Source organism: Centropristis striata, chromosome 13 (assembly GCF_030273125.1).
Source record: "Centropristis striata isolate RG_2023a ecotype Rhode Island chromosome 13, C.striata_1.0, whole genome shotgun sequence".
Taxonomy (NCBI): domain Eukaryota; kingdom Metazoa; phylum Chordata; class Actinopteri; order Perciformes; family Serranidae; genus Centropristis; species Centropristis striata.
Window position 1 is genome coordinate 22,216,599 of NC_081529.1, and position 69,049 is coordinate 22,285,647.

Genomic DNA, 69,049 nt, shown 5'->3' on the forward strand with positions numbered 1-69,049 from the left:
ACTCGTGACTTGTGAGTCTTGACTCAGGACTTGTTGTTGTTGGTCCTGCAGGTGGACCTCCTTCTCCATCTGTGAGCGTCAGCGTGGTTCAGAGCGTGGCCTTCAGCTCGCCGTCCTCTCCGGCTCGCGGGTCCCCGACGCCGCCCCCCCCGGCCCCTCAGAGTCCCTCTCTGGCTGCGGCGAGGCCTCAGGTGTGCGTGGTGGGTCCGGGACTCGTCCCCGAGTTGCCCAGCGGGACCGAGGTGGTCCAGCAGAGACTGGATCAGACCAGCACGTCTCTGGCTGCAGCGCTGAAGGCCGTCGAGAGGAAACTGAACCAGGAGGATCCTGCAGACAGGTGAGACACATTCAGACAGGTGAGACGCATTCAGACAGGTGAGACACATTCAGTTAGGTGAGACAAAATTGATTAATTCATTTGGAAATAATAAAAAATATATATATAGAAAAAGTTTTGCATACTTTTATTTTTAATGTTACTTCCATGCACAAATGGCTGAAATAAATCTAAAAAATGTAACAATTAATATAAACAATCAAATCGCATTTAAAGAGAAATATCAGCTCATGTCACATTTTAATAAGTTATTAATGTCAACGTGTATTTTTATTATTTAGTGTAGTTAAATATAAAATAAATCATGATATTCTATAGTTGGTGTGAGTGCAAGGCAAGGCGAGATTATTTGTATAGCACCTTTCAACAACATGGCAATTCAAAGTGCTTTACACAAAACATATAAAACGACATTCAAATAAATTTGATTTTTTAAATTAAATATCAAATTCTCTACTCGTATCGCTAAACGAGAGGAGTCAGAAGATCACAAATGTAAAAAATATAAAAGTATATTCAAATATGAAATAAAATAGATTGAAAGCGAGCTGATAAGTACCCTCAGCCTCCTGCAGGGGGCAGCATTGTGACGTTGTTGTTGTTTCCCTTCGCAGCGCGGCGAGCTCGGTGAAGTCCGCTGGGACGATCCTGGACGACATTGGCAACATGTTCGACGACCTCGCCGACCAGCTGGACGCTATGTTGGACTGAAGACGCCTCGGGAACACCAGCATTTCACCGCCACGGACCCCTGAACGACGCACGCTGTCCCGGACACACGGACCAAACCGCGGCCTGACGAGCGGCGTGTCATCGTCTGGCTGCGAGGATGAAAAAAACTGATTACTACGATTATTATTAAACTCTAATATTGTTACATGAAGTTTTCTCTTCGACACAGAGCCGCAGTCATGACATCACTTCCTGTTTCACCAGCTCCAGTCATGACATCACTTCCGGTTCCACCAGCTCCAGTCCTGTACTCAAAACATTTTACTTGAGTATTTCCATTTTAACAGACTTACTTACTTTTTACTGCACATTTAATTTAAACTAAACCTGAAACTCACAAAATCACTAAAAATCCAGTTTCACAGAGAGAAACTGTAAAAAAAGACATTATGATCAGAGTTTGAACTTTCCGACAGTCCTTGAACGAATCATCAGTTATAAAAAGTGACCAAAACTTGTGTTAAATGTTTATATTTGTGTCAGAATCTCTTTATTCTCCATGTGTCATTTAGAATGAAGTGTTTGCACTAACCAGATCCTGTTAAAAACATTAAATTCTGCTCCTCAGAGACACTGTGAAGACATGATTGAATCTGCTGAGACTGGTCACGAGACAAATATTCACTGAAAATCTGTTTACGCAGAGCAGAGAGGAGAGGACAGGAGAGGCTGCAAACATGACAACACTTCAATATGTGGAGAAAACTGGTTTTATGGTCATTTTGCATCTTTTGGTCAACTTTTTTTCTGGTTTCTGTCATTCTATTCTATTCTTAATCTATTCAAAGTCATGTTTGAGTTGTCCTGATTGTGCTGATTCTATAGAGCTGCAGGACTTATAGATTTATACAGATTTATTATGTTGCAGTGACACACGAGGACACAAAGAGTAACGTGAAAAGAGCAACAAAAAAAACGCCCTGAAGTGAACCAGACTCCCTTTAGAAAAAATCTAATTTTAAATGCCACTTTGCATGTCAGCAGCCGTCCCCACGGTCACTTTACACACTGATGTCTTCTCTCTTTGGCACTGTGTGGAGGACGAGACGTTTGCGGAAGGAGAGTTTAACATGTGGATGTGAAAAACTTCCATAAATATTTTGGGAAAGTAACTGATGCCGTTAGATGCATAAAGAAACATTAAAACGCTGAATTTGAGGATGGAGTTTGGTGCGGCAGGAAGATGGAGGAACGTCAGAGTCCCCTTTGTGTCGTACTTTTATTTTGAAATCCTGAGAAGTTTGGAACAGGAAGTGGAGCGGCTCTCTGTCCGACACGTCTGACCGTTTCAACTTTTAACCTTTTGTAATATTTAAAAGAATCTATTTTATACAGCGTGATGTCATTGTGTCGTCCGTCTGTCAAAGTGCTTGTTGAAACAAAAGGGAAGCATGTTCAGCTCTCGCCGTGTGTGTGTGTGTGTGTGTGTGTGTGTGTGTGTGTGTGTGTGTGTGTGTGTGTGTGTGTGTGTGTGTGTGTGTACAGACGTCACATGGCGGCGATATACAAACTATTTTTTGATATTCACTTTAGCCAAATTAGTATTTAAATTAGAGTAATCTAAATATGTATATTGTACACTAGAGGTATATACAGGAGCAGATATCCAACCAAAGGCTTTGTACAGATTTTCCTCAAATATTTTAACAAACGTTTGGAGTTGGTGAGAAGTGACGAAAAAATAAGTTTCACCAACAGACAGAGCGGTTTGTCAATCGAACCAACTTTAACAAACTGAAACATTTTGTTCCTGAGAAACAAACATGTTTTAATCTCGATGACCATACGGGAAATATTTTATGTTGCTTTTGTGTCTTTATTTTGTCGTTAAATAGAAAAAGTTAAATTGCTGGTAAAATAAATTTATGATTTAAAAATGTGTTTGTTTGCAAATCCGGAAGTTTTGTTTATTGTTAACATTTTTGAATTCAAAAGCAAAACTTCTGAATTTCAAAATAAAGCTTTTTTTATTTGAAAATACAACTTTTTGATTTAAAAAAAACAAGTTTTTCATACACAAGCTTTAGATTAAAAAACAATGTTTTTAATTTAAAGATAAGATTTTATTAAAAAAGTAAAACTTTGATTTCAAACAAAACTTTGGATTTCAAAATAAAGCTTTTTGATTGCAAAATAAAACTTACTTCAAAATAAAACTTTTTGATGTAAAAAAAAAAAAGTTTTTTATTTGAAAATAAGATTTGATTTAAAAAATAAAAACATCTTAGTTCCAGAATAAAACTGATTTAAAACAAAACTTTTGGATTTCAAAACAAAACCTTTAAATTAACAAACATTGTTTTGCATGAATACAAACATCAGATTTTTTTTACTTAAAAAATATTCACAGTTTTGTTGTTGTTGCTGTTTAATAACATAATAAAGACGGACGTTTTTGTTTGTTTGTTTGTGATGTATCAGAAATATGTTTGTTTAGTTTGTTTTGTATTTAGGAAAAACAAAATGCTTCAGTTTGTTAAAACTGTTTTTATTGTTATTAAATGTTTTAAATATTTGTTGGTGAACTGAATGACTTCAGCTGTCAATCAACATCATGTGATGTCATAGTCTGATGATGTCAGAGTCTCTGTGATGATGTCAGAGTCTGCAGCCTCCACATTCCTGAACATGTTCAACTTTTTAATAGTGTGTGTGTGTGTGTGTGTGTGTGTGTGTGTGTGTGTGCATGCGTGCGTGCGTGCGTGCGTGTGTGTGTGGTTCTCTGTCTTCTCTGGCTGTATTATTTGTTTAACCATTAAATATCTATGATGTGACACGCTTGTGTGTTTTTATATTCTTATTCAGACAAATGAATTTTTCTCCAATATTTATTCAATTTAACTAATAAAAACACATTAAAGTGATTTTAAAGTGTTTATACTTTATCTAATGTGAACTTTTTGGAGCATTTAGGAGAAATCTACAGACGCAAACGGACAAATTTTAGTAAAATAAATTTTTTTCATCCACCAGTCTGAAAGAAAACATCTCAAAATTAACTAATGCATGAAAAAACTGTTTTCACAGAAGAATCTGCTGTAAATTGAGTTAATGTAACGCTGCAGTTTAAATGTAAGTGTAATACCATGAATAAACCAGCAGGTGTCGCCATTTATTCAGCAGCAACACTTCAGATTAGTTCTACATTTCTTGCGTCATTTCTTTCATTTTTCATTTTTTAAAGCTATTTTAAGTTATAAAAAAATATTTGGGCTTTAATCAACGTGAACCTTTGGAGCATTTAGGAGAAATCCACAGACGCAAACAGGCAAATTGTAGTAAAATAAATATTTTTCTTCCACCAGTCTGAAAGAACACATATTCTGGAAGCAAAAACATCTCAAATGTTCAAGAAGTTTCTGCTGTAAATCGAGTTAATTATTGTTGTGCCGCTGTGAAGTTTAAGTGTTAACTGTTAATGAACCAACAGGTGTCGCCATTTCTCCTGCAGCAACACCAGAGACGTGTTACAGGTATTCACACATTAGTCATTATGACTAATTTCACGTAAATAAATGTTGTTTTTCTATCATTAAAGCTATTTTAAGTAACAAAAACACATTAAAGAGTGTGTTTAGGTAATTATAATGCAATTTATGTGAACGTTTGGAGCATTTAGGAGACACAAACAGACAAATTGTAGGAAAATAAATGTTTTCTTCCGCCAGTCTGAAAGAAAACATCTTCTGCAAGCAAAAACATCTCAAAATTAACTAATGCATGAAAATATAACGTGTTGTCACAGAAGTTTTTGCTGTTAATTGAGTTAATTAACGTTGTGACGCTGCATTTTAAATATGAAGTGTAATACCACAAATGAACCAACAGGTGTCACCATTTCTCCTGCAGCAAAACTTCTGAGGGCTTTTTGCAGGTTTTCATTGTGATGATGACTCATTCCACGTGAATAACTGACGGTTAATCCTGTTTCTGTTAGTGATCAGACCCCACTAATCTGAGGTCCAGAGCCAGCTGACTGTGACGCAGCTCTGCAGCAGTGGAAGTCGGTAAATCACGTGACTTTTGATCGCTTTTTCCGGGATGTTAACATAGCAGACACGCCCACCTAATTACAGCCCACTGTTCTCATGGTTCTGCTGTTGAAGAACCTCAGACTGCTGCTGTTGCTGCTGTTGCTGCGGAGTCGCACCGGGACCAGGTAAGACCGCTCCGGGGCGATCAGATGTCCGCCCGAAGATCTCACATTTTAACACTTCCTCGCATGCAGCTAAATAAATCACGCTTTATGGAATATATTTTAGATGTTTTGTGCATGAATGGGAGTCGAACTTCACATCGGCCTGATTATGACTCACCGAGCAGAACTTTAATCAAAATAATCTCAACTTTTACATCTGTTAGTCTTCAAGTTCACAGCGTCTTTTATACTAACATTGCGTCTGCGCCAAACCGTGAAAAGCAGCGATTTTATGAATTTAAATTAAATTAAATCCGAAAATAGAGCAACTTTGTGTTTATTAATCAGCGCCGCATGTAACGCAGCTTCCTGATAATTACTGAAATGTCTGAATCATTGTTGTTCAGTGTGAACACTGCCACACAGGGAAGTTGACGTTAAATGCACTGGGTTTGTAATGGGAGTTTGGTATCAGGTTTTAAGAAAACTCCAGGGCGTGAGTTTATTACCAGGAAGTTGCAGTTGCCAAGTGGCGACTGTATGAGCGTATGAGAAGCTGCTGTGGATAATGTGAGTTATTGGGAGTGACAGGAACCAGTTGAGGCTGCTGGACTTTGTTCTTGCTGAGGCTCCTCCTTCCTCTGCCTCTTCTTCATCAGCTCCATGTTGGAAGCGTGACTCAGGCTTTCTGTAAACTTCACCTGATCCAAAACTTAAAACCAGAATCAACAACACAGCAGACAGAATCTGTGAATCTCAGATAGGTACAGGTTTAAGCCTATAAAGTGATTTATTATTATTATTATTATTGTCATTGTTATTGTTATAATTAAGAAAGATAATTTTATAGGCTTAAACTTGTACCTGACTGAGATTTAAAAAAAAAAATCTCATAATAATAATAAAAATAACAATAATAATAATTAAGAAAGATAATTTTATAGGCTTAAACCTGTACCTGACTGAGATTCAAAGAATCTCATAATAATAATAATTATAATTATAATAATATTTAATGCAGTCTGACATAATAGTCTTCTCGTTGTCCAAATATAGGAGAAGAAAAAAAATCTGTGCATAATTAAATCTCTCTACAAACATGGAAAAAATATAGGCCTATATAAGTGTATAATATGAAAATAAATATAATAAAGAAATAATTGTGTACAAATAAATACATCAGTAAAAATAAAATATATCAAATGCATTAAATTAGAAATATGATTAATTAATTGATTCGGAAATAAATTTGTTAATTATAAATATATGAATAAAGTAAGTAAATAATGCATAAAATTAAAATACATTTATTAAAAGTGTAATCATTTAAATGAATAAAGAAATGTGTAAAAATCTAAATAAATATAATTAATAAATACATTTGTAAATGTTTAAATGCATAAATAAATAAATAAATGCATAAAGCTTTAATCGGAAAATTAACAGTTGTTTGTAATTGTGAAAGTTTAACACATTTTTTGGGATAATTAACAAAACTTTTTGATTTGCAATAAAATTGTTTTAATCACCTATTTTCCTTGTTTCTCAGTTGAGAATAAAAACCATCGATGCTGAATTAAATTAATTTTTAGCTGCATGTAAAATGAATCTGTGATCCAGGAACATTAAAGTGAAGTTTAACTGTTAACTGGCTTTTTACTTTCACTCTTTTGTTTTCTTTTTAACTATTTTAATAACTGAGGTTGTTTTTTTTAATGTCTATAAAGAAACTTTGGCTTTATTTCTTGTGTCTGCAGCTTTTAGTTGCATCATGTCGAAGAAGGCAGGAGGTCGCGAGGGGGAGATGCTTGTGGAGGCGTCCATCATCCGCATCCCGCCGCATCACTACATTCACGTCCTCGACCAGAACACCAACATCGCACGCGTGGAGATCGGACCGCTCACCTACATCCGGCAGGACAATGAGAGGTCAGACAGGAAGCGTTGATCTGAGGATCTGACATGAGCAGAAACTAAACATCATCTAAACGTTTCTTTATCTGCAGTTTGTCCATTAAAATCAGCGTAAAAATGCATCAAAGCTGAATGTAAACAGTAAAATTAAGATTAATTTGTGTCTTTATTTTTCATCTAACAAAAGAAGGTTTAAATTAATTTCTGTTTGAAGATGAATTAACGCAGATTAAAAACTTTTGTTTCCAATTCCGAAATTTTGCATTTGAATCAAAAAAATGTGCTTCCAAATTTTACTAATTTTGCATTTGAATCCCACATTTTTTTCCATAATCCAATAATGTTTCTTTTTCATCAAAATTTTTGTTTAAAAATTGCAATTTTTTTTGTTTTTGAACCCAAAAGTTTATTTTATTTTCGCAAAAATGTTCTTATCCAAATTTGTGTTTACAGATAAAAAATTTTTTTTAACCCAAACGTTTTTGCAATGAAAAATTAGCTTCCAAATCCAAAAATGTTGTCTTTTAACCCATTAAGGCCTAAAGCGCCTGGAAAAAAATGCCTGGAAAACCTATGGGCGATTTTCAAATGACCCCCTAAAATCTGAAGTTTTTCTGGAAATTCAACACCTACTAAATAATAGATTTTTCAGCCTCTGTAGCAGATAAAAATGAAATTCAAAAAGTATTTGAGAGCTTATACCCGTGGCTTTCATACGAAGTTGAATTTATTTGTCCAAACCTTCAATACATTTTTTTTAAAAATCAACAAACTCAGCAAATGTTACATAAAAAATCCTATGCATAATACTAATACATGCCCATTAGCAAGATGCAAACATGATATGACCAGTGGAAGAACAAGACATATTTCCCATTAGCCTACTGTAATAAAAAATAAATAAATAAATAATAATAATAATACATTTTATATATTGCACTTTTCAGGGTACTCAACGACGCATAAAGTAATATAAGACATAAACAGTCATGATTTCTTATATCATCATCACAATCAATTAGCCTATTATTATTATTAATATTAATATATTATTAATAATATTATTATCTCAAGATGGCCACAAATCTGTCTGTTCTTTGGTGAAAATTGGTCGATTGGTTCCGAGGGTTCAAAGTCCGGATCAGCAATTAAATGACCGGCGCTGTAATCATCTAGATCTCTTCCGTCACTTACTGCTGAGCTCCTCCGCTAAAGTCGTCTTCCGTCATGATTTCAAAGTTCTGGAAAAGTTCGATGTTGCATTGCGACACTCCCGCATGTATTCTGATCATGTTCTGATGCATTTCATTGGCCAAGAGACCGAAATTAGGTGGAAAAAAATACAAATACTACAAAATGACATATCCGCTGTCCCGGCCCTAATGGTAGAGTGACGCAACAGCGCTCCCGGCTTTAAAGGTAGAAATGGGGTAATGCTTTCCCGGCGTCAATGGGTTAATCAGTTTCAGATTCAGAATTCTTTACAAATTGCCCCAAAATTTGTTTCTAAATCCAAAAAATAGATTTTTAACCTAAATTTGTGTTTACAAATTTTCTTCCAAATCCCAAATTTTGTTTTCTAATCTCATACTTTTACTTTTTGACCGAAAAAGTTTAGCTTTTTTGCATGTTAAAGTTTGGTTTCCGAAATCAAAAATGTTGTTTTCTAATCCCATAATTTTGTTTCAGAATTTAAAATTTTTCCTTTTCAATCCTAAAATTTTGTGTTAAATTCTCTGTTTTGCTTCAGAATCCAAAAGTTTTTCTTTAAATTTGAAACAAAACCTTTAAAACCCTTTTTCTGTTTAACAACTCGATAAAGACACAAAACCTGCTTTAGATATTTTGTCTCTCAGTGATTAACAAGTGTGTGTCAATGATGTGATCCACACACACATACACACTCATACACACACACACACACACACACACACACACACACACACACACACACACACACAGAGTGTAGGAAGTGCTGACCTCAGCAGTACTCAGTGATTCGAGGATTGGTTTCTTTATTGATCGTCAGAATCTTTTGCTGCAGCAGCTGAACCTCCTTTAGCTTTAACTCTTTATCTGCTCAGACTGGACTCGTGTGAACCCAGTAGATTACAGTTTTTTCCCCAACTTTATTGGAAGTTGCAATACAAACAAGGAATTCAGTCACATTGTGCAATAGTTACATAGTATCGGCTTAGTTACATATGATGGTATAGTCAATCAATAGATCAATCAATCAATCACAAAATTACTTAATTTATCCCAGAGGGGAAATTCAGTTAGTCTGGTAGAATCTCTTGAAGAATGAGACAACCTGATGGCTGTAGGAGCGAAGGATCTTTTGAATCTCTCCGTCCGAGAGGAGCTGTCCACTGCTGTTTTTTTGGTCCATAAAGATTTTGTGTAGCGGACGATCTGGGTATTTCAGGATGGCCTGGAACATGTTGACAGTGCATCTCTCCACCACCTCCTCCAGCACGTCCAACCTGGCTCCAACCACAGAACCAGCTCTTTAGACCAGTCTGTCCAACCGCCTTGCATCTCTGTGTCTGATGCTGCCTCCCCAGCAGACTGCAGCATAAAACAACACACCACCACCACAGACTGATAAAACATCTGCCGCATCTTACTACAGATGTCCAGAGATCTGAGCTTCCTTAAGAAAAAGAGGCGGCTCTGCCCCTTTTTGTAGAGAGCGTCTGTGTTTAGGGACCAGTCCAACTTATTATCCAGGTATACACCTAGATACTTATAACTTGGCACCACCTCCATGTCCACCCCACAGGTATTCACTGGCTGAAGAGGGGGCTTGAGCCTGCAGAAATCTATGATCATTTCCTTAGTCTTTGAGGTGTTCAGTAGGAGATAGTTCTTCTGACTCCAGTCACTGAAAGCTTTTATCAGATCCCTATATTCAGATTCCTGTCCATTTCTGATACACGCCACAATAGCAGTGTCGTCCGAGTACTTCTGCATGTGGCAGGACTCAGAGTTGTATTTGAAGTCCCCTGTGTACAGTGTGAACAGGAATGGAGCCAGAACAGTGCCTTGTGGAGCCCCTGTGCTGCTCATTAATGTCCCAGAAACACAGTTCCCCAACCTGACATACTGTGGTCTTCCTGTCAGGTAATCTGTGATCCAGGAGATGAAGGAAAGATCCACTCCCATCTCTGTGAGCTGGTTTTTAAGTATGTTGGGTTGGATGGTGTTGAATGCGCTTGAAAAATCAAAGAACATGATTCTCACATAAGCACCAGTTTCCTCCAGATGAGCAAGTGCACGGTGAAGCATGTAGAGGACAGCATCGTTCACTCCAGTGTGTTGTTTGTATGCAAACTGCAGGGGGTCAAGTTTGTCTTTGACTTCAGCTCTCAGTAGGCGTAGAATCAGCCGCTCCAAGGTCTTCATGATATGAGAAGTGAGGGCTACTGGTCTGTAGTCATTAAGTTCAGCTGGACATTTTATTTTCGGTACTGACACAACACAGGAAATGTTCCATCTGGGCCAGCAGCCTTCCCAGAGCAAAGTCTTCCCGGTTCCAACCTCACCCTATTCTCAGGTGTAAGGGGGGGGGGGGATTGGCATTGGGTAAGGCCGCTGTATTGAATCTGTTGAAGAACTGGTTGAGTTCATCAGCTCTTTCTACATCACCCGCCACTGGCTGTCTTTTCTTTTTGTTGTAACCAGAGATGGTGTTGATTCCTCTCCACATTTCACAGATGTTGCTGTTCTGTAGATTTCTCTCCAGTTTCTTCTTGTAATCTGCCTTTGCCATCTTTAATCTCTTCTTCAACTTATATTGTACTAGTTTGAGCCGTGCTTTGTCACCATCTCTAAAAGCTGCCTTCTTCTCATTGACGATTGCCTTTAAATCACTAGTAATCCAAGGTTTGTTATTGTGGAAACAGCGTACAGTCCTAGTGGATGTGACGGTTTCTCTGCAGAAGTTGATGTAATCAGTAAAGCAGTCAACCTGTCTGTCATTGTCCATACTGTTCTCCTCTGTTTCCAGCAACACATTCCAGTCTGTACATTCAAAGCAGTCCTTTAGAGCCTCAGTTGCCTCCGTGGTCCATTTCCTGACTGTGAGTTTAGTTGTAGGCTGCCTCCACATACAGGGTTTGTAACAAGTCTCCAGAAGAACTAAGTTGTGATCTGATTTTCCAATTGGGGGCAAGGCAGTAGCTCTGTAAGCTTCTTTGACATTAGCATACAGCAGATCAAGGGTTTTATTCTCTCTGGTGGGACAATTAACAAACTGTGTAAATCCAGTCATGTGGGAGGAGAGGGAGACATGATTCAAGTCTCCTGATATTATCAAGAATGCTTCTGGGTGTTTAGTCTGTATCCTAGCAACGAGGTCATATAGAACTTCACATAGAACTTCAGTCGTCATCAGGGTCAAACGGAAAGACTTGTAATCTTGCAAGTTGTAGTTCTAACTGTTGTGACATGTTGCTGCATGGATATTCATTATAGATGAACATTTCATATTAGAAATGAACTAAAGAGACTTAAAATAATAATGAACTTCAATCAAAAACAGCTTAAATGATGGTGAAGAATTTAAGTTTCCCTGATAGAATATAGAGGTTGACAATAAAACATAGTTTCTTTTCTTTGTATTCAAAATAAGTAATAATGTTTTTTCCCTCAATGTTGATTTTATGTTTTGTTTCACACAGTATATAGTTCTGAAGTTCTTTCCAAAATGTGCGACTATATGAGCAACCATAGAATAAATGAGTTACATTTTCATGTTCGGTTTTATAAAAGGTTCGTTTGTTATCGATGTCCAGGATTCTGATCCGTCTGCCTCAGTGTGTTATTATTATTATTATTTTTGTTATAGTTATTATTAATATGATCCGTCTGCCTCAGACGCTCCCAGAGTGTTATTATGATTATGATTATTATTATTGTTATTATTAATATGATCCGTCTGCCTCAGTGTTTTATTGTTATTATTATTATTGTTATGTACATCCTCAGGGTTCTGTTTCTGCCCGTGCGGATGATCATGGTTCCGCCACGTCACTACTGTGTCGTCCTCAACCCTGTCGCCCGCGACGATGACAAGCAGGTTCTCTTCGACCAATCAGGTCAGGCCAAACTTCGCCACGCCGACCTGGAGATCCGTCTGACCCAGGAGCCGTTCCCCCTGTATCCCGGAGAGGAGCTGCAGCAGGTCAGACCATCAGGATTCATCCATCCCTTCACTGAGCTTTAGTTTCAGATGGTTTTATTTATTATTATTTATTTATTTATTCAGGTATCTTTAGGACAAGATAAATTATTTATTCAGTTTTATTATAAATTATTTTTATTTATTTTTTCAATGATTTTTATTGTAAAATAGTTTTTTTTTATCTATTCAATTATTTTTATGATAAAATAGTTTTATTTATTTGTTCAATTATTTTTTATTATAAAATATTTTTACTTATTTGTTCAATTATTTTTATATAAAATATTTTTCATTTAATTCAATTATTTTTATTATAAAATATTTTTATTTATTAGTTCATATATTTATATATTTATCCAACTATTTTTAATATGAAATATTTTTAATCATTTATTCAATTATTTTAATTTTTTATTTATCAGATTTATGTTTGAAGACCTTCACAAAGATCCTTCACTCTCATTCTAACAGAGCTAACAGACTCACTGAATTTCCCCTCGGGGATAAATAAAGTAATTTTGATTTGATTGGTTATTTTTATTATATTATAAAATAGTTATTTATGCATTTTTTCATCATTCATATTCTTTATTTATTTATTCAATTATTTATATTATAAAATAGTTTTATTTATCTTATTTAGTTTGTTCGTTATTGTAATTTGTATTATTTTAAATCACTTTATTTTCCTTTTAATTTCTATATTCAGTTTTTGTTATTTTAAAAAATTAATAAAAACATTTTTTACTAATGAAGTTATTATTATCATTAATTCAAAATATTTGTATTGGTATTTATTTAGTCGTTATTGTTATTTTAAAATCACTTTATTTTTGGTAAATGGTAAATGGTTGGAAAATCACTTTATTTTTATTTATAAATTCAGTTATTGTTATTAAAAAAATATTTAATTTATCATAATTTATTTATTGAGTTATTCTTTTTTTGAAATATTTTTATTGATCTTATTTTATTCATTCAGTTATTATTATTCTCTCTCTGTATTTTCACAAATTTGAAAACTTTGTGGAAAAGAAAAAAATGTGTGAAAAAAAAGAAACATTTCTTTAAACATTTTTATCCATAAAATCTGATAAACAAAAAAAAAGCAAATCAGGAACTGTCCTTTATTTTTATATGACAAATAATAAAATATATCCACATGATTTTCACTTTTTTTCTGTATTTTAACATCAGAAATCTTTACAATTGAATTATGTTCATCAATTGAGATATTTGTTCCAGTTCATGGATAAAAGCTGATGAATAATAAAAACATTAATAAACTGGATCATAAAGATTAATTTAGCAACAAAAGCATTTTTAAATAATAATTTCACCAATTTATGGAAGAATTATTTTCTGTGATTAAAGGTGAATATATAAAAAAAAATGAGTTAAAAACATTATTTTAAATGTAATTATTGGTTTTTTTATCAGGGAAAATTGTTTTAAAGGAGAAAACCATGAATTGTCCCTTATTTATTCATTTATGACGTGTGTGTGTGTGTGTGTGTGTGTGTGTGTGTGTAGAACGTGACAGCGCTGCAGATCGTGTTTCCCGACACGGCGCTGCGTCTTCAGGCGCTGCTCGACTTCCAGCAGGAGGGCGGCGAGAAACACGTCGCTGGAGACGAGTGGCTGTTCGAAGGACCCGGTCCGTCCCAACATCACTTATTAAATATCAATTCTTTAAATAATGACAAAGTATATATTTTTTTATTCAAATGATATATTTTACAGCAATATTGAAAAATAAAAAATCCCAAAAATAATAGATATTAATAACAGATAAAAAAAAAAAAAGTTAATAAAAACAGTTTAATATTAATATAGTAATTATATTTAAAAACGTACATTAAATATCAGTAATGGATAAATAATTAAATTACATACAGGTAAAAGTGTGTAACTTAAAAAAAAAGAAAACAAACAATAATAATAATAATAAAGTAGATTTTTATTTATTAAAATAATATAGTTTGCAGCAATATTGATACATACAATTGATGATAATAATAATAATTGATTAATTACAGATTACATCAGTCCATTAAATATCGGTAATAAATAAATAAATCGTTCCAGCACAGAGAGCTAAAAAAGAAAGTAACTTTTTGATATGCTCTGAACATAGAATATTTCTTTCTATCAGTGTTTGTGCTTCAGGTGTTCTAGTATCAGATGTGAGTAACAATGACGACGTGTTGCTGTTTCAGGGACCTACATCCCCAGGAAGGAGGTGGCCGTCCTGGAGACCATCAAGGCCACCGTGATCCGAGAGAACCAGGCCATCCGTCTGCGAGCTCGCAAGGAGGGCGTCGACCGGGGCGGAGTCCGCCGCGTCACAGGTGACACGGAGCACACGGTCACGATTCTAAATGACACATAGAATAAAGAGATTCTGACACAAATATCAACATTTAACACACGTTTTGGTCACTTTTTATAATTGATGATACGTTCAAGGACCGTAGAAAAGTTCAAACTCTGATGATAATGGGCGTGTTTTCAAAGAGTACCTGTTGTAGTGACTGTTTTGGCTCCGCCCACTAGTTAGTTCCCCTATATTTAGACTATTCAGACCCTCTAGAGACTCTTTGTCTCCAGCTGGTCCTCCTACTCACAAAGCTGGCAACAACCTTGACTTAATTCTCATCCGTAACTGTGCCACAGATGCACTGGTGGTAACGCCTCTCCACCTATCAGATCACTGTTTTATCCAGTTTAATGTCACTCTATCAGAGAAACCCTCTGCTCCTGCACCAATGGTTACGTTCTGCCGTAACCTCCGGAACTTATCCCCAGCCAACTTCTCTATTGAAAAGCTGAACAAAAGTGGAAGAAGGACAAGCTGCAGGTTTCCTTCAAAATCCTTAAGGACTGTTGGAGCCGCTACCAGAGCACCGTTAAAATAACAAAAACACTGCTATATATATATATATATATATATATATATATATATATATATATATATAAAATATAATAAAAATATATCTGAAAATAAATAAAAATAGTGTTGGAAAAAAAAAATCATAAATAAAGAAATAATGAAATAATAAATATAAACATAATATAATGTGTGTGTGTGTGTGTGTTCCAGGGGAGGAGTGGCTGGTCAGTAAGGTGGGAGCGTACCTTCCAGGTGCTCATGAAGAAGTCATCGACATCGTGAATGCTTTCATCCTGACGGACAAGGTGCGTCGCCATGAAAAGTTTCCTCAGATGGAGATTATTCTGTTTTAAAGCTCAGAGTAAAACAATTAAACAATCAGGCAGGAAATTATAAAGACTGAGTAGAACCAGAATCAGGTGTCTTCTCTCACCCCCACCCCCCTCAGAAAGCGCTCCACGTGCGCGCCCTGCGTCCCTTTAAGGACGCTGCCGGGCGGGATCGTCGTACGGGCGAGGAGTGGCTGGTCACCATGGCGGAGCGGGAGGCTCACATCCCGTCGGTGGCGGAGGAGGTGGTGGGCGTGGTCAACGTGACCACACTGAGCAGCCGGCAGTACTGCGTGATCCTCGACCCGGTCGGCGCCGACGGGAAACCTCAGCTGGGACAGAAGAGGGTGGTGAAGGTCAGGACACGCCCCTTACTAATAATTAAAATATTATTAATAATATTTGATGGCTTTGTATATTTAGTTTTGTGTTTTTAACTAAAAGCCACTAAAATATTTCTCATTCTGTGTCTGTTAAAGGTCCAGTAATGCTTTATTATTTATTTCTTCAATTATTTTTATCATAAAATATCTTTTAAAAATGTATTCAATTGTTTTTTATTATTAAAAATGTTTTTATTTATTCAATTATTTTCATTATAAAAGATTTTTTATCTTTATTTAGTTTGTTATTGTTTTTTATTATTTCAAATCACTTTATTTTCCTATTTATTTATTCAATTATTATTATTTTTAAATATTTGTATTGCTTTTATTGTATTTATTCAGTTATTGTTATTTAAAAAATATAATACTTATTTGAGTTAATATTTTTAAAACTCTTTTTATTGATCTTTATTTAGTCATTGTTATTTTAAATAACTTTATTTTTATTTATTCAGTTATTGTTATTTAAAAATATTTTATTAATTATTTATTCAGTTATTGTTTTTTTTATGTATTTTTTCAATTATTGTCATTATAAAATATTTTATTTATCTTTATTTAGTTTGCTTATCTTTATTTTATTTATCTTTATTTTAGTTCGTTATTGTTATTTTTATTATTTTAAATCACTATTTTCCTTTTTTTTTTTTTCTTAAATTATTATTTAAAATTTATTTTTATGGATCTTATTTTATTTATTCAGTTATTGTTATTTAAACAATTTAATTTATCTATTCAGTTAGTATATTAAAAAAAATTCTATTCAGTTATTATAATTAAAAAAAAATTCTATTGATCTTTATTGAGTTATTGTTATTTAATATTACTTTATTTAATTTTTATTTATTCAGTTATTGTTTTACATTTTTTTTATTATTATTATGTTTTTATTCAGTTATTTTTTAAATGTTTTTATTAAATAAAATGTACCCTTTTGAAGTGAGAAAATCACAAATAAATCAAATAAAATGTACCGCTCTCCTTCTGTATTTTCACATATTTGAGGAAAAAAGGAAACATTTCTGAATCAGAAATATGTTTTATTCATAATATCTGATAAACAAGTGAGTTTAAAAAAATCTAATCGGGAACACTCCCTTTTTTCTTTTTTTCTTTTAAATTTTTTTTTTAAATATGACAAATACTAAAAAAATATATCTACATGATTTCACTTTTTTTCTGTATTGTACCATCAGAAATCTTTCCAGATTAGTTCTGTGAACTGATTCTGTTAAACATCCTGATGACGTCTCTTCCTTTCTGTCCATCAGGGCGAGCGCTCGTTTTTCCTGCAGCCTGGCGAGCTCCTTGAACAAGGCATCCAGGACGTGTACGTGCTGTCGGAGGAGGAGGGGCTAGTGCTGCGAGCCGTGGAGGCGTTCAACGACACCGAGGAGGTGAGGAGACGCATATATATATATATACATATACATACATACATACATACATACACACACACACACACACACACACACTACAGGCCAAAAGTTTGGAAGCAAGATCAAATTTGTACAAAAAGGATCATAGTTTCATTGGTATACTTTGCAACAAAATAAACATGAGTCACTTATCAGAATACATTTAAACTATAATTTTCGGGTTTTGGGGTTTTTCTTGCTTAGACTTTGCTTGCTTCAAATTAACCTCCTCTGGCTTTAACACCAGCATGGCGTATACGAGGCATTTGTTTATATTTACAGGCAAACTCTCAAAAGCCAAAGAGCGAAAGTGAATAATGCAAACTGTTTCTTAATTTCATTTGTTTTTTTTACTTTTGCACTGAAGTTGGGACTCTTGCAAATCTTCTTAACCCTAAAACTAAGCACCTCTTATCTTTTGTTTACATTTATTCAGCAATGGTCTAGTAACATCAATAGCAGTGTCTCCATCAGGGTAAGGAGCGGCCACCGGGAAAGTCTCAGGCCACGCCCTCTCAAATGTCCGCTCACTTGCTTAGTGACAGTTTCGACCACGATCCGCGATCACATATGCAACGGATTAAACATGGGAGATGCATCTGTGGCCGCCGTCGCTAAGCAGCATGGCTAATTATGCACTGCGTCTCAGCTGATGGCATCGCTATCTGTGCACAGAGTGTCTGGTGCTTGTTGTAATCAAACAGAGATTGCTAAGTGAACACCTCCTGCAGCAGCACATACACACTGTACTGCTCCAGAGCTAACTGTTAGCTTCTTAGCAATTTGCAGACCAGACGCTCAGGGTTTAACATCCCCTCCGGCTCTGTGATTGCAGCTTTGAGAGACTGCTGCAGGAGGACTGTGCCGGAGACAATAACACCAGAAAAAGTTGCTGGATTTGTCGCCAGTCGCTTTTTTGAAAAATAGTCACTAAGGGGGTCTGAAAAGTCACTAAATATAGCAACAAAATAGCTAAGTTGGCAACACTGCTTTGCCGGCTTTTTGAAATGGCGTGTGTCACCTCTTGCTTAGCGTTCTATCCAATCAGCAACCAGGTTTTTTTCAGGGGAGAAAAACGGCCCTGCTCTTCCAAATGTCTGAAAAAAGTTCTGTCAAAAGGCCGCTCAGGGCGGCTCATATTAGGTATACATTAGGGGCGTTTGGGCGAGTGAGACCCGCCTCATTCTGGGTATTGGGCTGCAGTGGAAACACCCCTAATGTATACCTAAAGGTAAATTGAGGAAAATGGTTCAATTCAATGAAAGTAAAGTTTGATCATGCAGTAAATACATCCAAAAATACAAAGAATACATACTATTTTTTTTTTAAAAGTCATTGTGAACAGAAAATTTAAGATTTTTGGCCTGTATTGTACTTTCTTCCAAGATCAAACAAACAGACAAAAAAACAAACAATCACAAATCTCTCAGACAAAATACACCAGTTGAAAGGTTTTCAGATTCTCTGTCCTTCACTGTCCCGTGTTGTAGAGTCATGTTAGCCACCATGAGGGATTACAACAGTTAGTGCTGCCCATCCCTAGTTTATACAACTTATACAACTCTTGATTGTGCTGCACAAACATGAACTGAAGACACCCACACACCTCACACACCTCTCTGCTTTGTCTATGTGCCAGTGAAGCATGGCCATCTATCAGCCTGGTTGTATTATAAGATGTGGAGGAGCTCTTGTGTCTCTACAGTACCAAGTGTTTGTCTTTCTGTGGGAGAGTCAGTGGAGACGGAGGAATGCAGGGAGGAGCTGGCATGACTAGAGCCCAATCAGTCTTTGTGTGTTTGCACTGGGCTGGTTGGAGAAGCTCGTCTAGAGCAACCAGTTGATCAAGTCAAAGTTTATTTAAAGAGCACATTTAACCCTTTATCAGGCAAAGAACCATATTTGGTAACTTGAGCGGACATCTATAACAGGTCATAGAACCACATGGATGTCTACAGCACAGATAGTGACACTATGACATCCGACCAATCAGTAAATCACACAAGATTCAAGCTTTACTTTATTGTCATTCTATTAAAAAAGTATATAACTAAATTTACGCGTGCTTCTCATATATAAGGTGCTTTAAAAAAGACATTCAGACATTACGCATATGTAATAAGTAGTCTAAAAAGATAATAAATAGTTTAAAGGTAAAAGATAAAGTGGTGATGGATGCAAATTATGTGTTGTTGTCTATTTAGGGTTGCTGTGGGAAAGAGACTATAATAGATATAATAATAATAATAATAATAATAATAATGACTCAATTTACCTCGATTTGCAATATAAAAATGAAACATTTTGCAAAAAATCTTGTAATATCCTCCAATTACACTTCAGGGTTGACATTTTCAATTTCCAGGAGTGCCCTATAAAGGGTTAAAAACAAGCTCAGTTGACCAAAGTTCTGTACAGTTATTAAAATACAGTAAAAATCTTACTCAAATATAGTAATAAATAAAAACAATAAAATACTAAAAACAATAAAATGGTAATAAAAACTCAACCTAAAAACAGAGTTAAAGTTAAAAAAAGGAAATAAAAGAATAAAACGTTTTTAAAAAAGCCAAGGATTTTTGCCTCGCTGGGACTGAACACCAAGGAGAATAAATGGGTTTTTAATTATGTTTGAATGTGCTCAACAGACTGTGCAGCTCTGACCTGGAGAGGTCGGCTGCTCCACAGAGAAGGCTCTGTCCCCATTGATCAGAGAAAAGGAGGACAGAAACAAAGAGGCACAGAGGCGTGTCTCTGCTGAGCCACTCCTGGAGCTTATCACCTGCTTTGATTAGAGTAAAGGAGTGGAGTTTGATGAGCTCAGCAAGAGCAAGATTGTCAGCTGCTGTTTAAACTCAAAGTCTTAGTATTAGAGGTGTGAATTCCCAGAGGCCCCACGCTACAGTTTAACTGTTTAACTGCTTTCTGTGTCCACAAAATTAAATTCAATTAGAATTGTTTTGTCCAATCAGTGAAAATTTTGTCTGAAAAGTCTGTTCATCTCACTTCAGTCTTTTAATTTCCCCACAATGAGAGTCAAACCCACAGACTGACCAACAAAGTATTCAGTCAAACTGAACTGAACTGATATCAAACATGTATGAACGACAACAACTGCAGCATTTTATCAAATTTTCAAAAACAACAAGCTTCACTGCTAAAAACGTTTCTGAATGGAGCATAAAAAAGACAAACTTTGCAGTGTTAGTTCAACAACTTCCCGACATGATATCCTAACACACATGGTGCCTATAGATTCATTACATCTCCTAGTTTCAGGTGATATCAGCCTCTAGAACAAAACAAAAATGGCGAAAATACTGGCTGCTGTTTGAACGCTAAATATGGTTACTTGGCGGCCATGAATCAATATAATATCGCCACACAAGAGCAGCTCTGTAGCAACAAACTCCAGATCCTCAGTCACGCCTCCAGAGAACTCTGCTGATTCTCTCATAATCAGAAAATCCTCCTCCTGCGCTGAAAGGTTTTCTATTACAACCATGAGAAATAAAATCTGTGTGCATCAGTTCTTATTTTAAACAGCAGATAATGAATCGTAAAAAAAGGTTTTCATCAAATATGTGATCATCTTTCATGTGGTGCATGATGCAGTAAGACAGAACAATAATGACAGTTATCTAAAACAGTTATCTAAAACAACAACTGTACTGAGAAAATGTTTATTAAACCTTTCTGTTTAAAAATGAGTACAATTACAACCAACCCCAGCAGGTCGACTGAAGGCTGTAAAAAGCAAAAAATGTAACGTCATCAGAAAATGTTCAATAAATATCTTTTACGAGCCAATCACAGCACTGTCGTCATGAGGACGTGGGCTGGAAGAGTCCCTGTGCCAAGTAATCAGATTACTTTACTGCAGTAAAAGTACTAATACACACTGTGGTATCATCCACTGCAGTAAAAGTCCTGCATTCAAAACTTACTGAAGTTAAAGTATCAAAATGTACTTAAAGTACTCTTAATGCAGAATGTTTTATCTAGAAAATAACTATAAATCTATCCATCTTCTGATCTTATCTAAGGTAGTGGTAGGCCTGTCATGATAACACATTTTTTAGGATGATATATTTTCCCAGAAACTATCAGGATAAACGATAGTATCGTTGTATCGATGTTGAAATTTTTAAATCTCAAGAATATTAAACATCAGAATTGAAATGTGGTAAAAGAAATATTAAAATATCCTATACAAATAAAACATAAATCAATAAACTACAACCAAAACAAATAAAATAGACTTTCAGGCTCTGTTAACAAAACATTGCAATGAGATAATCGTTATGTATTATATTATTTAATTATTAAAATAACATATAAACAGCTGGAATGGCTGCTTGGGAAATGTAGTTTTTTTCAGCAGTTCGTGCTGCCTGTCAAACATTTGCAGATTTACTTTAATATGTATATAACACAACACAAAAAAGCACAAAAAGTCACACATGTAAACGACAATATATTGAGTGCAGAAAAAAAATATTGTGTCCATTTTTATATATCGTACGATAAGTCGATATAGTCATTATCGTGACAGGCCTAGGTAGTGGAGTAAAAATGATAAAGTTAAATAAAGTGGAAATACCTCAGAATTGAACTTCACTACAGTTCTTGACTAAATGTTGGTAGTTACATTCCAACACTGGTTCCGACTGGTTTCTAGTTCACATGAATTTTCCCTGTTGGAACTCGATTTTCCAATGATTTCAGCATCACATGAATGCAGCGCTGCGAAGTCCTTGGCTGCATCTTCCCTCCTGACCGGGCTAACCCGTTATACCCCGACTCTCTTCTTCTTCTCTCCCTTCATCATCGCTCCCTTCACCCTTTACGTTTTCCTCCGCCGGTTTCATTTTTTCTTAGTGCCCCTCTCCATCCCCCTCTCCTCCCCCTCGTCTCCCTCCCTCCCCTCCCCCTCCGCCACCGCTCCAATGCATCGCCACGTTAACCCTTCTCTCCCTCCTCCACCTCTCTCTCTGCCAGCGCGACGAGGCCGAAGAGGAGGAGGAGGAGGAGCTGAGGCAGGAGAGGGCCAAGCGCTCCCGGAGGAGCGGCGTCCTCCGTCGCCCCGGAGACCGCTGGATGCTGCGGGGTCCCATTGAGTACGTCCCCCCCGCCGCCGTGGAGGTGGTGCTGAAGCGACAGGCCATCCCATTGGACGAGAACGAGGGCATCTACGTCAGAGACATCAAGACGGGAAAGGTACGAGTCCAGAGATTGTTCTGCTGATTGTTAGTCCTTTCTTGAACCGAATATCTTCTGGACTGATTCAGAACAAGCAGGATATTTAAAGATGTCACCTTGAACTTTAATCAGAAAGTCAACAAACAAGTATAGATTAACCCACAAAGTCATGTGTTGTTTAGTCCATCAGGCTGGAAACAGGACAACATTTCAGTACGTACAATTTGTGAACATTCAGGACACTTGGTGTCTTTTGTCCAATTTTTAAACAATAATTTATCAGAGAAATTCAACTTTTTTTCTGATTTCTGTCTGTGTTATTCTGCACAAAGACATGTTTGAGTTGTTCCCACATCTAGCCATGATTGTGCTGATGCCATTGAGCTGCAGGACTCATAAGCTGTGTTCCGATATCCATACTTCATACATGAGTACACCTAAACGCAGTAAACTATCCGCATTTACTAAGTACGCAGATTTCAGCAGGTGAGTGTTGTTCCAAATCTAATACTCCGTGGTGCACTTACTGGAAATTACGATTGTGACAGCTCGTCACCCGCCAAAAACATCCCGCTTTGAACGGTGAAAAAAATACCCTTTGTGTTGTTTAATCGTTTGTTTACTTCTACAATCCTGCAATATGGCTCCATTAACACAGCAAATCATTTCGGCTGCCATTTAAAAAAAAAAAATGTTTTCGAGCTGAGCGGCTCTGCCTGGCTCCGCCTCTCCCGCTACGTAGATAAGATGGCGACCGTTGAGGGCAACATCCGGGTCCTTTAGGTACACTTCTTTTAGCCGCGATCGGAGTCGGAACACCCTGCGTACGTAAACTAAGTATAGTAAGTACGGGAAGTATGGGTATCAGAACACAGAGATTGATTTATTTATATTTATATAGAGTTTATATACCTAACTTGTTACTGCTTGCTGGTGTTTAAAAACGTCCGCTTCTGTGCAGATGATGTTGTTGTTTACTGTTCTGAAGCTTCATGTACTTAAGGAAGAACTGAAGTCATGTTGTTTACAGATTAATTTTATTTTCATTTGAATTCTCCCTACTTAGAGCTTTAAATGTGCTGATTCCATACAACTCATGACTTAAAGATTGTTATATATTTTATATAGTAATTGTTTCCCACATCGGACACTGTTCGGCGTTTTTATCCCTGATCGGTCAAATCTGCAATGCTGCACTTTCCGGTGTTTCACGATCATTTCGAATAAGATCTACACCAGCAGTGTAGGTATAATTGATAAATACATCTACTAGTGAAATTTAATTTATGTACATGGAGATTTTCATGTTTAAATACAGTACGAAAGTAAATCTGATGAGAGAAAGCAGTAAGAACACTCGGGCAATGATCTTAAAAAGTACATCTGTATTTGTACTGTTCTGTATTTTTTGTGAAGGACAGAATTAAGGTCCGGGTGCATTGATAACAGTGATTTTTATATGGCTTACCCAGAAACATTCAGCAGCCCGTATTGTTGCATTGTTTTACAGTGAGGAGACAGAAATGACCGATGTGGGATTCAGTGACGCTACTATATTTATTAGATTGCTGTTAAATAAACGAGGACACAGTGAGTAAAAATGTGACCGGAGCAACGATAACACCCTTAAACTGCTTGTTGGGAGTTCAGAGGGTTAAATCAACGATCGTGAGTTTGACGTCACCTGTGCTGCTCTTGCTGCCTCTCAGGTGCGAGCGGTCATCGGTCACACCTACATGCTGACTCAGGACGAGGAGCTGTGGCAGAAGGAGCTTCCTCCTAAAGTGGAAACCTTGCTGGCTTCTCCTCTGGACCCACTGGCCGACCGCTCGGACAGGACTCATACCGGACAGGGTCCACCGAGAGACAAGACCAAGGTGGTGTCCTACAGGGTCCCCCACAACGCTGCCGTCCAGGTGTACGACTACAGAGAGAAGAAGGCCAGGTGGGGCTGCGGTTTCCCGTCCTGGTTGGGGGGTCGTGGTTAGGGGCGCATTAATGAATGGGCTAACCTGGGCTACAGCCCCAGGGCCTCCACCATGGGGGCGCTCTAAAAATGGAGAATAATTATGTTGGCTAATGAACACTCGGATAACGCACATGTGACATCTGGTGGTAAAAGTGATGGGGAGGGTGCTCCCCTCCTCCCAGATCTTTCATGTTGATACAATATAACAAAATCACACCATATACATCCAACAGGCAGCTTAGTAGACGCCGCACAAAGAGACACAAAGGCCTTATGATGGTACTGAACAAGTCCGAAGTCGATCGGACTAAATCTATAGGAGGAGTTTGTTAAAGTATGCGGAGTGGAAATGCAGGAACTACATTTTTGGGGTCAAAGGTCAAATAAAACATCATGATTTTTGAGCGTAAAAATTACATCAACAATTCATGTAGAAATAAGTGTCATATCACTTACCTACCTATAACCCATTTGCCTGGCCAAGTAAAAAACTTTAAAAAACTTTAGAGCAGTTTTTCTCAGTTTTACCTTGCTGCGTAGTTACTGCAGTTAGACTTTGTCGGGTAGTGTATTTGTTACAAAAGTTAAATGCACACAGTTATTGGTATACATTGGTACATCCAGTGGTACAAATAAATGGCACACAGCCAAATATGACATTTGTTTAGAGTTTTTATAGGCAATATTTAGCGTATCAACCACTTAGGGATGCGGGGCCTCATAAAATTGTGTAGCCCAGGGGCCTCCAGTGGTGTTAATGCGCCCCTGGTTGTGGTGGTGACGTGAGCTGACCCAGTGGTGGTGGTGTGGTCTGGTCTTCAGGGTGGTGTTCGGACCAGAGATGGTGATGTTGGGACCTGATGAGCAGTTCACTGTGCTGTCCCTGTCCGGAGACAAACCCAAGAGGGCCAACGTGATCAAGGCCATCTGCCTCCTGCTGGGGCCCGACTTCTTCACCGACATCATCACCATAGAGACAGCCGACCACGCCCGCCTGCAGCTGCAGCTCTCCTACAACTGGTAACGTCATCAACGTAAAGCTGCGTTCAGAAACACGAGAACGCCAGAGATCAGACAAATGTTCTGATAAGGTAGTAGCTTTGTGAACCATTTGCTTTATTTTCTGATCCCACTAGATGGTGCTCTTGGCTCAAAAAAAGCTCTAGAAATGGTGTGTTTCCAGGCATTTGTTGAACCAAGAGCGCCATCTAGTGGAGTCAAAAAATAAAGCAAATGGTTCACAAAGCTTTGATGTCACTTGACCAGTAAAAAGGTAGAAAAGGTAATTCTTCAAATAAGTTTTTGGTTTTATTTACAAGATATTTCTGCACTAAAACTCTAAAGTATTCCCACTGTTTATTTCACATCTAACAGTAAATATAGAAATTCAACAGTGTTTGATAGTTGTTTCATACTGCAATCTGAAATAATACAGGTCTTTCAGCACAGACGGCAAGATTTAAAAATGCTAAACCATATAATACGGCTAAATGTTACAGATTAAACATTAGACATGTCTGTCTACAGGAGAATGTGTTTTATTTAATGAGTGAATGAGACTCACTGGTGTGTTTGTGTGCTTCCAAAGGTGTTTAGATTTGAGAAATCCAGTTTATCAGCAAACAAACAAATGAAGACTCTATACACTAAGTTTTTATGTTCTGTGATAAATTCTCCAAGGGTATTAAATGGCTGTCCTCGTCCTGTTTCTTCCTCTTCAGGCACTTTGACGTGAAGGCTCCAGTGGACCCTGCCGATGCAGCAGCTCTGTTTTCAGTCCCTGACTTCGTCGGAGATTCCTGCAAAGCCATCGCATCTCGAGTCAGAGGAGCCGTCGCCTCTGTGCAGTTCGACGATTTCCACAAGGTTCTGATGTCACTCCCGTCTCATTGTGAAAAGAGAAGAGATCTTGTTTTGTAGTAAACGTCCATCTGAAACCCCTCTCGTCTGCAGAACTCAAACAGGATCATCTGCTCGGCGGTGTTCGGGTTCGATGAGAAGCTGGCGGTTCGTTCCAACCTTCGCTTCAACCAGAACAACCTGATGATCAGCAGTGTGGACATCCAGTCTGTGGAGCCCGTCGACCAGAGGACCCGGGACGCCCTGCAGAAGAGCGTCCAGCTGGCCATCGAGATCACCACCAACTCCCAGGAGGCCGCCGCACGGTGACACACACACACACACACACACACACACACACATATATACACATATACAAACACACCCACATACATACACACACACACACACACATATATATATATATATATATATATAAGCGCATATACACACATACACACAGACACATTTTTTTTAATTACTATTATTACTCACTGGGCTTTTGCAGCACGAAACAACACAAAACACCATGAAACACCATGAAACAGGTGCACTTAGATCAGGTAAATAACATAACGTCAATAATGTGCAGGCACGAGGCTGCACGTCTGGAGCAGGAGGCCCGGGGTAAGCTGGAGAGGCAGAAGATCACGGACCAGGCCGAGGCTGAGAAGGCCCGGAAGGAGCTGCTGGAGCTGGAGGCTCTCAGGTAACCACCGGGGCGCTGGGTGAACTGGGGGAGCACCAGTACCAGGTGACCTCAGGGCAGGGTTCATTCTGGCAGCTATTTTACATGATGCATGGTCTTTTTTTTTAAAGTTATTTTAGTAATTTTATCTTAAAAACCTGTTTCTATTAGAAATACAGTCATAATCTATTATTACTCGTCCTTTTCTTTAGTTTCAATCATCATTCTTAAATATAATTAATATAAAGAACAAGAGATTTTTCAATTTGAAGGCCACAGAGAGAAAAAGATGAACCGTTTGTTTACTTTTCATGTCAACAACAACAACAAGCAGCTCTTGTATAATCTTAATAATGTCTGTCTGTCTGTCTTTTCTGTCAGTGCTGCGGTGGAGAGTACTGGAGCAGCGAAGGCTGAGGCTCAGTCCCGGGCCGAAGCGGCTCGTATTCAGGGCGAGGCAGCGGTCAATGAGGCCAAACTGAAAGCTGAAGCTCAGAGGATCGAGGCGGTGCGTCCTCACTTCCCATTTTACCTTTCACAATAAAACTCCCCACACAGTCAAAGCTCAGTGTAGAAACACTCTCTGCACAGAGCGGAGGAGAGGACAGAAGAGGCTGGAAACATGACAATACTGAGAATATGTGGATTATTGGGATATTTTGTGTCTTTTTTTTTTTCGGTTAAAAAAAAAATCTACAACATTCGTGGCACTTGGAAAAGTGTTTATATATAGATTTCATTTTATTCCAATTTTCTTTTAAATTTTTCTTCAGAGAAATTTAACTTGTGTTTTCCTTTTTGTTCTTGTTTCTGTCATTCTAACTGAGTATTCTTCTGAGTTATTCTGCACAAAGACATGTTTGAGTTGTTCTGATTGTGGTGATTCCACAGAGCTGCAGGATTTATAGATTAGATTAGATTAGATAGAGGACACAGAAAGGAGAATGTACGAAGAGAAAAAAAACACCCTGAAACGTCACGTTGGTGTTCATAGGGTAAAAGTTTTCGTTGGCTTTTTTTTTTACACATTAACATTATTTTGCAGGAGGCGGAGCTGCAGCGGCTGGCTCAGGCTCGTGAGCAGGAGCTGAGCTACAAGAAGCAGATGGACAGTCTGGAGGTGGAGAAGCAGAAGAATCTGGCTCACATCGAGAGCGAGCGCTTCAGCCAGCAGGTGGAGAGTCTGGGCAGCGAGACGCTGAAGGAGATCGCCAGAGCCGGACCCGAGCTGCAGGTAACTACTGCTGCTGGGAGAACACCCACTACTGATTCTAACTCTCCTCCTTTCAGCCGACACCACCAACACATCAGTCAGAAGCTGAAGCTGGATCCATCTAAAGAAGTAGCCATCAATGAGTCTGAAGATTTTTACTTTTTACACAGCATAGCCAGCCAGAGTGTGTGTATGTGTGTGTGTGGTTTACTGAAAGTAGGAAAACAATAACGCATGAGAACATAAGATTACAAAGAAAGCACCTTAATTACAACTAATAGACCATTTTACTGTTTGTACACAATGATGACGTAGAACGTATGCGCGGGCATTCGGGCAACAGAAGTGGTGTTGTTCTCCCGATGTTCTGACTGACCAAGAAGCATTTATAAGCATTTACAAACTGTCCCCATCATCAACATGTCTGGTTGTTGCGTATACGGTTGTACGAATCGCTATTCCACCGCTGGACTAAAGTTTTATAGGATTTCGACACGATCACGACCATTTCAGAGCAACCAGTGGCGTCTGTGGCTGCAGACGAATAAACGTGTAGACTGGAATGAGGACATAATCAAAAATGAAATGAAACTAGTGGCTTTGTTGCTTTGTGTACATAAACACAGAAGGCACAAAATCAGGACTACTAGAGTCCACTGACATCTTCCCTGCAAATAAAATACAAGCATGTTAGTTTAGCTTTGCAGGCTACTAGCCAAATCTAATGTCAGCTGATCAAACTTTAGCTGCTCTTGATTTCTATTCTGCATAGTACAGACAATCACACATAACAGCTCTGAAATTAAACTCTTATCAGCTATTTTTGTTGTTATCATTATATTTGTCCATACAGATGTATCTTTAGTTGAACCAGTCATTAAAATGAACAAGAAATTAGAGAAAAAGGGTGGTTTAATCATTTTTACCATGACTGTATCCGCCGCTGTATCGAGAGAAAACTAACATTCACAGCACGGCACAAAAGCTATGGGGCATTCAACAGTGGTGGAACAGCTAGGGTGCGTTCAAGCGTGTGGGACATATGAAAACTTATAGAAAAACAAGTTATTACTGAATGGAACTTAGTTCAATAAACAAGTTAACAGAACATTAACAGTGTGGGCTTTCTAACAACAATAAATCTGTTTAATCATTTGAAGAAGTGCCACCCAAGTGATTAAGCAGAAATCATGAAAAATTGAGTGCACAGCCCCCCTACTGCTGCACATGCAGCATTAGCAGTTCAGCCACTACTAGAACAAATCTCTAGTTTCTTTAGTTTTCAGTACAGATGCTTTAAAACTGGCAGTTTAAAAACAATATAAAAAATCGTGATAATAATCAAGATCGAAGGAATATCATTTTTTTTGCAATATGCCCCCTCCCTACCCCTGACCGTCTGCTTCCTGTCCTCCAGGTGAAGATGCTGCAGGCTCTGGGGCTGAAGTCGACCCTCATCACAGACGGGTCGTCCCCCATCAACCTCTTCACCACCGCCAACGGCCTGCTGGGGGCGCTGCCGGGCCAGGGCCAGTGAGGAGGAGGAGGGAGAAGAAGAGCGCAAACAGATTGTCCAAAAGTAAACCTCCACAGATGCTTTAATGTTTCTGATATGAAAGCAATAAAAATGTGCCTTTTGATTGAAAGATTCACTCTGCAGATTTGTTAAATCTCCTCCAGGCCACCGTACGACTTTTACAACCTGCTTCTGTCCTTTATTTACTAAAACTCATTGTCCACCCCAGCAAAGTGTAAAAAAAAACTTCTTCAGCTTTTCAGTGTTTCCATCCAGGTTTTTATTTTTTATTAATGTGCAAATTGAAAATGTGCATAAAAGGTGACCGTTTGGTTTGTCTTTTTGTTTCGCGATGAAACAAAGTTTCCACTCTGCAATCAAAATACAACAAAGATTTGAGAGCAAAATGATCAACAATTAAAACATTTGACATGCAAGTAAAATAAATTTGTGATTAAAAATGAATTAAAGGGAATAATTTGTTTCATTTAGAAAGCTGAAAGTTTTTTTTTTTTTGTTTCTGAATCCAAAAGTTTTGTTAAAAATCAATTTTTTAAATAAAAATCCCCAAATTTTGTTTGTTAATAATCCATAAGTTTTGTTTGGCAATCCAAAACTTTTAGAGTTAACTGTTGAATCCAGTAATTTTGTCAGCTGTTAAAATGTTTTGATTCACATTAAAACATTTTTGATCACTAATGGATTTTACTTGCAGTGTAAGATCATTTTTAAGGTCAGTGTGGAAACGTTTGATTGCATCATGAAGAAACAAAAGTCAGCTCGTACTTTGGGTCAATTAAAGTCTGACTGTTGAATGTATAAACTTTATATTTTTAAAGACGATGAAGAAACTCTGCAGGAGAAATGAAGGTTCTGACAAATGTGAAGATATCGGTTCAGAGGTTTAAAGTGGGCGAGTTTCTTCTTCTCCTGTGGACACGCGTCTCTGCTCCAGCCTGGCTGGTTTGTGTCCAACACAGAGCTGAGAACCTCATGATGATCATGTGCCGTCTACATGTCCAAACAGCTGGATGAGATCCAGAGCAGTGTTTGAGACAGAGTCTGTCTGCTGCCTTTAAAGAGTTTTGCAGGACAAGAAATTAGAGTAAGAGGTTTACTTTTGGACAGAAACCAGCATGAAGACACGAAACTCTAAAACAAAAGCTGTGCTGCGAACGAAGAAGAAACGTGCCTACAAACAAGTTGACAGTTTGTTTAGTCGTGTAATCTGACATTGAAAGCTTCACAGGAGCAGAATATTGCAGTGTGTCTGTCTCTCTGTTTATACAGAAACATTAAAAAGCTGCTGCTGCTGCCCACAACATGTCTCTGAGAGGTTTAATCCAAACTCTACTGTCTGTCTGTCTGTCTCTCTCCTCGCCCCCTTTTCCTCTCCGCTGTATTTTACTTTCACTTCCTCCTTGTTTTTTGTTCTCTTGTCTACAATCTACAATGTCATTTAGCAGACGCTTTTTTCCAAAGTGACACACATTTGAGAGATCATACAACACAAGCAAGGATGAAGTCAAGAAACAACACAAGAATAAGTGGCATATATAACATTGAGTCCTGTTAGGACGTGTGTGTTTTTGGGACACAAGTGCAGGTTTTTATTTATTGTATTTTTTTTTTTGAGTGTGTGCTTGTGACTCAGTTGTTTCTCCTCTGTGTTAAACTTTTGGTGAGTGACTCTTTTCTCTGTTAAACTCTCAACTGATCTCAGGTCTGTTTGTGTTCCAGCGTTAATTATTATTATTATCATTATTATCATTATTATTAATAATAAGTTTAGCTCTGTGCCAACAGCTGTTTATCAGGATCACCCACTGCTCTGACAGCAGAGACTCATATTTATGATGAAACTTCCAATAACACAATGTTTAATGTTCATTCTTCACTGCAGTACAATTACCACTACAACCATGTAAAAGTACTCTGTTGCAAAAGTTAAATTTGATTATTTTTTTACCTGGGCCCTGTAGTAAATGTTCTGCTGGAGTAATCTGTGAAACATCATGTAGCTGGTATAAAAACGTGTCTCTGTGAAGTTCAATCCAAACTCTGCTGTCTGTCCTTCTTTCTGCTGGTGTGTGTGTGTGTGTCTCTCTCTCTCTCTTTCTCTCTCACTCATTCCTGCTTTTAACTATTAAATAAGCTGAACAACATTAAAAAAAAGAGGCTTATGACCAGAACATCTTGACTCACAGTGCTGAGCTACACCTCAGATTAATCTTCAGATGATGAACACTACTGTTGACCTGCTGTCTCCCCCAAATATCCACTGCCCACACCCTCCAATTCTCTATAAAAGGGTGCAGAATGAAAAGGGTTAACCAACATTTCAGCATTCATCACAATGTTAATGTGCCAGAGTTGACTAATCAGCTAATGTACGTCTGTAGTCCCTGAACAGGTTATTACATATTACTGACCTAAAGAGGTGAGTACAATGCTTCAGCAAGCACTACAGTATAACACAATACAATACAGAAATATGTCAAACAATGACAGTATGTAACTGGAGTATTAGAAACAAGGTAGTATGATAACTCATGATTGCACGTTTGGTTTGATTCAATCTCTTAAGTTCCTGTTTAGTAGTTAGTTGATTTTATTCAGTTGGAGGACTTTTCCAGAAGGGCCCAAACTTGCTACGTCTGTATTTAACCAAACCGCTAAAACTATCCTTCTGCATTATGACTCTTTGTTTTTTAAATTACATATATGGATGTTGTTGTTTTTTAAAAACCTTTGGATGTCTCACCTTTTTGTTTCTTTTACACATGAAATCATGGTCAAAATAATTTTGCCTTTTTAAAGTTTTTTTTTTTTTTTTAAACCCTCTTTAATATCAAAGTAAAAACAGATTTTTACAAAATAATGTCAATTAATTAAAAAGATATAAAGTAAAATAAATGACTGCATAAGTATTCATCCCCTTTAAAGTAACTGACCTAATTCAACAAAGTTCCAGCTAGTTGATGCCAGCAGTGTCACAGTTAGTGATGGAGATCACCATTTAGTGATCGTAATATAAAAACATCTGTGTCCAGGAGGACCAGTCTCTGGTTCATTACTATTCCTGCTACAATTGCAATATGAAGACAAAAGAAAACTCCTAGCAACTCAGAGAAAAGATCATTGGAAAGTATTAGTCCGGTCACACAGATTGTGAGGGCGGCCAGCTCTAGGCAGATTTAAACAAGTGCCATACTCCTTCCATTTCTTATATATATATATATATATATATATATATATATATATATATATATATATATATATATATATATATATATATATATATATATATATGACAACAAGCATTCCTTTTCAAGTATTTATTTATTTATACAGCAACCTATGCCCTTTCAACCTCAAAATGTGTGTGTTTATGTATGTGTAACTAAAATCACATAAAGTTACCTGTGTGTGTGTGTGTGTGTGTGTGTGTATCTGGAGGAGTGTGCGCGCTTAGGCGCGCGTGTGAAGCATGTGTATCTGGAAGAGTGTGCGCGCTTACGCGTGCATGCGTGTGTGCGTGCGGATCAAAGGCTTTGCAGTCGACCAATCAGAGCAGAGCAATCAACGGAAATTAACAGCTGTGGAATCTTCTGGCACAGTGACAGCAGCCAGAGGTGGACGGACTGAAATTTCTGGCCTCGAACAGAGAGCATTTTTGGCAAAACCATAATAACTATCATTGATCCGACTTCACTTTGAGTGTCCTGTTCCTCCTGAACAGCTACATATGTTTTTTGTGAAGAAAAATGAAGAAATAGCTTTGTAAGAGCGATCCGAAAAACTTCCTGCATTTTTAATATGGGAGTCAATGAGGCTGTTGGTGCGTGTTGGTGGCACATCTGTGCGTCCCAGGCCCAAACTATAACTCTGACAGCTTTACCAGAGGACTGTGAGTGAAAAGACAAATTTTCTTACATTTCTATGTATAAATTATTTCTGTAGAGTGGAATTTGCGGCCTGGAACGCAGTTTTCAAATGTATTTTTTGACAGTTTTTTCTCTCCCTCTACACTCTAAGCGATGACATCACACACTCTGACAAGAACATTCCATGCAATACATACCAATTATAATCTCAGAATTTCTCCAAAAATGATATGATTGATAAAAAAATATATGACCTATCGAAACGTGGATAAATACACCGATACACAAGACTTGTGTCTACTGTTTAAAGTTTAAATGGAGTCTCTCGTGAAATTATGCCGGAGAAGTAGACATTTGAAAATCTCCAATTATTGTTCTTTTTCGCTCATTTTTTTCCAGCCGTCCCATTCACTTCAATGCAAAATTGTGGGCAGTTAAATTTGTATTCCGTAGAGAAAAGTAATAGCACACCGATCCCGAGGCTTTGCCCCGAACACTGGTCCCTACTTTTGCTGTAGGGGCCAGTGGTCGAGATATTTCCCCGTGGCCCTAATAATGCCGTCTATGCTCTAACCTTCCAGCAGGTGGCAGCAGCGTGTGAAAGGTAAAGTGTGATGACGACATCAAACCGCAGAGAAGAAGAAGTCGCATACCCACAATCCCTCGCTTCCTTCCGGTTCCAACCATTAGAGACCTAAGATGGCGGACCGGCGGCGAAGGAGGAGGCGCGCGTCCCAGGACAGCGAGGACGACGACGAGTCCGGCTCCGGCTCGGACAGCGGGAGGTCCGGCTCACCGGCCACAAAGGGCCGGCTGCGAGATCCCGACCCGCCGGAGGTGACAGCGACCCGGGCCGAGCCGAAGATCGACGTGGAGTCCGAGTGTGTGAGTAGCGTTAGCCCCTGTTAGCTCCCCGGGCTGAGGGCTCCGAGCCCCGGCCGCGGGCAGCGACACACCCCGCTGCCGTCCCTCGCTCCCCCTGGACTGAAGGCTCCGTCCCCCGGCCGCGGGCAGGGCCATACCCCGCTGCCGTCCAGCGCTCCCCCGGGCCGGCGGCTCCTCCGGGAGCCAGTCGCTCTCTCGGACCGTCCGCCCGGAGCCGCTCGGTGCTCCTCCGGCCGGCGGCGGCAGCCTGGAGCAAAGTACCGTTACACAAGTTAACCGTCGATTCTTGAGTTTTAAAACGTTATCGTCTTCTAATTCCGCCGCATTTCATTTGTTTTTAACGGTAACCGTTGGCGAAGTTGCTGCCTCCTGTTGTGAGACGAAAGGGCGCCAGTTGGAACACATTTTCTGTGGTGACCAGTTCACCCGTAACACCTTACGGGTGGTTGGCGCGGCACGGCGCCGGTAAAACGAGCCCCGGACGGTTTGTTAGCGGTAGGGCTGGGCGATATGGACCAAAAGTCATATCCCGATATATTTAGGCTGAATATCGATTTACAATATATTTCCTGATATTTTTTTTATCGCAAGGTGAGAGCAAATGTTCAGTCAAAGCTAAATATGACAAGTAGTTTTATTGAAACCATTTATTTAAATGAACATACATACTGTATAACAGAGTTAAAGCCCCCTTTAATACATTTTTTGCATTTATATAATATTTTAAATTTCACTGAGTCACTTCTCGACATTTTTACACATATTTTAATATAAATATATGTGATAAAAAATAATAATTATTTATGTGTGTGTGTATGTATATATATATATATATATATATATATATATATATATATATATATACACACACACATATTTTTCAATCCATACAGGCATTAAAAAAATGACATGTATGTGTTTTAAAAATTCTACATGTGTATGATAAATATTATGTATAATATAGTAGTAAAAGCCTGGTGGTCATAGGGAAAACCCTGGTTCCTAAGCAACCAGGACCGACCTCAGCTTTTCATCTGAATTTCCTTCGTTTCAAAGACTCCAGCGTAAGAATCAAAGCTGTGAAAACCGCTGTTCAGGCGTTTGGAGCATTTAGTTTATTGTACTAAGCAAAGTCTTGTTGTGCTTTAACGTTTCCTGTTTGATGTCTTTGCAGGAGAGTGAAGATGGTGTCGGAGAAGGTAAGACCTTGATTCGTCAGATGTGAACGGTACATTCTTGCGTGTCGTAAGGTAAGCAACTTTAACAATGTGTTTGTGTGTGTTCTTCCCAGCTGTTCTCTCTGACTACGACAGTGCTGATCCAGAGGAAAACGGCTCCCACTCAGAGGTAAAAAACACCCTGCAACAACTGGTTTCACTGGCCCTCATTTATCAAACCAGCGTATGTCAGAAAGTGAATGTAAAGTGGCCCTACGATCATTTCTACAAGGCTCGGCATTTATCAGTCTGGACGTGAGCGGAGGGTACAATCAGATCTGACGTCTCGTCTGCGCTCGTCTACGCAAATTTGAGTCAGCGTGAAATCAACATGTCTGAGTCGGGAAATTGTTATTAGACTAATGTATTGGCATCAGAAGGCGATGCCTGAAGCGGATAAACGGAGGTGGCGTTTTCGAGATTCGTTCCAGACGCACCCTGTTGGAAACTCGTAGTAATTTATTGTACAAAAAAGGGGTTCAGAACGTTGATTAAAGTAGTTTTATGATTCATATTAAACTCAAAAGCTAGCGAAAAAATGAATAAAAGTGATATTAATTAGAAGCAGTTAATTAAAATTGTAAAAATTGGCATCGAACTGCCGTCTCAACACATTGACCTCGCAGCCATGACAATAGTCGTGTATGGTATAATCTCAAAAATATCTTCCAAATTGTATGTTGCATTTAATATATCTAATGTAATGTTCAAATTTACATCGACTATATATGCAAACCTGTATAGGCTACACAATTAAAATGGTAATTTAAGAAATTGGGACATAATTACAACTAGTTAATAACATGGTGTTGTAATGAGTGGGCTAACTGATTTGCAGTGTGATAGGTCAGATGCTTATTAGTCAGCTATTTAAAAAAGAGCTTTGACAGTCATCAAATTTCAACAATGGCAGATCTGGCTTTACTAGAAGACATTTACGTGCATGCACGACTGGAGAGGGTCTTTCGGCACCGCCAGGACCCCTTTATGGAGAATGATGTCGGAGAATTGATCTTAGACCGGTGTATTGATGCCTGGAGCTGATAAAACTGCTGTGTTTTGTTTTTAATGGTGACAAGCCAAAGCATGTTAGAAGAATAAATACACCCAGCGACCGTGAAGTTCTTCAACCAGAATACCACCCGAGGCTATTAGATGTTGTTGTCTTCTGCTATTAAATGTTGTCCGGCTCGGACCCCGGAGCATCAGCGTCTCCTTCACCACCGGTGCTGCCCGAATTGAAACATTTCCAATCAGCGCTGCCACACACTCCTCTGACTAGGACAGAATTCTACTAAATGTCAAGAAGTAGATAATCTCTCCATCATAATAATCATATTTGCATGTTATATAGGCTATTAGAGTTTATATATCAAAATGTATAAATTAAATTGGTTGGATGGTCCACTGCTACCCTGCTGACGGCACCACTCATTTCCTTCCTTTTCACTTTTTATGCTGCCAAACAAAACAAGTTTGTTCTGTTGCACTTGTTTCTGTCCTCTTGTGCAATTTTGGATGCGCTGATTACTATTTTGGGGGGGGGGGGTCTTTTAAGTTTATATTTTGATTTATATATATATATATAGAGAGATAGATAGACGCCCTGATATATACCCGATTCAGATGGCTCGCCTTCAGAGTTTACGACACCGAAGGGCGCAATGCGGCCAAAAAGAGGATTTTTCACCCTCTAAAGTCAGCTTTATTAGCAAAGTGCACCATTACAATTAACAATAGGGGCAATATAGACATATTACAGAAGTACACAGCGACGGAGGTTTATGAAATAAAAGTACTTAAAGTTATAAACTCAAACAAGTTCACTGAATATTTTACATTTGGAGCACAGACTTAAAAGTTTTAATTCAAAAAGAAGAGGAATTTCTCAGTCAGAAAGTGAAACGCTGACGTCCAACAGCTGCAACACAACAAACTAGTTTTGTTTGGTAGCATAAAAAGTGAAAAAGAAGGAAATCAGTGGTGCTGTCAGCAGAGTAGTGGACTATTAAACTCCCAGCGAGGTTTGAGTAATTACATAATGATATATAAAGCCTAATAATCGATATAATATCCAAATATTGCTATTATTAAGATGGAGATATATTATTCACCTCTTTACATTTACTAAGAATGATGTCCTGGTCAGAGGAGCGTCTGGTAGCGATGATTGGAAATGTTTCTGTTTGGGCAGCACCGGTGGTGAAGGAGAGGCTGACGCTCCGGTGTCGGAGCTGGATGACAGTAAATAGCAGAAGACAACAACATTTTATAGTCTCGGCTGGTATTCTGGTTAAAGAATTTCACGATCGCAGGGTGTATTTATTTTTGGATTATGTTTCAATGATAAATTATGTTGTCTAAACATGTTTTGCTTTGTCACCATTAAAAATCAAAACACCACAGAGTTTTATCAGCTCCAGGCATCGATACAATAGTCTAAGATCTAATCTCCGACTCAGACGTGTGGACTTCATGCTGACTCAAATTTGCGTACACGAGCTGAGAGCAGATGTGAGATCTGATCGTACCCTCCGCTCACGTCCAAATTGATAAATGCCGAGGCTTGCGTAGAAAGCATCTTACGCCCACTTTACGCTCACTTTCTGACTTACGCTCGTTTGATAAATGAGGGCCAATACGTCTAAATACTTTCTGAAGTAATGTTGTGTTTCAAGATGTCCTGGCCAACAAAAAATGTATTACACACTAAAGAAAGAAATCGTTTTAACATAATTTTCAATTAAAAGGATATAATTCCCTCAAATGATGTAAATCCTGCTGAAAAAAAACACAGGGAGAAATGATGCATAAAACTAATTAAGGATAATGTTGTTTGTTATTTTTGTTGCTATTATGCAGAAATGTCCCCGAAAACCCACCGGCAGCTTTGAAAACTATGATCTCTTTAAAAACTCGTCAAAAATCAGACTTCAGCGAAGGTTCCTGAATGGATCGTCAGTTAGGAATGTTTCCGTTAGAAGAAGTGACACAAACAAAGCTTAAAATGGCATTTACTAGTAATTTAGTGTCTTTTTGTCATTTTGTGTCTATTTTACACACTTTTTCATTTGTGACACCCAGTGTTTTATATATAAATTCAATTTTTTTTTAGAATTTTTACAGTCAGAGAAATTCACTTTTAATTCACTTTTTTTTCTGTCATTCAAACTGTCTTATTCAGCACAGAGACATGTTTGAGTTGTTCTGATTGTGCTGATTCCACAGAGCTGCAGGACTTATAGATTCATGGAGATTTCCCCTTATCAACCCAACAGTTGATATTGGACTGCAGCCCAACAATCAACTAAAAACTAAAATAAATCTATGAATACGTCTGCAAATTCACTTTTCAAGAATTTATATATATATATATATATATATATAGTTTTTAAAAAAAGGAGAATAAATTAAAACTCTAAAGGGTGAGAACTCAACACCCTGACTAGCGCTGCCTTGAAACTGAATAAAACCTGTTTCCCATTTTCAGTATTTCCCTCTAAGAAATAAATGTTAATAATAATGACTAACCAAGCAACATAATATGTAACATTTGGGCAAAAAAACAATCCCAAGTTATTTAATAAATTCAATAAATTGTGTCATTTAAAAATAAATAAGTGTCAGATAATGATAATTCTGTGTCCCTGCGTTCCCTCAGGGAGTGGAGGAGGAGGAGGCAGAGCATTTCAGCGACGAAGAGGCTCCAGCAGCTGCCAGCGAGCCCAAACCCCCCGCAGCCGACCACCCAACACAGGTAGAGGGGGAGAAGAAGAAGGAGGAGGAGGAGGAGGAGGAGGGAGAGGGAGGAGAAGAAGGAGAAGAAGGAGAGAGTAAAGAGGAGAGCAAAGCTGAGGAGAAAGGAAACCTCGCCGGAGAGAGACAGAGCGGTGATGGACAGGTGAGACTCAACCACAGCCGGGACTTTATATTTACAATATGTCATGAAACGTAATGACTAGTGATGGATTGTTTGTTAAACCCTCTGAACCTTACCATTAGGGCTGCACAATTATGGCCAAAATGATAACAATTATTTTGATCAATATTGTAATCACGATTATTAATCACGATTATTCATCGTGTTAGGGAAAACATCTGTATTTTTATTGCACTTTTTAACAAACAATAGGAACAGTATTTAGTATGTGCACAGAGTGTCCGGTGCTTGTTGTAAACAGAGATCACTAAGTAAACACCTCCTCCAGCAGCAGCACATACACACTGTACTGCTACAGAGCCAACTGTTAGCCTATTAGTAATTTGCAGACTGGATGCTAAGGGGTTAACATCCCCGAACCGCTTTGACTTGCCACGGGGGCCCGTTAAGAAGAGTAAGGACGAGTCTCCAATAACACCAGAAAAAGTCGCTGGAATTGTCACAACTTTTGAAAGGTAGTCGCTAAGGGGGTCTGAAAAGTCGCTAAATATAGCAACAAAGTTGCATAGATGGCAACACTGCTTCGCCGGCTTTTACTAATGGCGCATGTTGTGGCGTTGAGTACTGCGTCACATCCTGCTTCACGCTCACTCGTTATTTAGTTAGGCAGCTACATGAAACCTTAACTATATGTTCGCCCCCTGGTGGTTGGTGGACTACTGATTAAAATGAAAATATCGCAGAAGATCAGGTTAATTTAATCGTGGCGGCCAAAGGTATCAAATCGACTGGCTCGGCCATGACAAGTGTGCTATGACTTTTCTAAGGGTTTCAGCAAACGTTTTCAAATTATTCGGTAAAAACACGGCAAAAAATCCCCCCAATTCTACCCTACGGAGAGGCTAGAGTGGATGACATCATCGCTAGAATGCAAAGGGAGAGAAAATTGTCAAAAAATAAATGTGGAAACTGCGCTCGAGGCCGCAGATGCCACTCTACAGAAATAATTTATAGAAACGTAGGAAAATTGGTCTTCTCACTCACATTGGTCTGCTAAAGCTTTCAGAGTTATAGTTTGCCGTAGGACGCACCGATGATCCACCAGCACGCACCCACAGCCTCATAGACAATGTTAAAAAGGAGGGAAAATTTCTGGAGGAAGGCAGAGGTACCAATTTCTTCTGATCGCTCTTAAAAACAATTTATTCATTTTTCTTCACAAAACAAGTATGTAGACGTTCAGGAAGAACGTCAAATGTCACAGGAGCAAGTTGATTGCTCTGCTTTGAATGGTGGTCGCCAGACAGACAGACATGTTGAAAGCTCGATCTGTCACATACCTCAGCAACGGTAGAGATAATATACTGTAAACTACTCGGCAGTGTAAATAACGTATGGCTGAGAGTCATGGGCCAGAGTCAAGCACACTCAACATGTCTTCAGAAATTTTCTAGTTCTACATGTGTCCTTTAAAATAATGCGTTTGCACGAACCAGATCCTGTTAAAAACATTAAATTCTGCTCCTCAGAGACACTGTGAAGACATAATTGAATCTGCTGAGACCAACGGTCATGTGACGAATATTCACTGAAAATCTGTTTACACTAAGCAGAGAGGGGAGGACAGGAGAGGCTGAAAAACATGACAATACCTCAATACGTACAATATGTGCAGAATAACACAGTTAGAATGACAGAAAAGACACAAAATTACCATAAACCAGTTTTCTCCCCAAAGACGTGTCAGAGTTGTTCTGATTGTGCTGATTCCATAGAACTGCAGGACTTATTGATTTATATAGATTTCATATGTTGCAGTGAAACACAAGGGCACAGAGACTAACATGTGAAAAGATGTCGTTGTTCAGAGGGTTCAGTGTTGTCCACAAAACACTCGTCTGTGCATCTGCAGTCAGAGTTATAGTTGAACTATTTCTGCAATCCTTGTGTTGTTTTCTAACGGTTGCGCGCGCAAACACACACGTAGGAGTCGACAGACGACCCTGAGACGAAGGCGGGAGGAAAACCTGGTCAGAAGCTCGACGATGACGAGGACAGGAAAAACCCGGCCTACATCCCGAGGAAGGGTCTGTTCTTCGAGCATGACGTCAGAGGACATGCTCAGGAGGAGGAGAGGTCTGTTTCATCCCTCATTATTATTATTATTATTATTATTGAGTGTGCTTGAAAGAGCACACTATATAGTATTCATCAGGCTTAATCTTATTTATTCTTCCGTTTCTTCCGTGTTTCGGTCAACTACTCCTCCCAGAGTTTTGGTCGCACATACACTAAAAAGGTATCAAATCGACCGGCTCGGCCATGACGTGTGCTATGACTTTTCTAAGGGTTTCAGCGAACAGTTTTCAAATAACTCGGCAAAAACACGCCAAGAAATCCCACCAATGTTACCCTATGGAGAGGCTAGAGTGGATGACATCATCGCTAGAGTGCAGAGGGAGAGAAAAATGTGTCAAAAAGGAAACTGCGCTCGAGGCCGCAGATGCCACTCGACAGAAATAATTTATACATAGAAACGTAGGAAAATTCATCTTCTCATTAACATTGGACTGCTAAAGCTGTCAGTTATAGTTTGGCGTACAGATGCGCCACCAACACACACCCACAGCCTCACAGACCGCCATGTTAAAGAGGCAGGAAAATTTCTGGAGGAAAGAAGTACCAGTTTCTTTTGATCGCTCAAAAAAAACAACAGTTTACAATAACTGATCATTTTTTCACACAAACTGACGAGTTTTACACTAGCTTCAGACAGACACAAACACGGACAAACATACAAATCAACACCTTTATTGTGTTACATGACTTCCTCCTCCTTTCCATTTTGAAAACAGTTCAAATTGCAATCTAATGAAGTTTCTTAAGAAATTTTCTAGTTATTATTATTTTTAATAATGTATTGTTCGAGAGTCGGATGTGGCTGTGATCTCCCTGTCTGCGTCCTCTCAGACCTAAAGGTCGGAACAGGAAGTTGTGGAAGGACGAGGGCCGCTGGGAGCATGACCGGTTCCGGGAGGAGGAGCAGGCGCCAAAGAGCCGCGAGGAGCTCATTGCCATCTACGGCTACGACATCAGGAACGGTGGGGGCTCCGGGGAGCGACAGTACCGGCAGCGCAGGCCGAGGTGAGCGCCGCCGTTACTCACCGTAACAAGTTTACTTTATTACTTCAAGTTTTTTTGGTCTTCTGTGAGACACACAGACGCACTTCTGTCTGTCACTGTGTTCCAGGCTGCATAGAGTAAAACATGAACTATTTATTATTATTCAAACATATTTAACTCTCTGAACAAACAACAAACAGCTTCAGGGGCTTTTTTCACTCCTAACATTTCCTCCCTGTCCCTGTATTTTACTGCAATGTATAAAATCTATATAAATCATGATATTCAAGACATGTTTGAGTTGGTCCCACTTCTAGCCATGATTGTGCTGGTTCCATAGAGCTGCAGGACTTATAGTATAGGCGCCTTTCCATCAGGTACTTTTTCCTCTCGTGAGCTATAGGTGTGGATTGAGAGAGAGGATCCGGCCATCTTTACCGGTTAGCAGCTCAGAAAGCACCTGTCTCGGGTTGGTACTTTAGTCTAGTTATTAGTCGACGCTGATTGGATACGGTTGAGGCGTGATTCATGTGCAGACTGGACGGTGATGGGGTTAACAGCTCCTGTTCTGATTGCTACAGGAGGACTGGGCCGTGGGTGCTTTGGGATGGCGCCTGCTACTCGTTAAGAAGAGTAGCAAAAGTCTCCAATAACACCAGAAAAGAGTCTCTATAGGGGTCTGAATAGTCTAAATATAGAGACAAAGAGTCTCTAGAGGATCTGAATAGTCTAAACATAGACGAAGAGTCTCAAAAGGGCCTGAATAGTCTAAAAGAGACGAGTGTCTAGAGCATCTGAATAGTCGTAACTCCGTTGGTTAGCCGTTACTAAAGTACCTGTATGGAAACAGGCAGAGGGAAACTAACTAGTGGGCGGAGCCAAAAAACTCAACCGCTTTCCAAAAATAACTCAGAAAGTACACAGTGGACACACGCCTGCTTATATCGATTTTATATGTTGCAGTGAAATACAGTTACACAGAGGAGAATGTTTTGTTTTTTTAAAAACCTCCCTGAAACAGCTCGTCTGGGTTCAGAGGGTTCAAGGATTTCATTTAGATTATTTTTTCTTCACTGTTCATGTTTGACCGTGCAGACGTTCACGCTGTCAATTTAAAAAGTTCTCTGTCCAAAGTCTGGTGTGAATCTTGTTTGAGCTGCTTGATTTGAATGTCTCCGTGTCCCTGCAGACAGAGTATGTCTCCCAGCAGAGACAAGCGGTGGAGGGACGGAGAGCGCCCCGTCCGGTCCTGGCAGAGTGGAGGAGGAGGAGGAGGAGGTCTGAACCGTGGAGGAGCTCCACCTTCATCCAACCACCCCTCTTCCACGTCCCCCTCCTCCCTGCCGCTGTCCTCCGCTCAGCGTGGCAGCAATCCCTCCAGACCGCCTCCCTCCCGCAGCAGACCGCCTCACCACAGTCAGACGCACCCGTCGCCACAGTCCCAGTACAGGAATAACGAATCAAATGCACCCCATGTGCACCCCAGAGACCGAGCGGGCCCTAAAGTTCAGTCCGAGCCCACAGGAGACAGGGGTGTTGTTGGCAGGGGAGGCCGCGGTGGCGGTGGGGGAAGGGCGCCCTCTGTGGTCGTTGAGGACATTACAGTCAGCCAGGGAGGCGTCAGGGAGCAGGACCTGAGTGCTGCAACGACGGCGCCGTCGCCACAGCCGGGCGGGTACCAGTCTGCATCGCCACGACGGCAGCAGGAGCAGAGAGGGAGCGCCGACAGGTCAGCGCCGGGACCAACCGTCTCCTCCTCCGCCTCAGAACCCTCCCTGCAGCCATCAGCGACCAATCGGGAAACTTCTCCCCCCGCCGAGCGGCCTGTGGAGCGCAAATCTTACTCCCTGGCTCGCAGGACTCGCTCCCGGCCCGCCGACCTGGGCAGCAAACAGCCGTCCGTGGAGGAGTCTGGCGCCGGAGGGAACGCCACCTCCCCTGGCAGCGTGGCAGGGAAGAGCTGGACGGGAGCAGGCGACGGGCCGAGCCAGGCGGGTGGAGGGGGCGGGGTCACGGAGCTGGACCCGGAAGTGGCTCGACTCAGTCTGGCGAGACAGAGCTGGAGCCAGACGCCTTTCATCCGGTCTGAGATGAGAGGTGAGTCCTGAAATACTGCAGTTACTGAGCCTGAGCCGGTACTGCATTCACGCACACGTTGATGCATCTGAAATAAACTACTACTACTACTAAACTAACTACTAAATACTGATACTCACTGGTAACACTACAAACTCTGCCTGTACTTGTAGTAGTTGTACTGCTGGTACTAATAGAAGCACTGCTGGTATTGTTAGTAGTACTGCTGGTACTTGTAGAAGCTCTGCTGGTACTTGTAGTAGTACTGCTGGTACTAATAGAAGCACTGCTGGTATTGTTAGTAGTCCTGCTGGTACTTGTAGAAGCTCTGTTGGTACTTGTAGTAGTACCATTGGTACTTGTAGTAGTACTGCTGGTACTAATAGAAGCACTGCTGGTATTGCAAGTAGTCCTGCTGGTACTTGTAGTAGTACTGTTGGTACTTGTAGTAGTACTGCTGGTACTTGTAGAAGCTCTGCTGGTACTTGTAGTAATGCTGCTGGTACTTGCTGTAGTAGTAGTAGTAGTACTGCTAGTACTTGTAGTAGTAGTAGTAGTAGTAATAGTAGTATTACCGCTGGTACTTGTAGAAGCTCTGCTGCTACTTGTAGTAGAAGTAGTCCTGTTGGTACTTGTAGTAGTACTGCTGGTTGTGAGCAGCAAGGTGAACCTGTCTCCGTGTCTTCAGGTCTTCCCAGCACTATGCACATCCCCGGTGCTCCGCCTCAGTTCCCCGCAATGGAGGAGATGGGCGTCGGCGCCAACCGGGCCAAACGATACTCGTCACAGCGGCAGAGGGCAGTTCCTGAGCCGGCCCCACCCATGCACCTGGGCGTGATGGAGGGACACTACTACGAGCCCAGTAAGATAAAAACACACCTTTTAACTGCAATGTTTATGAGAGACAACATCAGTCAAATAACCACAATATTGTTTTAATAAATATATATATATATATATATATTTATTAAAATATTTATTAAAATTTCCATGCAACTTTTCACATCAAAAGTTATTAAAAGCATTGCAGACCGTCACACTATCATATGGCGTTTTGGGATGAAACATCAGACTGTAAAACTTCACCGCAATTGTCCAATCTGCCTCAAACTTGTCATGCATGATGATGGTCCATCACTGAACAGTTCTACATAACAATATTTCATAAAGTCCTGCCCTTTTTGATTAGCTACACCGCTTTTTCCCAACTAATGAGTTTTTCTTGATATTTTGATTGTAAGAGACATTGAAATCAGTTTGATGCACAGCGTCAAAGTTTTATTTCACCCTGCCTGTTGGAGATGCTCTGAATCAGGACCAGTGTTATCTTAATGCAACAACAATATTTTTTGTCCCTGAAATTAATGAATAATAGCAATGAATATTAGTTTTATCAGTGTTTTTTGTTGTATGTTTTGTCCGTAATGGTGCAGCACTAATATCAGTAATCAAACGATCCATCCTTTGTGACATTCAATCAAAAAAAATCAAAGTCTTAATTTATCCCTAAGGGTAAATTCAGTTAGTCTGGTAACTCTGGAAGAATGAGACAGCCTGGCGGCTGTAGGAGCAAAGGATCTTTTGTATCTCTTTGATTTGATTAATTTGATTTTGATTATTTGTTCAGTTTTTATGACTGTATATATTGGCCCTCATTTATCAAACGAGCGTACGTCAGAAAGTGAGCGTAAAGTGGGCGTAAGATGATTTCTACGCAAGCCTCAGCATTTATCAATTTGGACGTGAGCGGAGGGTACGATCAGATCTCACGTGTGCTCTCAGCTCGTGTACGCAAATTTGAGTCAGCGTGAAGTCCACACATCTGAGTCGGAGAATTGATCTTAGACTATTGTATCGATGCCTGGAGCTGATAAAACTCTGTGGTGTTTTGATTTTTAATGGTGACAAAGCAAAACATGTTTAGACAACATAATTTATCATTAAAAAATAAATACACCCTGCGATCGTGAAATTCTTTAACCAGAATACCAGCCGAGACTATAAAATGTTGTTGTCTTCTGCTATTTACTGTTATCCAGCTCCGACACCGGAGCGTCAGCCTCTCCTTCACCACCGGTGCTGCCCAAACAGAAACATTTCCAATCAGCGCTGCCACACGCTCCTCTGACTAGGACATTATTCTTAGTAAATGTAAAGAGGTGAATAATATATCTCCATCTTAATAATAGCAATATTTGGATATTATATAGATTATTAGGCTTTATATATCATTATGTAATTACTCAAACCTCGCTGGGAGTTTAATAGTCCACTACTCTGCTGACAGCACCACTGATTTCCTTCTTTTTCACTTTTTATGCTACCAAACAAAACTAGTTTGTTGTGTTGCAGCTGTTGGACGTCAGCGTTTCACTTTCTGACTGAGAAATTCCTCTTCTTTTTGAATTAAAACTTTTAAGTCTGTGCTCCAAATGTAAAATATTCAGTGAACTTGTTTGAGTTTATAGCTTTAAGTACTTTTATTTCATAAACCTCCGTCGCTGTGTACTTCTGTAATATGTCTATATTGCCCCTATTGTTAATTGTAATGGTGCACTTTGCTAATAAAGCTGACTTTAGAGGGTGAAAAAATCCTCCTTTTGGCCGTATTGCACCCTTCGGTGTCGTAAACTCTGAAGGCGAGTCTTCTGAATCGGGTATATATTAGGGCGTGGTATTTAAATTACGCATGTTTCGAGCCGCCACATTTATCAACAGCCGACCATTCTTACGCTGTGATTGGCGAGATACGAACGTTTGATAAATCACACGTGGACCCTGTCGTAAGACGAAATATACACTCGAATCTGCGCTCGTTTCTACGCTCGCTTGATAAATGAGGGCCATTATGTTGTTTTTACAACTTTTTCTCTGATTTACACTTTGGAGAAAACTCATCTCAAATAATAATATGATATTAAATGTTACAGGTCTTTTCAAAAATAAAAGTCAAAATAAAAGTCACAAACTGCTTCACGGCAACAAAACAAACAATTTTATGTTTTTACTCTGAAACATGAGATGAAAAAGGATAAATAGAAAGCAATATTTTTGTCTTTTTAAAATTAATAAATAAAAAATAAATTATTTAAATAAAATTATTTATTTTTACTTTTTTTGTAGATTTTTTTTAATGACATACTTGGCCTTTTATTAAAAAAACTTTGGTGAAATTACATTTTTCTTTTTTACATTTTCATGACAAGCTAAATTCAGTTTTTTCTACAAATTAACAATTTTTAAAAATATTTTTACGACAGTATATTCTGGTGTTTTTAGGACTTTGTGGAATAAAATACAAACTAGTGCAAACAAAAATCTTCACAGCAACAGAGAGCAGCACTTCACCCTGTTCACCAGCAGAGGGCAGCAAAGGTCCACTGTGTTACAGTGGATGTGTATGTGGCTTGCAGCGCTGGTTTTGTCCAATATTTACCCTTAAATTGGCTCAAACATCTTTTAAAATCAAAAATTAAAAACTTTGTGCAGATTGTACTGCTCATATTTAACCCTCGAAACCCCAACAAGCAGCTTCGCTTGCTGTAACTATTGCAGCTCTATGGAATCAGTTATGATAGAAATCCTAAGAGAAAAAAAACAAGTCTAATTTAAAAAAAATAAAATGTAATTTATATATCACAAATGCTGTAAAACAAAACACAAAATTACCAAAAAAGACACAAAATTACCAAAAAATAAACAAAATTTCCAGAATAATTTTTCTCCACATATTGTACATATTGAAGTATTGTCATGTCTCCTGTCCTCTCCCCTCTACTCTGTGTAAAGGGCCTCTTCTGTCATCTCCTCTCTGTTTTCCAGTGAATGTTTGTATGTTTTTAACATGTCCTGTGTTTGTCCCTCAGTGTCTTATCAGGGACCAATCTATGCCCACGGGGAAGGCCCCGCCCCCATCCCGCCGCAGGGCATGCTGGTCCAGCCTGAGATGCACCTGCCCCACCCCGGTCAGTGCAGAGTCCCGCCCCTCTTATTTTTTTAAACTTGTTGGTTTTTGACTTCTCACTCATCTCGTGTCCTCGTGTCTCTCCTCAGGTCTCCATCCCCACCAATCAGGCGGTCCCATCGCTAACCCCGCACTCTACGGAGGCCCACCTGTTTCTCTGTCGCCGGGGCAACCGCAGCAGCTGCTGCCGCCGCCTTTCTACCCTCCGCCCGGGGTCATGACCTTCCCCTACCCGACCATGTACCCGAGCCCCCAGGTGAGAACACTGCTCAGTTAGGAACCATTGTTTCAGAACAGACACAATTTATTAGTTTTAATTAATTTAATATATATAGAGATATATATCCTGTTTGATATAAGATATTATATAAGATATAAGAGAACTTTATAGGTTTATTTAAGCCAATATTAAATGCATAAATAACTATGGCCATGAAAGGAAAAAAAGAGCTAATATATATAAGACAATATCGTTATCGTTCGAAATGATCGAAATTAAATGTCTATTTCAGGGAAAATCAAGTCCATATTTATTGATTTCATACACATATTTTTTATGTTGTTGGCGATATATAAACCTTGATACTAATTTTGTCTTTTATATTATTTAATTTGTAGTCATTCATTTATTTTGTAGATATTTATTCATTTTGTAGTTGTCTATTTATTTTATAGATATTTTGTGGTAATTTATCTTGTAGTTATTTATTTTTTTGTAGTAATTTATTTTATTTTTTTATAGTTATTTATTTATTATTTAATTTGTAGTCCTTTATTTTGTAGTAGTTAATTTATTTTGTAGTTATTTATTTAATTTGTGGTTATGTATTTAATAATCATAATTATAAACATTCATGTAGCTCCTTTCATACATGGAGTGTAGCTCAAAGCGTTGATGGCAATAAAACAAAGTAAAATGGTAGTAGAATAATAAACAGGAAGTTGGTTTCAGGAGTAAAAAGGAAGTTGGTTTCAGGAGTAAACAGGAAGTGGCTGATGACTAAAGTGTGTGTCTCAGTCTCAGGTGACGTACGGCGGCGTGACGTACTATGACACGATGCAGCAGCAGGCGCAGCCCAAACCCTCGCCGCCGCGCCGCACGTCCCAGCCCGTCACCATCAAGCCCCCCCCGCCAGAGCTGCACTTCGCCTCCGAGTGACCCCGCCCCCTCGCCCTCCCAGCCGCCACGCTCCGCCTCACGCCGTCTCCCAACCACAGGTGAACCTAAGCTTCTGTTTGTTGTTTTATAATTAATTTCTATAAATTATTTATAAGAAGTTTGGTTTCTTAGTTTGTTTGATTTTTTTATTTATTTATTTATGTATATTTCTGAGGTCTTGATTTTATTTTTATAGTTCAATTCATTTTGTTAGGTATTTCATTTTTTTTTAGGTATTTCATTATTTATTTTTTAAAGTTTTAAATGTTTAAGGCTTTTTTATCTTTGATTTATTTTTTATAAAAAAGTAACAAAGATAAAAATAAAACAGCAAATTTGTAGAATATTTTTAGGTTGTTTTTTTTTTGGATTGTTTTTTTTTTTTACTGTTTTTTTTTTTTTTTAAATTGACGTCTTTCAATAATTTCTATATTTTTTGAGAAGTTTAATTCCTTACAGTTTTATTCTCAAAGGTCTTTAATTTATTTTTGAAATTTAAAAAAGTTTATTTTTTTAAACAATTTTCCTTTCATTAATTTCTCTATTCATTCAGAAGAAATTTGATTCCTTTTATTTGAATTTATTTTCATATTTTAAAAGATTATTTTAGGTAATTTTGTTTATTTATTTTTAGAGGTTGCTTAGGTCTTGAATTTATTTTTGTATTTTTAGAAAAATGTCATTAAGTGGAAAAACTTTTCAAGAAGATTTTCTGTATAATTTTTTTTTCGTTATTACGTTTTTGACTTTAATTTATTATATTTTTAGAAAAATTTAATTTAGTGAAAAACACAAAGTTGTCGTCACAAACATTAAAACAGATTTTTTCATGTTAATTTATTTTTATAACTGTTCTCAATTTCTTCAAGAAGTTCAAGGTTTCTCTTTTTTTTAAAAAAGTTTTTTTAGGTCTTGAATTTATTTTTTATATTTTAAAATATATATATTTAGACCTCAATGATTTTATTTTATTTTATTTTTTACTTTAATTTTATATTTTTTTAGGAAAATGTCATTAAGTGGAAAAACTCTGTTTAGACCTTTTATGATTTTATTCATTCAGTTTCTTTTTAACTTTAATTTATTTTTATGTTTTAGAAAATAGTTTTGGTCATTTAGTTATAAAAAAAAACCCTTTTGGATCAGCTGGAAACTCTTGTTGGTGTTTGTAGGACGGGATGGGAGGGTCGCTGAGGAGCTGCGGTCCTCAACAACCAATGTTCTCCAGCTGGGAGGGACAGGTGGACGACGGACAGGTGGACCGGTGGACAGGTGGATGGACTCTGCAGGTGACCCACAGCATCACTGGTGGAACATCTCCTTCTTGCTTTGCCGTCAACCCTGTAGCAGTTGGGCGGACTGTTGTGTACCTCTGCAGTCGCGGGTTTGATCCCACCAACGTGTCTTTGAGCAACAACGAAGCTGTAAATGTAAAAACAACAAAACCGTTTCTTTGTCTGCCTGTGGAACCGACGAGTTCAAACCCTTTAGAAGCATTTATCGAACTCTCTGTCAAAGTATTTTCGGTTTTTGTTCCGTTTCTTGTCGGGATCGGCGGTTTCTCCACACTGTGCTGCAGCTCCAGGTTAGTTCTTCTAGGAAACGGGAGGTTAGCTCGTGTCATTTTTCATCGTAGTTACTGCAGAAAGTTCTAACAAGATGAATGAAAGAAGAGAGAAGCTATTGAGAGCAGAGTTTGGATGTTTGGTTGTGTATATAATTTGATCGCAGCAGACCCGGTGCTTCCTGAAAACCTCCACGTAAGTGTCACGTTCCAGCTGCTGCTTTGTTTGTTTGGATGTTTTGGCTTCCACAGACCTCTGCCTTCATTGCAAACCACAGATTGATAAATGTTCTGCTGCAGCTGGGCTCCATAAAATGTCAGAAAACGGTGAAAAATGTTCATCTCACTTTCTCAAACCCTTCAAATATTTTATTATCGATAAAACAACAACAACATAAAACCACACAATGTTGGGAGAACAGAATGTTTCTCTGCAGATTAGAGCGGGGCGATGCCACCAAAACATGAATATCCAGACTTATTTCAACATTAATCTGCTTTTTACTGCAAAAAGTAATCAGACTAAAATATGCACCATCTGTATGTATATTAAAATAGTTCAGCTCCAACTTTAGCCAATTAAAATCTCAGAAAACAGTAAAAATGTTCATCTCACTGATGCGCCCAGCCCGACTGGAAACGTGCCCAGCCCAACCGGTGGCGTTGCCCAGCCCAACCGGTGGCGTTGCCCAGCCCAACCGGTGGCGTTGCCCAGCCCAACCGGTGGCGTTGCCTAGCCCAAATGGAGGCGGCGTTTTGTTTCCGACCATCCAACAACACGCTGAGTCTCTGAATGATACGAGACAATAGTCTGATGGAGACGTGAGACGGACGGCAGCGTCCTTCCTCTGACTGAGACAGCATGATTTGGCAAAACAAAATACTTTGACTACGTTGAATTAAACTTTAGAATCGGTGGATTGTCCCTTTAAAACTGACGGCGGCGTTTTCTTTCAGCACAAAGTGAAAGTAAAGGATGGAACAATTGCTCAGGAGGGTCTGATGAGCTGCTGGGGGGGGGGGCTTGATCGTTGTTGTACATAAAAATCTAAATGTGTATATAGAAGCTTGAAGAGATAAAATAGCAGTAAACATATTCTAATAACTACTAGTGCTACAGAACAGTGGGATCTGATTCAGAGCGCATCGGCAGGGACCTCGAATGTTAACGGCGGATTTAATTTGGAGACAAAGCGACAAAGGAGCTGTGTGGCTTTAGTTTGATTTGTATTGTTTTTCCTTTTTGAATGTTTAATTTTAATACTGTTTTTTTATTGTTAGTTAGTGCAGGAATGAGTTGAAAATGTGTTTGTTTTCACGTCAACAGGCCACACTGAGAACTGAAACCACTTTATAAAAACTTTAATTCTTCATCACTTGTTTGTCCTGCAGCGAAAATACATTTTCATGGATGAAAGTAAGCAGAAATAAAGGTGTATTTTTCTCCTCATCCTCCAGCTGTTTATTTCACATCACACTCGTGTCAGTAGAGATGTCGCCTTATTTTATTATTCAGATAAATGACAGACCACCGAAGAATCACACTTCTGCCAATGTGGTGGAAGATAAAAGACCATTATAATTCCTATAATGAAAAAACTGTCCTGAAATAATGATTTGGTATCTTGAAAAAATGTGAAACTATCAATATAATAAGAAACTTTGTCAAAATAATGAATTAGTACCTCAATATAATGAGAAACTTGATTAAAATAATAGAAACTTTCAGAATGAATTAACATCTCAATCATGAAACTTAACTGAAATCTTTACTGATATAATGACAAAACAATAAAATTAACTTATCTCAAGTAATGAGAAACTTTCAAACTAAAGAGAAACTTTAAAAATTAGGAACTTTCAAATTCATGAGAAACCTTGAAAATGAGAAACTTTGAAAAATAACGAGGACATTTCAAAACAATGAAACTTTAATGAGAAACTTTCAAATTAATAAACGTTCAGAATGACTTAATACAATGAAGTTATTAAACTTACCAAACAATAACTTGTATCGAAATAAGAAACTTGATCCAAAAAAATGTGAAACCTGATCAAAATGACAAATATCTTGAATGAGAATGAATTTCTTTCTCGAAATAATGAGAAACTTTCAGAATAATGACTTCTTGAAATATAATGAGTTGACTTAATATCTCAAAATTATGAAAAACTTTCCCTAAATTGAGTTATCTCTATATAATAACATTTTCTAAGGAAGACTTGGACATTTTCTCAAAATAGTAAAACTTTGATTTCTTTGTTAGTCTTCCTCTTTTACCTCCTTTCTTCCCTTCTTTCTTTCTTCCTTTATTTTCTTTCTTACGTCCTTTCTTTTTACCTTCCTTCTTTTCTCCCTCCTTTCTTACCTTCTTTATTTCTGACATTTCTTACCTTCTTTCTTCCTTGCCTTCTTTCTTACATTATTTCTTCCCTACCTTATTTCTTTTTCTTTCCTACCTTCTTTCTTTCTCACATTTCTTATTTTCTTTCTTTCTTACATTCTTTCTTTGCCTCCAGGCTCCATAGTATTTATCTCGTTCAGAAAAGATTTTAGAACTGCCACATTTTCAAAACGACTCACTCCTTCTGCTCCCCTTTTCCAAAAACTCAGTTTTTCAGATCAATATATACCGAATATGCATTTTTATCTTTTAGTATATGTATATTCCAAATTCCATTCCTAAGCCTTTCAGTGAATATTTCCATGTCAACTCACAATTACATAAGTACAATACTAGACAATAAGATTACACCCGCCTCACTATTGTACTAGCCTTGGTCAATTTTCCTTAAAATACAGAGGAACAATACTCTGGAATGATCAATTTAATAGTTCAATACAGTTTTCCTCTCTGAACACATACAAGAGCAGTTTAGTGGCTGCTCTCTCAGGTCACTAAGTAGTACACACACTCATACACACACACACACATTATTTCTACGCTTTTGTTTTATTTTACTTTTAATATAATTTTGTGTCATGTTTATGCGTCATTATTTTTTCTATTTCATAGTTACTTGTTTTAATTTAACTTGTTAATTTTAATACATGTAGAGGCCCTGTATAAGCCCTTTTGGGTTGTTTTTTGCCGCTACCTTGCACCTTCATTTTGTTGTTATCTCTTTATCCTTGTCTTTTGTCTTATTTGTGCAAAATAAAAAAAACTTCAATATTTCTTTTTCTCTCTTTCTCTTTCTTTCTCTTTCTCTTTTTCTTTCTCTCTTTCTCTCTCACCTTTCTTTCTTTCCTTCCGTTTTTCCTTTCCCTAACCTTTTCTTTCATTTCCCGTGTCCTCATTTCTTCTCTCCTTTCCTCCATCACTTCTTTTCCTCCTGTCAGCCTATACTTTTTCTTCTTTTCTCCCTTTTAACCATTTCTTATTTCTCCCTTTCCTTTTTTCCACCTCTTCCTCCTTTTCTTTCATTTCTCCTTTTATCTCTTCTTTCACTCTTAGCGGTCTTCTTTCATTCCTCTTCCCTCCTTTATTTCTCTTCTTTCATTCCTCCTTTCTGTCTTTACATTTCCTTCATTTCTTTATTTCCTTCTGTTTTTCTTTTCTTTCTTCTCTTTCCTCCTTTTCTTTCTGTCCCTTGTTCTTATCTTCCCCCTCAACCCTTTTCGTCCCTCCTTTGTTCCCTTCTTTCTGTCTTTTCTCTTTCTCATTTAAATGTATTTGTATTTATTCACACACACAGAGACCCACACCTGCTCTGACCGTTATCATGAATATTAATGAGCTGCAGGGTCGGGCGGGTTTTTATGTAAACTGTGTGATTGACAGGACATGACAGCCAATCAGAGTACAGGCTCCTCATTAATATTCAGCAGCTGAACCCACACACACACACAATATGAAATCAGCTGACCACTGGGTGTCAGTGGTGATGATGTAACTGAAGAGCCTCCTGCTTTCTAATTGGCTTGTTATCGATGATGTAACAGCTGCTCGACCATTCACACGTCAGCGTACAAACACATACGCACCTTTTTCTCCGTCTTCCTTCTCCTTTCTTCATCTGCTCACATTTTAACCTCCTTCTTTCTTTCTTCACGCTCTGTCGTGTTTCTTTAACCTTCCTGTTGTGTTAGAGTCGCCACCAACCCGCTGCATAAAATTACCACACAACTTTTGCTTATTGCAAAAGCATCCAGGAACCTCTATTTAAGCAAAATAAAACAAAAAATCAATTTCATTAAATTAAAGCTGCAAGCAGCAATGAACGGGCCCGAGCAGAGTGGAGCCGGCCATGCCAGGTCCACCGATCGTTGAAGGGGCGAGGTAATCAAGGACTCTGCTGAGTACACTGACACTTCAAGCAAGTCTCTACGACAAAGGTTCATTAGTTAGGAAAAGTGGGCGTGGTTAATCAGAAGGAGCAGGACTTTATGAAATATTATTATGTAGAACTGTTCAGTGATGCACCATCATCATGCATGATGTTTGAGGCAGATTGGAGAATGTACGGTGAAGTTATACAGTCTCGTGTTTTATGCCAAACGCAATATTTTGCTGCCATGCCACACCAACATCGTGTGACGGTCTGCAAAGCTTTTAATAACTTTTGATGTCAAAGGCCTTGTGATGGTACTGAACAAGTTCGAAGTCGATCGGATTAAATCTGTAGGAGGATCTGTTAAAGTATGTGGCGTGGAAATGGCGAAAAACTTCTAAAACACCATATTCGATCCAAGATGGCCGACTTCCTGTTGGTTTTTGGGTATGGCTTCATGAGACTTTTTGGTGCATCTTCCCATGATACATTTATGTACCAAATTTCGTGTCTCTACGACAAACATGTTTTAGGGGCTCAATTCTAGTAGGGCGCTAGTAGGTAATTATGCCACGAACATTTCTGAAAGCAATGTAATACGTACATTTTCGACGGGATTGAATTTTGTTCCAAGTTTGGTCAGTTTTGGAGTATGATAAAGCCCTCAAAAACGTGATTCATTTGCCGTTATAATAAATGGTCCAATTTCAACAGGGTCCTAGACCTGTTAGTGTTAGTGCTATTGAAAACGAGGTATGCTGTCAAAAAGGCCCACAAAAATATTAAAAAGATTCTTTTAATGTGTAAGGAAGCCTACCAAGGTCACCAAGAGGTAAGAAACAAACTGGATGATAAATAATTGTTTTAAGGGTATTTTATGGGTCATTTAAGGGTCAAAACCGACCCGCTAACATAAGAGATAACAGAAAACTAACATTTGAGGAAGGTTGAAGTAAAAGTAAACAGTGAGTTTCCACCAATCAAATGAAGCTGCAGTGTCGTGATCTAGCCAGCAGGTGGCGGTGTGGTAGGTCGCTGGAGGCTGATCTTTCTTTCTTAGTTTACGTTTTTTCTCCTTTCTTTCATTCCTTTTCCCCTCCTTTATTTCCTTTAACTTTCTTTTATCTTTTCTTTCCTCCCTTCCCCTTTTCCATTTATTTATTTTCTCCTTTCTTTCCTCCTTTTACCTTTTCCTAATGTTTTCCCAAACTTTATTGTTTCTTACTTTCTTTATTTTCTTTGTATAAATGTGTTCACTTTATAGTATTAGTATTTTAAAACTGTCATATTAATGAGAAACTTTCAAATTAATGAGAAACTTTCAAATCAATGAGAACTTTCCAATGAATGAGAAACTTTCAAATTAATGAGAACTTTCCAATAAATGAGAAACTTTCATAATAACGAGAAACTTTCAAATTAATGAGAAACTTTCAAATTAATGAGAAACTTTCAAAATATGACAAACTTTCAAATTAATGAGAAATTGTCCAATAGATGAGAACCTTTCATAAAAATTGAGAAACTTTCAAATTAATGAGAAACTTTCAAAATAGGACAAACTCTCATATTAATGACGCTTTCAAATAAATGTCCTCATTTATTTGTTTCACATCACACTCGTGTCAGTAGAGATGTCGCCTTATTTTATTATTCAGATAAATGACAGACCACCGAAGAATCACACTTCTGCCAATGTGGTGGAAGATAAAAGACCATTATAATTCCTATAATGAAAAAACTGTCCTGAAATAATGATTTGGTATCTTGAAAAAATGTGAAACTATCAATATAATAAGAAACTTTGTCAAAATAATGAATTAGTACCTCAATATAATGAGAAACTTGATTAAAATAATAGAAACTTTCAGAATGAATTAACATCTCAATCATGAAACTTAACTGAAATCTTTACTGATATAATGACAAAACAATAAAATTAACTTATCTCAAGTAATGAGAAACTTTCAAACTAAAGAGAAACTTTAAAAATTAGGAACTTTCAAATTCATGAGAAACCTTGAAAATGAGAAACTTTGAAAAATAACGAAAAATAACGAGGACATTTCAAAACAATGAAATTTTAATGAGAAACTTTCAAATTAATAAACGTTCAGAATGAGTTAATACAATGAAGTTATTAAACTTACCAAACAATAACTTGTATCGAAATAAGAAACTTGATCCAAAAAAATGTGAAACCTGATCAAAATGACAAATATCTTGAATGAGAATGAATTTCTTTCTCAAAATAATGAGAAACTTTCAGAATAATGACTTCTTGAAATATGAGTTGACTTAATATCTCAAAATTATGAAAAACTTTCCCTAAATTGAGTTATCTCTATATAATAACATTTTCTAAGGAAGACTTGGACATTTTCTCAAAATAGTAAAACTTTGATTTCTTTGTTAGTCTTCCTCTTTTACCTCCTTTCTTCCCTTCTTTCTTTCTTCCTTTATTTTCTTTCTTACGTCCTTTCTTTTTACCTTCCTTCTTTTCTCCCTCCTTTCTTACCTTCATTTCTGACATTTCTTACCTTCTTTCTTCCTTGCCTTCTTTCTTACATTATTTCTTCCCTACCTTGTAATGACGCTTTCAAATAAATGAGGAACTTTCAAATTAATGAGAATCTTCAAAATATGCCAAACTTTCATATTAATGAGAAACTTTCAAATTAATGAGAAACTGTCATAATAATGAGAAGCTTTGAAAATGATGAGAAACTTTGAAAATAATGAGAAACTTTCAAACTAATGAGAAACTTTCATATTAATGAGAATCTTTCAAATGAATGAGAAACTTTCCAAATAATGAGAAACGTTCATATTAATGAGAAACTTTCCAAATAATGAGAAACTTTCATATTAATAAAACTTACAAATTAATGAGAAACTTTCATATTAATAAAACTTACAAATTAATGAGAAACTTTCAAATAAATGAGAAACTTTCATATTAATGAGAAACTTTCAAAAATAATGAGAAACCTTCAAGTAAATGAGAAACTTTCAAAAATAATGAGAAACCTTCAAGTAAATGAGAAACTTTCAAAATAATGAGAAACTTTCAATATGAGAAACTTTTAATATAACGAGAACCTTTCAGAATGAGTTAATACAAACAATTACTGATCTCGATATAAGAAACTTGATCCAAAACATAACACAGAAACCTGATCAAAACAATGAGAAATATCTCTAATGAGAATGAATTTCTTTCTAAAAAATAATGAGAAACTTTCAGAATAATGACAGAATAATAGTCTCCTTCGTCTGATGGAAAGAATCTGTTTTCTAGCTTTTTGGTTCTTTGGTCCAAACCTCTGGACTAGAGGAATCCTTCAGTTTCAGGCCTTGTTCTCTGGCGACAGCGTCTCGTAGTTTTGAGGATAAACAAGTGCATTCCTCCAGAAAAGATGAGTCAAGGTGAACTGAGAAAACAAATATAGTGCCTGTGTCTTCGATGTTTTTGTTGTTTTATAAACAGAGATTAGAACTTTAACTTGTAGTTTACTTTAAAGTTTTGTTTATTTTGTAACCTATTTCATTAAGTGCACTGTAAAAAAATCTTTGTAATTTTCAGTAAAATACTGGCAGCTGTGGTTGCCAGAACTTCACCGTGAAAAATACAGTGAGAATTTATCAAACTTACGGTACGCTTTTGCTGTATGGTGAAACGTTTTTTAGGGTAAAGTGAAATGTGGATATCAGCCAAATCTGTAATTTAAACTGAATAATCCAGCGCTTGTGACATTTCTACATTAATTTTACCAAAATGTTATTTTATGACAGTAAAAATTAAAGTACATAACTATAGGTATAATGTTCAATGCTCAGTTATTTTTTTTTTTAAAGAAGTCTCTAAAAGAGGAAACGGTAGATTGTTGTCATAGAAATGACGTGGTAATGGTGGATATTAATAAATGAAATATCTGGAGTCTTCTCTTTTACCAGCTGTTCAAATATCTAGTTGAGATCTCTCAAACCAAAGGCCAAAGCATATTATTTCATTTTAATTTTACCAGAATATGTTGTTATTATGCTACCAACTAACTAATACTAACATAAATAAAATGATACATCTGTTTATACTTGTAGATAAAACCATATACTAACACAATAACAAAAGTTATTATTGCTGTTATTGCTGTTATATTATATTGTAGTACATTAGGTGGCAAGTGTCAACAAGGATTTAAAACTTACCAACAATACATTAAACAGGAAAGGTCAAAGGCCACCGGCCAAAACACGAGAAAAAAAACACATTTCCGTGAAAAAAATCACAAATATACGAGAAAAAAACCAATATAAGAGAAAAATTACACAAATTTCACTAAAAAAACACAAATATACAAGAATAAAATACAAATATACTAGAAAAATCCCCACAAATATCTCAGAAAAAAAACAACAAATATACGAGAAAAATTACACAAATTTGAGAAAAAAACTACAAGAATACAAATATACAAGAATAAAACAGTAAAAAATACAAAATGACCCAAAAATTGTTGAAAAAACATAACAATTACTAGAAATTATGTGAAATGACTAATTGTTTCCCAGCAGCGGTCTCATAGAAGTCTATAGAAGCTGTGGTAGAGACTGTCATAGGAGTCTATGCGAGCTGTGGTAGAGACACTCATAGGAATCTATGGGAGCTGTGCTAGAGACACTCATAGGAGTCTATGGGAGCTGTGCTAGAGACACTCATAGGAGTCTATGGGAGCTGTAATAGACACTCATAGGAGTCTATGGGAGCTGTAATAGAGACACTCATAGGAGCCTATGGGAGCTGTGCTAGAGACACTCATAGGAGTCTATGGGAGCTGTGCTACAGACACTCATAGGAGTCTATGGGAGCTGTAATAGACACTCATAGGAGTCTATGGGAGCTGTAATAGAGACACTCATAGGAGCCTATGGGAGCTGTGCTAGAGACACTCATAGGAGTCTATGGGAGCTGTGGTAGAGACACTGAGGGTCTGAGGCAGCAGGATGGAGTTTGCCGTCTGCATTGCACGTAATAAAAAAGTTATTAGTTTGCAGGTTGAAGCGAGCTGTTTCATCCGTCCTGCTGGGTCTGTGTGTGTGTGTGTGTGTGTGTGTGTGTGTGTCTAATTCATGTTACCTATATTACTAAGTTATTGGTGAATTTTGAGTCCTGTCAGTGTGTCGATGGAGGTGGTGTCAGTTTACAGGAACAGATTGTAAACAGGAGTGTGTGTGTGTGTGTCCAGTTACCACCAATGATCAGGTTTCACACTGAACTACTACATCTTTTCAGGGTTACATGTTGTCGTTTATGTCTTAAAGTTTACACACTGCTCCACTCGCATGGTACCGACCAGTGGCATTCTAGACTGATTTTAGATTATTTAAAAATCTCATTTAAGTATACTTACAAATACATTTATTGAAACAATGAGACTAACAGTACCAACAAAAACAATTGTTTTTGTACAACAATGAAATTCCTATTTTTTGTGCACAATAACTTTTATTTTATTTTGAAAGTGCAGTACAATAAGTAAAATTAACAAGAAAGACGTAAAATGAACCTCCATAGACGTAAAATGAACCTCCATAGACCAAAACATATATAAAACTAGAAAATTTCTAAAGAAATTTTGATTGTGTGCTTGCCTCTGGACCGTCATTCTCGTGGCTCAAATCAACAGTCAAACTGGGACTCTGTCCTGAGTTCACAGACACCTCATACAAGTCTGTAGGACAAACGGTTCACAAGTTAGTAAAAGGGGGCGTGGTCACTCAAAGGGGGCGTGGCTTGAATCAGCAGTTAAAAAGGGACTCTGTCCTGAGTTCACAGACACCTCATACAAGTATCTAGGAGAAACGGTTCATTAGTTATGAAAGGGGGCGTGGCTAATCAAAAGGGGCGGGGTTATCAACCACCAGTTAAACAGGGACTTCATGCCGAGTAATCTGACACCTTATACAAGTTTCTAGGACAAACGGTTCATTAGTTATGAAAGGGGGCGTGGCTAATCAAAAAGGGCGGGAATTTATGAAATATTGTTATGTGTAAGTGGTCAGTGATGAACCATCATCATGCTTGGCAAGTTTGAGGAAGATTGGACAATGTATGGTCAAGTTATAAGGTCTCATGTTTTATGAAGTCTGTTTACTTAGAGTAAACTGACAGTTATCAGTTAGAATGTCTGTGTTGGAGGAGGGAGGGGGGAGGGGGGAGGCTTTGGTAGCTAAGCAACCACGTGGCCAGGTGGAGTCGACCAATAAGAGCAGAGCAATCAACTGAAATTAACTGCTGTTGGAGACAGTTCTGTAGACAGAGGTGGACAAACTGAAAATTCTGGCCTCGAACAGAAAGCATTTTTGGCAAAACTATAATACCTATCATTGATCCGACTTCACTTTGAGCGTCCTGAGTTCTTCCTCAACATCTACATATGTTTTTTTTTAAGAAAGATGAAAAAATAGCTTTGTTAGGGCGATTTAAAAAAACTGTTAAATTTTTTTTTTGAGAAATCTTCCTTCATTTTTAATATGGGAGCCGATGCGGCAGTTGGTGCATTTTGTTTGAGCATCTGTGCGTCCTGCGCCTAAACTATAACTCTGACAGCTTTACCAGAGGATTGTGAGTGAGAGGACAAATTTTCCTACGTTTCTATGTATAAATTATTTCTGTAGAGTGAAATTTGCAGCCTGGAGCGCAGTTTTCAAATTTATTTTTTGACAATTCTTTCTCTCCCTCTACACTCTGTTTGATGACTTCCCCACTCTAGACTCTCCATAGGGTTACATTGGGGGGATTTTTTGACGTGTTTTTGCCCAATAATTTGAAAACCGTATGTCGAAACCCTTAGAAAAGTCATAGCACACTTGTCATGGGCGAGCCGGTCGGTTTGATACCTTTTTTGTGTATGTGCGGCCAAAACTCTGGGAGGAGTAGTCGACCGAAAAATGACACGGAAGAAACGGAAGAATAAAAATAAAAACTAGAAACAAAATTCCAGGGAAATTTTGGAGTGCCACGGGACTACTGCCGGATGATTCTCGTGGTTTAAATCAGCAGTTAAACAGGGACTCTGTCCTGAGTTCACAGACACCTCATACAAGTCTGTAGGACAAACGGTTCAGTAGTTAGTAAAAAGGGGCGTGGCTACTCAAAGGGGGCGTGGCTTCAATCACCAGTCAAACAGGGACTCTGTCCTGAGTCCACAGACACCTCATACAAGTCTGTAGGACAAACGGTTCACTAGTTAGTAAAAAGGGGCGTGGCTACTCAAAGGGGGCGTGGCTTCAATCACCAGTCAAACAGGGAGTTCTGTCCTGAGTTCACAGACACCTCATACAAGTCTGTGGCACAAACGGTTCACTAGTTAGTAAAAAGGGGCGTGGCTACTCGAAGGGGGCGTGGCTTCAATCACCAGTCAAACAGGGACTCTGTCCTGAGTTCACAGACACCTCATACAAGTCTGTAGGACAAACGGTTCACTAGTTAGTAAAAGGGGCGTGGCTTATCAAAAGGGGCGGGGTTATCAATCAACAGTTAGACAGGGACGCCATGCTGAGTAATCTGACACCTCATACAAGTTTCTAGGACAAACGGTTCATTTGTTATGAAAGGGGGCGTGGCTAATCAAAAAGGGCGGGAATTTATGAAATATTGATATGTAGAAATTGTCAGTGATGAGCCATCATCATGTATGACAAGTTTGAGGCAGATTGGACAATGTATGGTCAAGTTAAAAGAGTTAACTGTTTTCACTTAAAATGTCTGTGTTGGAGGAGGGGAGAGGGAGGGGGGGAGAACTTTGGTAGCTAAGCAACCACGTGGCCAGGTGGAGTCGACCAATCAGAGAAGAGCAATCAACTGAAATTAACTGAAGGTGGAGACATTTCTGCCACACTGAGCAGCCAGAGGTGGACCAACTGAATTCTGGCCTCGAACAGAAAGCATTTTCGGCAAAACCATAATACCTATCACTGATCTGACTTCACTTTGAGCGTCCTGAGTTCTTCCTGAACGTCTACATATATTTTTTTTTAAGAAAAATGAAAAAATAGCTTTGTTAGAGCGATCTAAAAAAACGGTAAAATCTGATTATTTCAAAAATCCTCGTGTGTTTTTAATATGGGACTCAATGGGGCAGTTGATGCGTTTTGGTGGCACTTCTCTGTGTCCTGCACCCAAACTAAAACTCTGACAGCTTTACCAGAGGATTGTGAGTGAGAAGACAAATTTTCCTCCGTTTCTATGTATAAATTATTTCTGTAAAGTGGAATTTGCGGCCTGGAGCGCAGTTTTCAAATTTATTTTTTGACAATTCCTTCTCTCCCTCTCCACTCTGCTTGATGACATCACCGCTCTAGAGTCTGAACATTCCGCGCAATACACACACATGGGAAAATCGCCCTCCCCATTAGTTTGGAAAAATGGAAATGTTTTCGCACTTCGTGCGAAAACTATACGTGCAATCGCTCTGAAATTTCACAGGACTAGAGTTAAATTCAGGCCCTACAACTTTCTAAATCGGTTCGGAATTTTACGAGCAACGGTTTGCGAATGGTGAGGCCCCAAAGTTGGCGCAATGCGTTCCGGATGGGCCAAAAAGTGCACGTTTGTGCACGTTGTGCGAAAACGTGCGCGCCGATCGCTAATAAAAGTCATTCCACACGATTCCCGATTAGGGCGCAACTTTTGACGTTTTTACTTTTCGCGATTTCTCAAAGCTGTGGGACTAGTTACGCGCCAAAGTTTTTACGGAAGAATAATCTATATATAATAATAATAATAATAAACATGAGCAATAATAAGAGATGCCTCGTGCTTCGCACGAGGCACTCATCCTCACTGCTTGCAGTGAAGATGAGTGCCTCGCTGCTCAGCCGTGGCACTAATAAACATGAGCAATAATAAGAGATGCCTCGTGCTTCGCACGAGGCACTCATCCTCACTGCTTGCAGTGAAGATGAGTGCCTCGCTGCTCAGCCGTGGCACTAATAAATAATAAACATGAGCAATAATAAGAGATGCCTCGTGCTTCGCACGAGGCACTCATCCTCACTGCTTGCAGTGAAGATGAGTGCCTCGCTGCTCAGCCGTGGCACTAACAAAATTCCAGGGAAATTTTGGAGTGCCACGGGACTACTGCCGGATGATTCTCGTGGTTTAAATCAGCAGTTAAACAGGGACTCTGTCCTGAGTTCACAGACACCTCATATAAGTCTGTAGGACAAACGGTTCACTAGTTAGTAAAAAGGGGCGTGGCTACTCAAAGGGGGCGTGGCTTCAATCACCAGTCAAACAGGGACTCTGTCCTGAGTCCACAGACACCTCATACAAGTCTGTAGGACAAACGGTTCACTAGTTAGTAAAAATGGGCGTGGCTACTCAAAGGGGGCGTGGCTTCAATCACCAGTCAAACAGGGACTCTGTCCTGAGTCCACAGACACCTCATACAAGTCTGTAGGACAAACGGTTCACTAGTTCGTAAAAAGGGGCGTGGCTACTCAAAGGGGGCGTGGCTTCAATCACCAGTCAAACAGGGACTCTGTCCTGAGTCCACAGACACCTCATACAAGTCTGTAGGACAAACGGTTCACTAGTTAGTAAAAAGGGGCGTGGCTACTCAAAGGGGGCGTGGCTTCAATCACCAGTCAAACAGGGACTCTGTCCTGAGTTCACAGACACCTCATACAAGTCTGTAGGACAAACGGTTCACTAGTTAGTAAAAGGGGCGTGGCTTATCAAAAGGGGCGGGGTTATCAATCAACAGTTAGACAGGGACGCCATGCTGAGTAATCTGACACCTCATACAAATTTCTAGGACAAACGGTTCATTAGTTAAGAAAGGGGGCGTGGCTAATCAAAAAGGGCGGGAATTTATGAAATATTGTTATGTAGACAATCAGTGATGAGCCATCATCATGTATGACAAGTTTGAGGCAGATTGGACAATGTATGGTCAAGTTAAAAGAGTTAACTGTTTTCAGTTAAAATGTCTGTGTTGGAGGAGGGGAGAGGGAGGGGGGGAAGCTTTGGTAGCTAAGCAACCACGTGGCCAGGTGGAGTCGACCAATCAGAGCAGAGCAATCAACAGAAACTAACTGTCACTGACAATGCTTTGCTAAAGTGAGCAGCCAGAGGTGGACAAACTGAAAATTCTGGCCTCGAACAGAAAGCATTTTTGGCAAAACCATAACACCTATCACTGATCCGACTTCACTTTGAGCGTCCTGAGTTCTTCCTGAACGTCTACATATATTTTTTTTTAAGAAAAATGAAAAAATAGCTTTGTTAGAGCGATTTAAAAAAACTCTTACATCTGATTTTTTCAAAAATCCTCACGTGTTTTTAATATGGGACTCAATGGGGCAGTTGATGCGTTTTGGTGGCACTTCTCTGTGTCCTGCGCCCAAACTATAACTCTGACAGCTTTACCAGAGGATTGTGAGTGAGAAGACAAATTTTCCTCCGTTTCTATGTATAAATTATTTCTGTAGAGTGGAATTTGCGGCCTGGAGCGCAGTTTTCAAATTTATTTTTTGACAATTCCTTCTCTCCCTCTCCACTCTGCTTGATGACATCACCGCTCTAGCGTCTGAACATTCCGTGCAATACACACACATGGGAAAATCTCCCTCCCCATTAGTTTGGAAAAATGGAAATGTTTTCGCACTTCGTGCAAAAACTATACGTGCAATCGCTTTGAAATTTCACAGGACTAGAGTTAAATTCAGGCCCTACAACTTTCTAAATCGGTTCGGAATTTTAAGAGCAACGGTTTGCGAATGGTGAGGCCCCAAAGTTTGCGCAATGCGTTCCGGATGGGCCAAAAAGTGCACGTTTGTGCACGTTGTGCGAAAACGTGCGCGCCGATCGCTAAAAAAAGTCATTCCACACGATTCCCGATTAGGGCGCAACTTTTGACGTTTTTACTTTTCACGATTTCTCAAAGCTGTGAGACTAGTTACGTGCCAAAGTTTTTACGGAAGAATAATCTATAATAATAATAAACATGAGCAATAATAAGAGATGCCTCGAGCTTCGCTCGAGGCACTCATCCTCACTGCTTGCAGTGAAGATGAGTGCCTCGCTGCTCAGCCGTGGCACTAACTAGAAACAAAATTCCAGGGAAATTTTGGAGTGCCACGGGACTACTGCCGGATGATTCTCGTGGTTTAAATCGGCAGTTAAACAGGGACTCCGTCCTGAGTTCACAGACACCTCATACAAGTCTGTAGGACAAACGGTTCACTAGTTAGTAAAAAGGGGCGTGGCTACTAAAAGGGGCGTGGCTACTCAAAAGGGGCAGGGTAATAAACCACCAGTTAAACAGGGACTCTGTCCTGAGTACACAGACACCTCATACAAGTCTGTAGGACAAACAGTTCACTAGTTAGTAAAAAGGGGCGTGGCTAATAAAAGGGGCGTGGCTACCCAAAAGGGGCGGGGTAATCAACCACCAGTTAAACAGGGACTCTGTCCTGAGTACACAGACACCTCATACAAGTCTGTAGGACAAACGGTTCACTAGTTAGTAAAAAGGGGCGTGGCTATTAAAAGGGGCGTGGCTACCCAAAAGGGACGGGGTAATCAACCACCAGTTAAACAGGGAGTCTGTCCTGAGTACATAGACACCTCATACAAGTCTGTAGGACAAACGGTTCACTAGTTAGTAAAAAGGGGCGTGGCTACTCAAAGAGGGCGTGGCTTCAATCACCAGTCAAACAGGTACTCTGTCCTGAGTTCACAGACACCTCATACAAGTCTCTAGGACAAACGGTTCATTAGTTAGTAAAAGGGGGCGTGGCTAGTCAAAAGGGGCGGGGTTATCAATCACCAGTTAAACAGGGACTCTATGCTGAGTAATCTGACACCTCACACAAATTTCTAGGACAAACGGTTCATTAGTTAAGAAAGGGGGCGTGGCTAATCAGAAAGGGCGGGAATTTATGAAATATTGTTATGTAGACAATCAGTGATGAGCCATCATCATGTATGACAAGTTTGAGGCAGATTGGACAATGTATGGTCAAGTTAAAAGAGTTAACTGTTTTCAGTTAAAATGTCTGTGTTGGAGGAGGGGAGAGGGAGGGGGGGGGGGGGGCTTTGGTAGCTAAGCAACCACGTGGCCAGGTGGAGTCGACCAATCAGAGCAGAGCAATCAACAGAAACTAACTGTCACTGACAATGCTTTGCTAAAGTGAGCAGCCAGAGGTGGCCAAACTGAAAATTCTGGCCTCGAACAGAAAGCATTTTTGGCAAAACCATAACACCTATCACTAATCTGACTTCACTTTGAGCGTCCTGAGTTCTTCCTGAACATCTACATATATTTTTTTTTAAGAAAAATGAAAAAATAGCTTTGTTAGAGCGATTTAAAAAAAACTCTTACATCTGATTTTTTCAAAAATCCTCACGTGTTTTTAATATGGGACTCAATGGGGCAGTTGATGCGTTTTGGTGGCACTTCTCTGTGTCCTGCGCCCAAACTATAACTCTGACAGCTTTACCAGAGGATTGTGAGTGAGAAGACAAATTTTCCTCCGTTTCTATGTATAAATTATTTCTGTAGAGTGGAATTTGCGGCCTGGAGCGCTGTTTTCAAATTTATTTTTTGACAATTCCTTCTCTCCCTCTCCACTCTGCTTGATGACATCACCAGTCTAGAGTCTGAACATTCCGCGCAATACACACACATGGGAAAATCTCCCTCCCCATTAGTTTGGAAAAAATGAAATGTTTTCGCACTTTGTGCGAAAACTATACGTGCAATCGCTTTGAAATTTCACAGGACTAGAGTTAAATTCAGGCCCTACAACTTTCTAAATCGGTTCGGAATTTTACGAGCAACGGTTTGCGAATGGTGAGGCCCCAAAGTTTGCGCAATGCGTTCCGGATGGGCCGAAAAGTGCACGTTTGTGCACGTTGTGCGAAAACGTGCGCGCCGATCGCTAAAAAAAGTCATTCCACACGATTCCCGATTAGGGCGCAACTTTTGACGTTTTTACTTTTCGCGATTTCTCAAAGCTGCGGGACTAGTTACGCGCCAAAGTTTTTACGGAAGAATAATCTATAATAAATAAATAATAAACATGAGCAATAATAAGAGATGCCTCGTGCTTCGCACGAGGCACTCATCCTCACTGCTTGCAGTGAAGATGAGTGCCTCGCTGCTCAGCCGTGGCACTAATAAGCCCACGGAATAACAATTAGTGTGCTTTTGCAAGCAAGCACACAAAATTACAAAACGTCATATT

General features: G+C 38.7%; 3 protein-coding genes across 5 annotated transcripts in view; all 3 read left to right on the plus strand.

Moving 5' to 3' along the window:
* LOC131983903 (caskin-2-like) overlaps positions 1-3,930 on the plus strand; it is a 53,815-nt gene extending 49,885 nt beyond the window's left edge. For 2 of the 3 annotated variants that reach the window (XM_059348733.1, XM_059348734.1), the window contains 2 exons: positions 52-337; positions 952-3,930. In XM_059348733.1, coding sequence (XP_059204716.1) covers positions 52-337; positions 952-1,048 — 383 coding nt within the window. In that variant the 3' untranslated portion in view covers positions 1,049-3,930. The remainder of the gene's footprint in view (positions 1-51; positions 338-951) is intronic. The other variant, XM_059348735.1, reaches the window with a different exon arrangement.
* Positions 3,931-5,037: 1,107 nt separating this feature from the next.
* mvp (major vault protein) lies at positions 5,038-31,821 on the plus strand. The gene is made up of 17 exons (XM_059348736.1): positions 5,038-5,228; positions 6,965-7,136; positions 12,114-12,309; positions 13,843-13,966; positions 14,529-14,660; positions 15,413-15,507; positions 15,651-15,887; positions 17,189-17,314; positions 22,337-22,555; positions 24,247-24,482; positions 25,329-25,526; positions 26,228-26,372; positions 26,460-26,671; positions 26,938-27,054; positions 27,415-27,541; positions 28,079-28,267; positions 29,664-31,821. Exons 2-17 carry the CDS (start codon positions 6,979-6,981, stop codon positions 29,781-29,783), a joined length of 2,631 nt encoding a protein of 876 aa, XP_059204719.1. The 5' UTR covers positions 5,038-5,228; positions 6,965-6,978; the 3' UTR covers positions 29,784-31,821.
* A 2,510-nt stretch (positions 31,822-34,331) lies between these two features.
* Positions 34,332-52,959, plus strand: casc3 (casc3 exon junction complex subunit). The gene is made up of 12 exons (XM_059348737.1): positions 34,332-34,534; positions 35,709-35,733; positions 35,826-35,881; positions 39,413-39,652; positions 41,619-41,767; positions 42,602-42,775; positions 43,944-44,851; positions 45,519-45,692; positions 48,697-48,795; positions 48,884-49,050; positions 49,813-50,012; positions 51,126-52,959. Exons 1-11 carry the CDS (start codon positions 34,349-34,351, stop codon positions 49,951-49,953), a joined length of 2,319 nt encoding a protein of 772 aa, XP_059204720.1. The 5' UTR covers positions 34,332-34,348; the 3' UTR covers positions 49,954-50,012; positions 51,126-52,959.
* The last annotated feature ends 16,090 nt before the right edge of the window (positions 52,960-69,049 follow it).

Coding starts and splice junctions, on each gene's coding strand:
- mvp (XM_059348736.1), top strand. CDS start 6,979: ATGTCGAAGAAGGCAGGAGGTCGCGAGGGGGAGATGCTTGTGGAGGCG. Junction 7,137..12,113: donor ATCCGGCAGGACAATGAGAG/GTCAGACAGGAA, acceptor GTACATCCTCAG/GGTTCTGTTTCTGCCCGTGC. Junction 14,661..15,412: donor CGGAGTCCGCCGCGTCACAG/GTGACACGGAGC, acceptor TGTGTGTTCCAG/GGGAGGAGTGGCTGGTCAGT.
- casc3 (XM_059348737.1), top strand. CDS start 34,349: ATGGCGGACCGGCGGCGAAGGAGGAGGCGCGCGTCCCAGGACAGCGAG. Junction 34,535..35,708: donor TCGACGTGGAGTCCGAGTGT/GTGAGTAGCGTT, acceptor ATGTCTTTGCAG/GAGAGTGAAGATGGTGTCGG. Junction 41,768..42,601: donor CATGCTCAGGAGGAGGAGAG/GTCTGTTTCATC, acceptor GCGTCCTCTCAG/ACCTAAAGGTCGGAACAGGA.